Source organism: Magnolia sinica, chromosome 5 (genome assembly GCF_029962835.1).
Source record: "Magnolia sinica isolate HGM2019 chromosome 5, MsV1, whole genome shotgun sequence".
NCBI lineage: Eukaryota > Viridiplantae > Streptophyta > Magnoliopsida > Magnoliales > Magnoliaceae > Magnolia > Magnolia sinica.
The window spans coordinates 29,890,394-29,962,482 of record NC_080577.1 but is presented as its reverse complement, the minus strand read 5'-3'; the positions used below and the strand labels follow the sequence as shown (position 1 = coordinate 29,962,482).

General features: G+C 40.8%; 1 protein-coding gene across 1 annotated transcript; it reads left to right on the top strand.

The window, feature by feature from the left end:
* Positions 1-21,601: 21,601 nt before the first annotated feature.
* LOC131245882 (receptor-like protein 56) lies at positions 21,602-55,970 on the top strand. Its single transcript, XM_058245630.1, has 4 exons — positions 21,602-21,980; positions 34,931-35,080; positions 43,080-43,229; positions 53,219-55,970. Exons 1-4 carry the CDS (start codon positions 21,614-21,616, stop codon positions 55,015-55,017), a joined length of 2,466 nt encoding a protein of 821 aa, XP_058101613.1. The 5' UTR covers positions 21,602-21,613; the 3' UTR covers positions 55,018-55,970.
* Positions 55,971-72,089: the final 16,119 nt, after the last annotated feature.

Sequence of the window (72,089 nt, the reverse complement as noted above, 5' to 3'; positions counted from 1 at the left end):
CAAGTCTAGTCAATTCGATTGATAATTAGATCGACGGTGCACAAGTTTGCATAAGCACTTATTTTATTTTTAATTTTTTACGTAGTATATAAATATAACTCTTAATTAGGGTTAAGAAGAAAGATTTTAGCACGCAAAGAAATTTTTGAAGGAGTAAACTAGTGTTTTCATTTTAAAGCATTTACAAAAAAAAAAAGTTAATTTGGACACCACAGAGTAAGAAAGTGGTTAAAAATTATACAGGATATGTATTATATAAAATTAGACTAACTAAAGTGAAGCTCACTGTTGTTAAGGCAGAGTCATAAAATCATATTATTGTATGATCCTAAGCTCTGATTTGTGAGCACCTGTTTGTTGAAATTAGATGTTTTTCAATTTTATCTGCCTAACAAAATATTCACCAAAGTTTGTTCATGATGCATCTAAATAGGGACCATAATTTATAAAGTTTAACTTAAATTACTTGTAAGCTACACGTGCAATTTTTAAGTAATTTCTAATTACATGTGTATCATCCATGACATTATGCTAGAGCATCAATGCTTTTTTTAAAATGGTATCTATATTTTCAAAACCTTGTAATTGTGGACCAACCCATGAAGATGCATCAGTGTCACCAGTGGACCTAACAATTGCAAAGACTTTTCTTATGGCCTATTTCCAAACCAATTTATGATTTGAATGTATGTGTGTGTAGAGAGAGAGAGAGAGAGAAAGAGAGAGAGGGAGAGAATTAAAGGCATAAATATGACATTTAGCTCTCTAATATATTTATATTTTTTTAAGGCATGAAGTTAGCTAATTTGAGGAGAGTGGGTATTATGGGGATTGTTATGTTAGCTATGAGTGTTATATATTATTACTAGTTTATGGGGCATATGGATGAAGAGCCATAAGCTCTCTCTCTCTCTCTCTCTCTCTCTCTCTCTCTCTCTCTAGGGAGGAAAAAATTGTTTCATGTAACTGGGCGCGAGTCGCGGCAATTCTACATCATGGAACTCCAATAAATCTTTCCAGAGTAAGGAACATCTCATTGGTCAAATATAATCCTACTTTGTACCATGAGTCATCCCTTTCATATTCCAACTCGGCTCAACTCATACAAGTCACCCTCAATTTTCTCAAGCCTTGACTTAACTTAGGCCCTTACAAGTTGTTTTGAGTCATATCACCATATTAGAAAATCATGATGCGGACTGATGTAAAAGAGTCCAAGATAATTGATGCTAATAATGTGCTAGATGCAAGCGCTAATCTAAACATCCCTCAACAACTAAGTAGCAACAATGAAACATATAGACAACGGAGAAAAAAACTCTCTTTTACTAATTCAAAAGAATGAAAATTATATATCAATGTCCTCATTTAGTTATATTTCTAATAGAAGGTTTAGCACTGAAGACTTCTAAATTTTAGTAACTACTATGCTAATTGCAAAAATAGCAAGCTATCTTGTAATTTACCAATAAGCATAAATGGACTTTGAAATTCCTATTTGATTAGAAACTTCTAACATCCTCTCTTAAGTTGAACTTTTCAAAACTAGTCATTCCCAATATCATTTTTAAATTGTCATGTGTCCAAATTCAAAGGTTCTCTGAAAATATCGGCAGTTAATCACCTAACTTGTAATATTTGAGCTTAACATCTTCATCATGTATGAGTTCCCAAAAGAAGTAATAGTAAATACCGATGTGCTTACTACATTAATGGAAAATAAGTTTCGTAGATAGGGTATTCTTGAACTATATATTGTCATAGTAAATAATCACGGGACCATCTTGAGGATGGTGCATCACATCAAGCATTTTCTTAACTAGATAATTTGGTTTATATGTGATTCCGCTATAATGCACTTTGCTTCGATTGTTAAGAGAGTACCTACATCTCACTTTTGAGGACCATGTGAATGCACTGCTTCCAACATCATGTAGCTGAAAATGATCTTTCCATCTATATTATTGGCTTAATCATTGTCTGTGAACCTAAAAAGTTTAAATTCTTTATCATATGAATAAAAATATCATGATCATTGCACCTTTAAAGTAGTACAATTTTCTTCCTACTTACAGATGAATCTTTCTTGAAGATTCTATGTAGTTATTAAGTAACCCTACAACATACACAATGTCTAGTATTGAGATAGTCTTGTATCAAAGATTATGGATAAACCACTTGAAGTTATATGATTTAATAGATTGCCTTTCTTATTCTTGCTCAATTTCATATATATATATATATATATATATATATATATATTGTAGGAGTGCACGCTGGTTTGAAGTTCCCCATTTTGAACTTTTCTATAATTCACAAACATATGCTTTTACATTAAAAAATTCCATAATTTTTTTTATAGTATGAGACCTATATCTACAATTTCAATTGACAAACCATACTTCTTCTAAACTCATCAATGATAATATTGTCTTTGCATATGAAGATTAGATCATCAATATGCAAGGACAACAACAATATATAACCATGAGCATTACACTTGAAATTAGTAACATGCTAATTGGAAAACTTTTGAAATACACCATTATTAAAATATAAGTCGAAGCAAGTGTATAGTGATGTTGGGTTGCTTTAGGTCTTAAAGTGCCCTTTTAAGTTGGTACACTTAGAGACATTGTGTCTCGCCCCAAACTCGGAAACCGGGCTCACAAAATTCCCGATCGCCGAATCCGGCGCCGACAGCCTCCGTAGAACCCCATTCTCGGCTCCCAGCGCTCATTCGCCAGGTTCCGATCCTGTGATGCTACAGGAGGATTTTCAACATCAGTTTGATTCGTAATAAGCATAACCAAAGGCATAACCCACAACAACAACCAAAAACTCCATCACATTTTCACTATAATCAAAAACTTTATAAGTACAATGAGCATAAGGAAAATACAATGAAGATGAACAAAACTCCAAAAATGATCTGCCACGTGCCTAAGCCTCAGCGCTGCTGCGATCCAACGTCACCTGCACGCAACAGTCGTGCATAAGCTTATAGAAAGCTTAGAGGGTGGTGAAAGTGTATGCTCAATGTGGTGATGTAGCTATGCAGTATCAGAGTAATGCGGAACATGCTGATGAATGCCAAGAATACCATTAGCCGTACCAAGGCCATGCGGTGCAAAGAATGATGTCGGCCATACCAAGGCCATGCAATGCGAAATGCAACTCAAGCATGCAAATCCTCATCTAAGTCCACATATCAATACAGCTCAAAATCTGGAATATCACCGAGGTTTAGTACACTCCAAGCCAGATTGCCGCCCCATCGCGCGCAATAAGGTGAGTGAAAAAGACCTCACTATCCGCCTGCTAATATCGGGCTCGACTCGTCAATAACGGACCCATTCCTCGAGCTGGTTAGACTCAGCCTAGCATTGTCCCCTACTCTCGGGCGGGTAAGGCCGCACTCCCTTCCAACCGACCATGACACAGTGGAAAGCGCAACCGTCTGGTAATCGGCACTCAGCACTCACGTACCCACTCGGTCTAGACGTTGGAGCAACCTCCTGGTACCATAAGGGTTTAGGGACTTTCACCCAGGGATATCTATCGCACCCCATGTAGAACAGTATTTCCGGTATTCAATCCTGCCAACCACGATGCGTCTGTGGAGGCTATGGCCCTGATGTCGCTAGGGCGTACAGTAACCATATCACACAATGCAAATGCATGAATCACACTATCCAGTCATACAGCAATCCTGCGCGTATCGTGCGCTCATGTAGGGCAACACCCCCTGTACGGGAGCCCCTAAACAATCTGCCCAAAGGCATATGCTATGATCAGTCATTTCTCATATCAGGCATACGTATGATGCATATGATCATGAATCATGGAACTAAACATGTTATATGGAATAGATGATGTTCATAACGAAGATGGGCCTAGACGGCCTACACATTACACGCATGGGCCCAACAATGGGCCCTAGGGAAAGGCATAATGCGGACATTTAACCAACACTATACTTGCAATGTGGACGTCAAACCAACATTGCTCCCAAGGCACGACTGTCATAAATCATGTTGGGATTGCACATTGCAATGGACCTTTGGTATATCCCATTGGGCCTTCAATACATCAAATGGACCGTATCATATGGGCCTATATTCATTAAGTGGGCCACATCAATGGGCCTCACCAATGGGCCTTATGTACATTGCAATGGGCTATAACCCGTGGGCCTAAGAGTGCATCAAATGGGCCTACTCACATGGGCCTTATGTGTATCAAATGGGCCTCGCCAATTGGGCCCCATATGCACATCAAATGGGCCTCAACCCATAGGTCCTAATACATCTTAACAGGCCTTAACCCATGGGCCCCTAACACATCAAATGGGCCTCGACCCATGGGCCCATAACACATCAAATAGGCCTTGACCCATGGGCCTTACATGTAAATCAAAGTGGGCCTCAATCACGGGCCAAAAATAATTGAGATGGGCCTTCCACCATCATTATATTAAATATGATATAATATATAATATATATATATATATATAATACATATAATATTATATAATATAATATTATATATATATAAATATACACACACGCACACAGCACACACGCACGCACACAACAGACCCACACACGCACGCACACAACCATCACAGTGGGCTCCACCGTCCACGCGGACGGTGGACATGAAACACATACATCTATGGGGGCTCCATGTGGGGCCCACCATAACGTTTATTTTCCATCCAGACCGTTGATAAGGTCGCTTGGACCTAGGTGAAGAGCAAAAACAAATTTCATGCTGATCCTAAACTTCTGTGGGCCCAAAAATGGGATTTCAATGATAGAGGTTCAATCCCGCTGTTCCCTACGGTGTGGGCCACCTGAGTCTTGGATCAAGCTGATTTTTGGGGTGGGCCCACGTCAGGTAGTGGCCCACCCTATGGACGGGTTAGTGGTAAATAGACATCAAGGTGGGGCCCACGGCTTCAGCCGTGGGTGGCTATTACTACGTTCGTCCGCCCGGACGCCGTGCGCAGGCGCTGCCTGCTGCGTCTGTGTGTTAACGTATATTTTTATTTTTTTTATTTTTTTTTTCAGAAAATCCGAGGATTTTACAGGTGGGGTCCACATCCAGTGAATCCACGCAGTCCAATGGCTCTCCATGCCTCACGACAGTCAAAACAAGCCCAATATTGGGCCTGTTTCAGTGTATAGAAGTAATAGGGGATGTTTCAATGGTATGCCCACTGTTTGCCATGATATGGCCCGCCTGGAAGTCTGATTGGTCCCATCTTCTGGCTCAACGCCTAAAACAATCTTGGAAAAGGAATGGATGGCATGGATTTAATACATACATCAAGGTGGGGCCTACATGAGTGGGCCACCCAAAGCCTCAAACCAAGCTAGTATTTGTGTTTTCCCAAATAAACGTCCAGCGTCCAGGGACGCTGGACGGTCTGCCATACAAGGTGGACCTGCTCAGGTGGGCCACCACTGATGAATGGTGAGGGTACTACACATATAAGGTGGGCCCCACTTATAAATAGTTTGGATAAAATACCTACCTCATGGTGGGGTCCATTCAAGTGGGCCACATAACCTTATTAACAAAAATAAATAAAATAAAAGGGAGAGAGATAGAGAGTGAGACCCGCGTGATGGAGGGACCCCGGCACTATGGGCCCTCCCTTGCACTAAATCATACATCAAGTGGGTCCCATTACATATGGGCCCATTAAAATTAAATCCAACGGTGGAGATCCCTTCTCCACTAAATTAGACGGTCTAGATGACCCTAAGCATGCAAAGAAATAAACATCATGATGGGGTCCATGGAGAATGGCCCCATCATGGAATGATCATGATGATCCAAGTGGGCCATCGGCCACATCTTAGGGTCCAAAGTCAGATCCAAACCATTGATCGGTTGGCCTCACTTGGTTCATCTTAAAAAATATCAAAATCTACCCTATCAAGGCACCCACCACTTGATCTTCTTGCTCCTTTGGCTTCCTTAGCTCCTTGTGCTACTCTATGATGGAGGAAGATGAGAAATGGATGGTTGAGATGAGAGATCTAAGGATGGAAAGGTGGGCCACACATGTAGCTTGGGAGGAAATGGGAGAGACTCATACGTATGAATTTTTGTTGCTTGGGAAAGTTGGAAATGAGAGAGACTTGTAAGGGAGAGAGAGAGAGAGAGAGAGAGAGAGAGAGAGAGATGGGTGATGGAGTGATGGATGGGAGAGAGGGATGGGAGTGTAAGAACTTTTTGACTTTTTTGGCAAAAGTTGTAAGAGGAGTTATGGGTTGTAAGAAACTTTTTGACTTTTGGGGCTTGCTTGGGAAAGGGTGAAAGTTGATGTGTACTTGACATGATGGGATTGATGGGATTGATTGATTGATGTGACACCTTGTAGAGATTCTCTAGGGATTCACACGCGCGGCGTTTCCTCGCACCGAACGCTGGCCCACATCTCCCAACCAGAGCATCGCATCAGCGCGCGAGTCGCGGCATCGGAACCGCGGCGACGACGCGGTCGCTAAGGTACAAGCCCTGGGTTGAGTCGACTCGGGTTGACGGCACGAGAATCCAAGTCGCGCGTAAATACCGGTTAAGGGTCGAAGGTTGCCGGAATTCGACCGGGAAGACCGCGGAAGCCTATGGAACGGTACGGTCTAAGATACGGGGCTTACACATTATCCCTTATTTATATAACAAATAAGTTTTTTAATATAAACCTCTTCCTTAAGATTTTATTTTAAAAAGTTAATTTTATATTCATTATATGGATTTTATGCTGATTTTGTACCGCTAAACTAATCAACAACCTAATGGATTCAATTTGAGCAATCGAAGCATATACCTTGTGATGGTCAATAGTGAATTTTATAAGCTTTCTAATAAAAGATTTGTTATTTCTGTCAATCAAGGGATCCATATATCTTATGCTTGATCTTATAGACCCACTTTACACTAATTACTTTTTGCTCATTTAAAAGTCGAGTTAATTCTCGTTGTTCATTTTTGTTGAATTCTTGTGATTGGTTTTTTCATGTCTTTTACCACATTTCTTCTTTAACTGCTTTTTCAAACATAAGAGGTGAGAATTTGAGAATAATAGTTATTTAGTTAAATCATTATTATCATCACTATCATATTATGACTTATTTCAAAATCTTTGATATTTACAAGTAATTTAGAAATACATGAAATATTTCTATAAAAAACACCAGATGATGGAGGCATTAAAGGTGGACATGATCTAAATGATGATGTCATCATTGGAGGTGAATTATGTTGAGATGTACTTAAAAGGATTGGCTAAGTATTTACTCTGGCCAACCACATCACCTTCGATGTCATTACTTTTCACACATAGTTTTTCTTTTCTTTTTTTGGATCCAAATTTAAGCACTAGTTTTATTAAATTTGATATCTCTATTAGTGCCTACTTTATCTTTAAGTAATGTGTAGAGTTTATATGTCTTCTACTTCTTATAGTAGTCAATGAATATGCTTGATTCGTTTATCACATTGCCATTTTATCACACATGTACATAGGCAATGGAACTAAATACATGAAGAAAAAAAATATTTTGCTTTCTCTAACTTCATGCTTCTTCAAGTTTCTCATGATTCAGGCTTTTCATAAGACACTGGTTTAATATGAGGCATCTCAACTTGCCATTCATCGCATTTATTTCACGCTATAACATATTTTTTTCTCATATACCCACTTGCTTGCATTTTTTATTTTTTATTTTTTTATTTTTTATTTTATATTGTTTTTATTTTTTGCTTGGTCATTATCGATTATGGTTTATGCCTTGCCGTATTAATGGATACTAGACTATCAGAAACTAATGATCGACCTTGTTTCTTTACTTTTACTCAACAATAATTGATTCTTTAGTCATGATTGACGTAAAGCACATCGGCTTTACAGTCATGGTTGCAGTCAAGTTGACAGTCTTTAAAGCTTAATAATCCTTTAAAAAATTTCATAAAATAGAGACTGTATATTTGTGCAATGAAAAATGGTCCCTAACCCTTTCCTTCTTTGTCAACGGAGGCCCTTACTCAATATCTCCAAAGGCAAGCTAGCCACATAAGTCATTGAAGCAAGCAAGCAAGTGCGTGTGCGAGGGGGGGAGGGGGGGGCAGTGTGATATTCAATTTTGTTTCCTACAGTGTTTAGCCAGACTTATATTCCAAGTTCATTCAACTAGTAGCGATTCAAAGTCTAATAAGTAACTCACATTTAATTTTCACTCATCATCGACGCAAAAGATCTGGTGGCGGCCAACCCTACACACACTTTGCATAAATATTCTTTTAAAAAAAAAAAAAAAAGTGAATGGTTACAACTAATCTTAAGCAGTTTTGTTCATATATATATATATATATATATATATATATATATATATATATATATATATATATATATATATATATATATGTGCTCAACCTCACGAGTCCGTCCTTACGTATGTGGTGTGGCCCATATATATATATATATATATATATATATATATATATATATATATATATATATATATATATATATATATATATATATATATGGGAAAAGGTACTATGTGCTCAACCTCACGAGTCCGCCCCATGAGGTCGAGCTATGTGGGCCCCACTGTGATGCATTTCGAACATCTAACCCATCAGTCAGATGCACCATTCCATCGTGGGCCTAGGTCTCAAAAATCAAGTCAATCCATGACTTTTGTGGGCCACACCACATACAGAAGTGGGGAGGAGCCGTGCACCATTAAAACATTCATATTCAGTTTTTTGGGCCCACCGAGATGTGGTTTGCAAATCCAGGCCATCCATTATGTGTGTCACACTTGCATGAGGGTTCAGACCAAGTTTCAGCAGCATTCAAAACTCAGGTGGGCCCCACCAAGTGCTTTTATATGTTTTAACGGTGTTTCACATGATTTTAGATGGTATGGCCCACCTGAGTTCCGTATACGGCTGATTTTTGGGATATCCCATAATTTAGAGGGTACCCATCAAATGCATGGTGTTGATGGTCGACACACATCATGGTGGGGCACACAGCTCGACCTCACGGGAGCTAATCGTGAGGTCGAGCGCATAGTACCTTTTCCCTATATATATATATATATATATATAAGAAGGGTGCACAAAAAGAGATGGAACATAGTAAAAAAAAAAGTGAAACAAAAGAGGTCAGTGACATTTAGTAAAAATATCACTTACTTTTCATCATAAAAATACCATTTTTATTTATTAAAGTTTTGTATGTGAACCATCCCCGCTAATAATATAAAAAGTAATAAAATGATTATATTGGTGTAGTATAATTAATTCCTTGCCTCATTATGATGAGTGTTTTCAACATAAGGTGACTATATTTACAGTACGTAGATGGTCTAATGTCTCCAATACTAATTGTAATGGTGCCACGAGGAAAAATCTTTAATCTAATACCAACTGGTGTAACATCTGAAAGAAGAAACATTACTCTGATACCAATTGGTGTGGTGACCGGAGGATAAAACCCTGCTCCGATAATGACCCGGGATACATATTGTTATGGGGGAGGGAGAGATCACTATCTCCTTCCTTTATGATAGACTTTGAATCCAAGAGGAACATTACACCCACAATGTTAAAAATTTTATGGAATAAAACAAATTGTTGTGAAAAATATGAATAAATTTGGTTTATAAAATTCATTCATATGATTTGTACAAGTTCAAAGCTTAAATTCCTAATATTGTTAAAAATAATAACTTACTAAATATAGTACATGACTCTATATTATCACAAACTCTCTTACATTACTCAGGTAAGGACTTTAATATATTTTAAGTAGGGTTGTACATCGATCGGAGCCGAGCCGAGTCAAGGTGGGCCAAGCTCGGCTTGACTCATCTGTGCTCTACTTAAGTTTGAGCTCGCCCACGAACTCAACAATGGAGCTTGGCTTGTTTGCCAAAGCTTTTGAGTCGAGCATATTCTCAAGCGCCTAACCCGACCCAGTACCCAACCCAAATCAAATAAAAAATCAAATATTCATTGATATATAAAAAATTAACTAAATCATTCATGATAAAGGAAGGTAACCTACCTTTGTTGTCATGCCCCAAACTCGGAAACCATGCTCACAAAATTTTCGATTGTTAAATCCGGCGCCGACAACCTCTGTAGTACTCCATTCTCGGCTCCTAGCATCCATACGCCAGATTTCGATCCTGGGATTCTACAAGGAGAATTTTTTAATATATATTTAACTCATAATAAGCATAACCATAAGTATACCCAAATCACAAAGGCAACATTATCATCACATATCCACTAGTATAAACATTTGAATATAATGCTGAAAAGGAAATATATATATATATATATATATATATATATATATATATATATATATATATATATATATATATATATATCGAAATTAAAGCTCCAGAAGTCAACTACAAGCTCCAAGCTCCATGCTGCTGCAACCTAATGCCACCTACACGCATCTATCGTGTATAAGCTCATAGAAAGTATAAGGGTGGTGAAAGTGTGTGCACAAGGTAAGTGCCAAGTATTCAATACAATACATAATCACACAATATCGAAATTATTGGCAAGATCATGAATCATACGATATCAAGATAAGAGGAAACATACTGGTAAGTCCACGGTTCATACAATATCAGAGTATGCAATGCAGATCATAATGAGCCAAATATCAGATGCCGAGGGTACAATGCAATATGTAAATCCTGCTGAGTCCGTCTAGGCCATATAAGTGCAGAAACATAACAACCCAAAATGTCATATGCTTGCGGATGTAATGCAATATGCGATGCGAATGAAATGACCAAGCTGGAGTGTGAAGTCGGGATGATAGTACGTAGTATCGCAAGCTATGAGGTCCATCACAAGGGACTTCTATTCAAACCAATCCCATACCTAAATTTGGATAGTCAGACTCAATGTGGTAAATTCCTGATCTCAGGTTAGTTGCGTGCCCTAACCGAAATCCTGGCCATTGCGAAGGTACATGTAACAAATAGTTGCACACCACCAGCCCGAGTAGATAGTGAATGAATGAATGAATGAGTATGCAACTCCTGCTCAATAAGTCCACATGTCAGTACTATACATCTCTGGGATCATCACCAGGGTCTAGTACACTCCTAGCTGGCTACCACCCCGGCCGGCAGCGCAGCCGAGTGAGTGAAAAAGACCTCACTACCCACCTACCAGTAGTATATCAATGCCTACCCGGCTCGTCAATAGCGGACCCATTTAGGAGCTGGTCAAACTCAGCCTAGCTCACAGCCCCTCACTCGGGTGGATAAGGCCACACCCCCTCCCAACCGACCACGACACAGTGGGAGACGGGCCTACTGATATTCGGCACTCGAGCACTCATGTATCCACTCGGTCTAGATGTTGGGGCATCTCCTGGCCACGGAGGTTTAGGGACTTTCACCCACGGATATCCAAAGTGTCCAGATACTCGAACTAAACATTTTCGGTGTCCCATCTAGCCATCCACGACATGCCTGTGGAGGCTACGGCCCTGATGTCGCTAGGGCGTACAGTAATCCTAACACACAATGCAAGATGCATGAGTCATATAATCTATTCATGCATCAATCCTGCGCATACCGTGCGCTCATATAAGACAATCTCCGCCTATCAGGGAGTCTCATAATAACCTACCCAATTACATATGCAATGGTTAACCACATCTCATAATAAACATACAGATGATGCGTATGAGCATGTGTCATGATGCTATGCAGTCACATACTCATAATCAGTATCGGCAATCGCACCGATAATCGATAATCGGCCTCGATAATCAACATCGGCCTCGATAATCGAAATTGGCCTAACAAAGGGTCTAAGGAAAGGTCACAATGTGGACATTCAGCCAACATCGCTCCTAAGCAGTGGCCCACATAGAGCCAAACATAAGGTGGGCCCATGGCCTCACACAAAGGCCTATATACATCGCAATGGGCCTCATATAAGGGCTACAAACACAACAGGTGGGCCTTGTAGATGGGCCTCAGATACATCGCACGGCCCACAACCCATGGGCCTAATGCACATCATAATGGGCCTCATTAAATGGGTTACAAAAATATCACAATGGCCACGCCATATGGGCCGAAAATACATCTCATTGGGCCTTACCAAATGGGCCGGAAATACATCACAATGGGCGACGACATATGGGCCATAAATATATAACAGGTGGGCCTCAAATATCCAACAAGTGGGGCTTAAATATACATCATAGGTGGGCCTTACACATGCAGCAAGTGGGCCTACTCATCACAACTGGGCCTACCAGCGGTCCAGCCAAAGAGCAGCCTGGATAACATACACATCACGGTAGGTCGCATCATTGGGCCGCACCAATGGGCCTTATATACAACAAGTGGGCCGCATCAATTGGCTGCACTAATGGGCCTCATATACATCAAGTGGGCTGCATCAATGGGCCGCACTAATGGGCCTCATATACAATAAGTGGACCTCATCAATGGGCAGCACTAATGGGCCTCATACACATCAAGTGGGCTGCATCAATGGGCCTCATACACATCAAGTGGGCTGCATCAATGGGCCGCACTAATGGGCCTCATAGATGGGCTCTAAATATATCAAGGTGGGCCTCACAGATGGGCTACAAATATATTAAGGTGGGCATCTCGAATGGGCCACAAAATACATCAAAGTGGGCCTGACGGATGGGCCATAAAATACATCAAAGTGGGCCTGACAAATGGGCCACAAAATACATCAAAGTGGGCTGGACGAATGGGCCACAAAATACATCAAAGTGGGCCTAACAAATGGGCCACAAAATACATTAAAGTGGGCCTGACGGATGGGCCACAAAATATATCAAAGAGTGCCTCACATATGGGAGCTTGGATTACATCTAAAATCATTTAATTAGTTGCAGGTGCAACATGTGTATCACTGTACATATCATTCTATGGGGCACATGGTACCCTAATGATGATCAGCACCGCCCAAACATTGTCCAGGTAAATCAGCACATCCAAACATTGTCTATGTAAATCAGCATTGTCCAAACATTGTCCAGCACCATCCGGACAGTCTGGACAGTGTGGATGAAACAAATACATCGTTGGGAGGTGTCCACCGTCCAGACTCACATATATAATGGTGGTGTCCACGGGACTTGCTGAAATCCCACATCACCTGTATAGCTAGTGTGAAATACACTAGCCAATTTGCTTCCTAAGGTGGGTCCCACGTACATCAAGGCCCACCGTAATATTATATTAAAATAAAATATTTTATAAATACCCGTCCAGGTGCATGGGACGAACGGCGAGGATAAAGGTCATGCATCATGTGGAGCCCCTGGACAGCGTATATCATGGTGGGCGACAGACGATGTGGGTAGAAAACACTTGCATCAAGGTGGGTCCCACCTGCACGTGCAGGGGTGGGCCACATCCTCCAGATGGATGGACAGTTAGGATAAAACAATGCATCATGGTGGAGTCCACCGTCTGGCCAATGGATAGCTGGATGAAACCGTACATCATGTTAGGGTTACACATGCTGGACGCAGCACCGTGCTATGCACGGATAGTGTGGATGAGATCCATACCTCGGATTAGACCCACATAACTGTGACGTCAATACGACAGCTATATCACTGGAGTGAGGTACACCAGTCATCCGATCCCCACCGTCCAAGACTATCTGGACGGTGTGGACGAAATACATACATCATGCGGTGGTCCCTACACAGCAGATGAACGGTGTGGATGCTGCACACGTGCACCGAGTGGGGCCACAAATGGACGGACGGTGTGGACCCTTTCACCTACAGCAGCAACATAGCTGGTGTACGGTAGCCAGCCAATCTGCTTACATTCAAAGCAGGCCAGGTGTGGAATGGGCTCCCACCGTGGATGGACGGTGTGGATGATACACATACACCAATATGGGTCTCACCATGGATTATACATGTACACCATTGTGGGTCTCACCGTCCAAGTTGCTGGACGATGTGGATACACCACATACATCAAAGTGGGCCCAACGGGATGGATGGCGTGGATATATCACACGCATCAGGTGGGCCACACGGCATCAAAGGGAGAGAGAGAGAGAGAGAGAGAGAGAGGGTGAGGAGGGGAGGGACCCCGCCACTATGGGCCCTCCCTATATAATACATACATCAAGATGGGTCCCACATATGTGGGCCCTCAAATCACAAAATCAAATAATAAAATCACCCACCTTAAGATCTCTTCTTCCTTCTTCCATCAACGCGTTCTATAGCTCCAAAGAATGTGATCCAACAGTTGAGATGAGGCTTGGAGGGTGGAGATGGGAGGTAAGAAGGTGGGCCACACTTGCATCTCTATGGAAGCCATGGACGTTAGGTGCTTGGGTTGCTTGGGAGAATGAGAGAGATGAGAGAGATGAGAGATGTGAGTGATGGGAGTACGTGTGTAAGAGATATAGTTGACTTTGGGGATGGGTAGTTATACTTGGGGATGGGTGTGAGTGATGGGAGTGATGTGTACTTGATTGATATGATTGATGAGATTGATGTGATAGATTCTCTTGGAATTATCAACGCGCGGTGTTTTCCTCGAACTGAACGCGAGCCCACATCTCCTTGCCTGGGTATCGCCTCAGCGCGAGACGCGGCATTGGAACCGCGGCGACGGCGTAGTCGCAAGGATATAAGTCTCGGGTCGAGCCGACTCTGATATACGGGACACGACTCAGGATCATGTGTAAACGCCGATAACAGATCGAGGATCGCCGAAATTTGACCGGGAGAACTGCGGAAGCCTAAGGAATAGTACGGGCTAGGATACGGTTCTCACATTTGTGGTGGGTGCTGAGACAGTGAGTGATAAAACTAGGGCGAGTGGCCGAGCGCAGATGCTGAACCGGGTTGAGACGAGTCGGGCAGATGCTGGGCGAGTGGCCGAGTGAGGATCAAGATAGAAGAAGAGAGAGAGAGAGAGAGAGAGATTACTCGGGCAAGTGCAGGCCACGGCCGATTGGGTAAGGGAAAGGGAGGAAAATAGATAGAAAGGGTTAGGTAGGGTTTTGTTTTAAAATTTTAAGTTTTATATATATATATATATATATATATATATATATATATATATATATATATAATATTTGAGTCAAGCTCGAGCTTGGACTTCAAGTCAAGTCAAGTTAAGTCGAGCTACACTATGTTCGAACTTGGCTCGTTTTCAAATCGAGTTGGGTTGTATGGAGCTTGACTCGCCCCCGAGTAGTCCTTCAAGCCGAGTCAATCCGAGCTAACTTAAGCTTAGCCAAGAGAGCTTTTCGAGCCAGCTCGACTCGTGTACAGCCCTAATTTTAAGCCTCTCAAAACATTAAAAATAACAAAGACTAGATTTATTAGAAGTAGTCAATTTTTACTTTAAACTCAAATTAATCCCTAAAATAAACTTGTTTTATTAAACTCTTCAGCTGCCAATTACCTTTGACATTGGACAAGATGTAGAGCTTGTCAGTAGCTTTCATACAACACATTATATGCTTGAAAAGGACAACCAGTCATGAAGTTATTGTTGTCGGGAGTTGTAGTGTGTGTTAAACCCTACATCGAACTTTCTGACATGATTTCTTTCGATTATGTTCATCCATGAAATTGTACTTGACTTTGTCCTACATCAATATGTCATTTTCACCTTTGTTATCATCTTTAGCCCTTAATCCGAAAAGAACGTAATGGCACAACTAGTGTGGTAATTTACAGCATCAATATTAAGTTAATTGTCTTACAATACGATGATGTACATCATCGTACGTATGAAATTCGCAACATGCAACAGATAAACAAGCTTGACCAAAGTATGATCTTTAAAGAAAAAACAACAGTCACCCCTTTTAGATTCAAATGAAAGCAATCTAGCTCATCACCACCTATGCACGTTTATGTAACATTCGGGCCAAATATATGTCCTAACCATTGAGTCCTTATAATTGATTATGCATTAAGTTGTTGTTACCATTGTTGTACTCTATTTTTTATTGATCCTAAAATAGCCAATCAGGGAATGGCACGTGTCATTGCACGAGAAGAAATAACATGCAGAGATCCATGAAAATATTTGGAGCGTCTTTTACGGAAGTACAGTTGGCATTGAGATGGATGATACACGTCATATGATCATGAGGTATGGCAGAGAAGTCCAATAAGTGAAAATCGATCGAGTGGAAAAGAGCAATTAGAGAGACACATGTTAAGAAGAGAAAAGGATATGGGAGACCAAAAGTGACAACTATCCAGCTGTCGTAACCGTTGAAATAAAGAAAGAAGTATCTGGAAGGTGTGAAAGAGATCTATAAATAGTAAGAAATTTAGCAAAGCAAATTGTCTCATACTAACTAAACAAACCAATCACTTTCTCTTTCCTTATCATAGCTTTAGATCTATTTCAGGTGTATCGATAATTTATAACAATAATTTTTAACTGTAATCCGAGTCTACGCTCTTACGCTAAACTATTTTCGTTTCAATACAAACAGTTCTTCATTAAGAAAGACACATTGCAATCTCGCCATGTGGTTGATTCTAAGTATTCCCTTTCTATGTGATTGTTTCTGATTGCCTGGTATACCAAAAGTTCTTTCATACGGAAGGTAAAGTGGAACCCATCTTCAGATGAAGAACCTCACCCTCTTATAGTTCCTTGATCATTTTGCAACAATCTTATGCAAGTGCCTAACTAGGCGACCGATCTTCTAAGGTCTCAATCATATATGATCGCATTTGCTGTAGCAACCTATCTTGGCGCTTAGGGTTAAACTTGTTCGGTTTGAATCGAGCTACACAATCGGTTCCAACACGCCCACACGAGACTAAAAATAAACTAAGAGACAATAATTTCTTTATACCCTACTTCTGAACGATCCTAAAATAGTCAATCAGGGAATGACAAGTGTCATTGCAGGGAAAGAAATAGCATGCAAAAGATTTATGAAAATATTTGGAGTGCTTTTACGGAAGCACAACTAGTGTTGAGCTAGATAGTACATGTCATTTGATGACAAGGCACAGCTGAGAAGTTCAAGAAATGAAAAGCAGTCGAGAGAAGAGGAATAAATAAAAAATACAAAGAGGCAGAAGGATTTGGAAGACTGACATGACAACGATTTAGTGACCATAACGGCTAGAGTAAAGAACATAAACAGATGCAAAGCATCTGCGTAACAATAAAGCTTATAAATAGAAGGAAAAATCAATAAAACAAATCATCTCATACTAAAAAAAAAAGAAAAAAACCAATCACTTTATCTTTCCTTATCATAGCTTTAGCTCTATCTTAAGAGTAATGGTAATCTTTAACTATAATATTAGTCTACGCTCTTACGTTGGACTATTTTTGTTTCAATGCAAACAGTTCTTTATTCAGAAAAGCTCCTTGCAATCTCGTCCTATGGTCAATTGTAAGTATTCCCTTTCTATATAATTGTTTTTTATTACCCGATATATCAAAAGTCATTTCCTATGAAAGGCAAAGTGCAACTCATCTTCGGAGGAAGAACCCCACCCTCCAACAATCACATGATCATATTATAACAATCGTGTGTCAGTAGATGAATAGACGACTGATCTTCTAAGGTCTCTGTCATATATGATCACATTCAACGTATCTACGTATCTTGGTCTTGGGGTCAAAGTTGTTCAATTTGAATCAAGTCGCACAACCAATTCTAGCACGCCGGCACATACTACACGTGATTTAAAAAAAATAAAAAACCGAGTGCCAACAATTTTTAGCACGCCTGGTGAGACTTCAAATTACTAGGTTATCATAAATATTTATTGTACACTGGCCATGTAGAAAAGCCAACAATTTTTTGTGCGCCTAATGGGACTTCAAACTATTAGGTCGTCATAAATATTTATTGTGCACCGACTGTGTAAAAAATCCAACAAATTTTGGCACGTCCCATCGGACTTCAAATTATTAGGTTGTCATAAATATTTATTGTGCATTGACCATGTAAAAAGCCAACAATTTTTTACACACCCGGTAGGACCAAACTTTATCTGGTTACCATAAATATATCTAGTGATCGACTGTTATATTATCCACATCGGTGCAATATGAGCCAAATAGGTTGTAACGCTTTTAGCACTAACGAACCTCTTACACCAGAGGAGCAAACGCAGGTGCAGCCAACACCTGAGCTGTTAAATCCACAGTCAAACCCATGGCCTAATCCGCCAAATACGGATAGGGCATTTTAATCTCGGACAGATCCTCTTGAGATAATGGCGGATGGGTTACGCAATATATAAATAGGAATTCGGCATATTACATAGCAGTCACTACCTCAAGCCGAGCAGTCACGAATCCAAGCTAAAACCTCCAACAAGTGGATGGCCAATCAGACTGAGAACTTGAATCGATGATAGTTATTTTTCCTGAAAGAGCACTTGTTGTGCCTCAACCAACTGCTGATATTGGTTTTGTCATAAATCTAGCACTAGCACTACCAACACCAACAGTACCACCAGTACCTATAGTACAACGAAACACGCATTTTGCTCTGGACCTCTGGTACAGGAAGTTCATAATATTCGTCAACCCGTTGAGTTTAGGCGACCTGAACGGGAGAATAAGAATTTTATTCCTGAGGTCAAGAATCAAAGAATACCTAAGGGGAATTATTTCCTAAGAATATCTCTAACAATGGAGAACAATACCCTATAGGTCCTGTGTCACCTTTGATGGTCGAACCTCGCTATTTGGACCGTAGTGGCAGGTCAAAGTTCTTGGTCGAACTACCACCTTAGTCTACCATAAGCCTTATCCAGAATAGATTGACTGACTAACGCAATTGTCGCAGGCGACTTTGATGTTTTTCAACAAAGATGGCCGAGTTCGACCAAGACGGCCAAATTTAATATTTTCGACCAAAATGGCAACCAAAACGGCCAAATTTAATGTTTTTCAACTAAGATGGTTGAATTTAATGTTTTTCGATTGATGAGGTCAAGTTCGGCCATCTTACCATAATTTGATGTTTTCGACCAAAATAATTAAGTTTAATCAGGATGGTTGACTTTAACATTTTTCAATTGAAATGTTCGGCTAAAAATAGTCGAATTTAATATTTCTCTCTGATCAAGTAGTCATATTCATTGTACCAAACAACCAACTGCATTTGCTTTCACATTTTTACCCCAAAATAAAACGACATGTTAAGCAAATTAAGCATTAGAGTTTGATGCGACTCCCCTGGATGTGGCAAACACGTGTGCTTATCTCTACCATTTCTGAACGGGCCACTGCCTGATCATATGCATCCATTGTATTGTATATGTACCAGGTCTTAAGATTGTTTAACTGGAGACGTTGGGCAGTACAATTTCCAATAGCCGACGTATCAAGCGTCGAATCATGCTGTTAGGAAAGCAAGGGCCGGATCGGCTACTCCCCCTGCCACCAGCCAATGGCTGCTGGTCGGTGCTATGTGCGCCCCACCATGATGTATGTGTTTCATCCATGCCGTCCATCTATTTTTCTAGATCATTTTATGGTATGAGACTAAAAATGAGGTATATTCCAATCTCAAGTGGACCACATTACAGGAAACAGTGTTGAATGAACATTGACCATTAAAAAAATTTTGGGGGCCATAAAAGTTTTCGATCAAGCTGATCTATGTTTTCACCCTTCATCTAGGTTTTTATGACATAATCAACAGATTGGATGTCAAATAAACAGTACAGTGGGCCTTAGGAGGCTTTTAATGGTGGATATCCAATCACTATTGTTTTCCTGTGGTGTGGTCCACCTGAGATTTATATCCCTTTCAATTTTGGCATTAGTCCTAAAATGATCTGTAAAAATGGATGAACGGAATGGATAAAACACATACATCATGGTGGGGCCCACAGAGCACCGACCACCAACCACCGGGCTGGTGGTAGGGGGAATAGCCAATCCGTTTGGCGATGGGGACTGGTGTATAATAATTCAAAACAATTAATGCTGAAGCACAAGTGACCACAAACGAACGGACGCGGATTAGATACTGACAATGTCAGTAGCCAAATCGCTACTGAAGTGAGGTCATCAATATCCATGGACATATGTGTTGTATCCATACCGTCCATCCATTTGGAGAGATAGTTTTATGGCATGAACAAAATAATGAGGTAGATATAAAGCTCAAGTGGACCCCACCACAGAAAACAGTGGGGCAGTGATACTCACCGTTGAAAAGTTTCAAGGGCCCACCATGATCTATTTTTTAGATGCAACCAATTCATAAGTTAACATAGAGGTAGATGAAGTGAAAAAACAAATATGGGCTTGATCGGAAACTTCTTTGGCCCCTAAGAATTTTTGAACGGTGGATGTCACTGTCCCCACTATTTTCCATGGTGGGATCCACTTGAGATTTGGATCTGCCTCATTCTTTGGTTCGTTCCCTAAAATGATCTCTTCAATTAGATGGACGGTGACGATATCACGCATACATCATGGTAGGGCCCATATAGCTTGGTGACGTCACTTCAGTAGCGATTTGGCTACTGACATTGTTAGTATCTAATCCGCGTCCCGAACGAACCGACAATGCACACGTGTCCATAGACGAACCGTCAATAGCAGTTGTCCCACCCAGCTAAATTGGAGAAGACTTTGTTATGTGGGTGCGATCCCTAACCATGGGGCCCACTTTAATGTGTGTGCCTTATATCTACGCCGTCCATCTGTTTTGAAAACTCATTTTAGAGCATGTTCCCAAAATTGAAACAGATCTAAATCTTAGGTGAACCATAATACTGAAAACAGTGGTAATCTACCATTGAAAACTTATTATAACCTTACCAACTGGTTGGATGGAAAATAAACATTTGGATTGCCCCATGATGTTTTTAACGGTAGGGATTCAATCATTACTGTTTCTTGTGATATAGTCCATCTAAGACTTTCAAATGCTCTAAATTAAGCTTTCAAATGTATGGACAGTGTGAACAAACGTCAAAGTGGGCCCCACAGTTAGGGATTCACCGACCACGGTGGATCCAGGGATCCACCCAAACGGTGCCCGTTGATCGATATCATATACCTGTGCCCTGGGCTGTGTGGGGTCCACAGAGATGTAAGTGACAAATCCCCTCCATCCATCTGTTTTGAAAGATCATGATAGGACAGCCAGCTAAAAATCACGCAGATCCAAAAATCAAATGGGCCACACCAACGAAACAGTGGGAACGAAAATGTCCACCGTTGAATCCTTCCTGGAGCTGACCATGATGTTTATATACCATCCAAACCGTTCATAGGGTTATTTCTATCACTATTTCGTGTGGTATGGTCCACCTGAGTTTTGGGTCTTTCTGATTTTTATAAACATACCCTATTGTTGTCTTGTGAAACAGATGGACGGAGAGGATTTGTTACGGACATCTATGTGGCCCCCACACAGCCCCGGACACAGGAAAATATCTGTCCGGGGTCAAAGGCAATGCGCTCCTTTTTTGGTAGGTAACGGATCCCGCTTTAAATGTTGTATATAACTCTGCCATTTGTATTATTTTCTTTTTCCATATGAAGGTATGGATTTAATCAATTTGAAGAGAACGTGGGTGTTATGCATTCTTGGGTTAGTTGGTAGCTTGGGATTTTGTTGCTGGTGCGAGGGGTGTTTGGATGAAGAGAGAGAAGCTCTCTTGCAAATCAAACACGATATCAACTATCCAAACGGGTCTTCTCTCTCCAACTGGAAAGGTGATGATTGCTGCCAATGGAGTGGTCTGTGGTGTAACAGACAGACATCTCGTGTAAATGAAATCACCCTTTATCAAAAGAGAGTAGAGGATTTGGGAAAATGGTATCCAAATGCTACTTTATTTGCTCAGTTTAAGGATCTGTCTTTTCTAGATTTAAGCTTGAATCAGATAGGCGGATGGAGAATGCCTCAAGGTAAGTCACCCATCTTTTTTTTTCATTCTTTTTCTCTTTTTGTAGACGTTTTAGTATTCTATGTAGAACATCTACTGATTGCACACAATGTCTAAGATAATCCCTCTATCTCTACTGTTGGCTTATGAATGACTGAAAACTGCTTTGATTGGACTATCTCTGCTACATGGATGAAAAGCTGCTTTAATTGGAGCCCATCAATTAAAGGGATGGGATCGTCCAACGGTTGTGAACTCTGACAGCAGTATAGATTGGATGCTTTAAAAGTTACTGAGCATATGGAGAGGGCAAAGAATTATTTATTTATGACCTTTTGGTTCCTCTCTCCTATTAGAAAAATCAACTCTTGCTAGCACTCATTTTTCCTTTTTTAGTTGTTCTTATAATTGAATTTCTTAAATTGATTGCATTATAATTGCTTAGAGCTCAAGTTTTCTTAAAATAACAAAAGAGATCATGTATAAGTATATGCATATGTGTGTGCATGTGGGGCATTTAAAATAGTGAATATTTCTAACGTTCTCTTACTTGACCTACATGCTTACAATCTTGACATAAAAACTTGATTAGTTCAAAACTTTTAACTTTTGAAAATAACACATATTTGGCTTGACGTTTAAGAAACCTTTCATACATGATTATGATTTTCAAAAGCATCCTAATCAAACTCCAACATGGCTAATCATCCAAAACACCTTGCTATGTAAAACTATTAGGGCCTGTTTGTTTTCCTATTTACCATTGTAAACGGTGGTAAATAGGTAATTATAACCTATTTCTATTGTTTGGAAGAGAGGAAATATAGAGGGTAATTACGCCTCAATTTTTGGAATTTACTTTTTGAAAAATAAAAAAAGGGTGGGAATGACTTAGTGAAATTTTTGGATCTCACCATGATGTATGCAATCGATCCACGCCGTCTATCTATTTTATCAAATCATTTTAGTGCTTGTGTCAAAAAGGTAAATTATAAGCTCTATTGGACCATACCGCAACAAATAAGGGGATATTGACATCCATGGTTGAAATGTGAAGCCATCCGTGGGTCCCACACTAATTTGCATTTGTGATCCAACCTGTTCATATGATCACACAGATACAGTGAAGGACAAACACAAATATCAGCTTGATACAAAACTCCTATGGCCCACAAGAAGTTTTCAATGGTGTGTTTAATCCCCTTGTTTTTTTTTTTTTTCTTTTTTTTTTTAAGGAAACCTTCATTCAATCCCTGTGTTTCTTGTATTGTGGTACACTTGCACTTTGGATTTGCCTCGATTTTCAGTTTATGCCTGAAAATGAGCTGTTACAATGAATAAACGGCTTGGACGAGACACATATCATGGTGGGCCCTACAAAATTTTGAAATTTTTTCTTAATATTAGTGTCAAGTCAAATCAAAGCTCACTGTGGGTATGGGTGGCTACAATGTATTTCTTATGAAAAATAATGATTTTTTATTTACTTTTATTTCCATCTGTAAATAAGAAAACAAACACCCCTTTAATGCGAATCAAGATAGTAATACATCGATATCAAAATACTCCGTTCCATGCATTACAACAACACTAATACTACCTCCACTTGTTCTTCATTAAGAAAATTATAGGGCTTTTACGTAAATACACCCAAGGTTTCGTGGAAGCACAAAAATAACACTACTTTTTAAATCATTATTTTTTTACACTTAAAACACATTTTTTTTAAAAAATGCGACAAAAACACCCTTAAATATCTCTTTCAAATTTCTATAAATATACCTTCTTTTATCACTACTCTCTAGATAACTCTTCTTCTACCACTTTAGTCCCACTATCTTTCGTGCTTTTCGACTATTCTCTTCGGTAGATACTCCCACCTCAGAAAATTGAGTTCTTCTTCTTTTTACCTTTTATGTTGAAATAGGCTTGTTTAACAAAAAAAAAAAAAATGAGATGAAAAAATTTTATAAATATTTCACTTTTAAAATATGAGTTCTTCTTTCTTTAATAACTTTTACTTAAATGATTTTTTGCTAAGAAACATATAGAATGGAAGAAAATGGATAGAAAAATCTCTACTTCTGTTCCATCTAGCCGTCCATTTGGACGTTTTGTTGGATGGGGCTCCCTTTGATTTATGTACTGCATTGAGATGAATATATATATATATATATATATATATATATATATATATATATATATATGTATGTATATATATATATATATATATATATATATATATAAACTTTACACTATGGGGCTATTCTCATGTCTTGTTTTTTTATACTACTCACATAGATCGGTCATTTGCCAAGATTTGGACTTTGAACTCACTTTTGAAAGGATAAATGGTTTCTACATGAGATGGTTTAAATCATATTTGAAAAGTTGTCAAAGTACATTTCTAACAAGCGAAAGATTGCCCTGATCTAACTTGTAACGAATGAGTAATTATCATTTTCGTTAGATCACGCGACATTGGATATGAACATGAGTGTTATCATAGGCTTTGGGCCCAATTTTAAAAGGTCAACTGGTATCCAAATGAGATGATTCTAATCCAATTTGAAAGATCATTGAATTATCTTTCTGAAGATCCCAAGATCACCCAATTCAACTTGTAACGAGGGAGTTGTAACTGTTTTCGTGGAATCGCACAATAATGGAAATGAACACGAATGCCATCATAGATTTTGGGCCCACCTTTAAAAGGTTAAACAGTGTCAAAATGAGATTATTCATGTTCTATTTGAAAGATCATTGGATTATCATTTCAACGAGCCTAAGATCGGCCTAATCTAACTTGTAACGAGGGAGTTATGACTGTTTTTATGGGATCATGCAATACTAGTACAACAACTATCAATGCAGTGTTAGGATTGTAATTAATGCAGTTTTACAACCACGTTTAACACAATGTTAGAGCCACAAACAATGTAATGTTACAATCACGATCAATACGGTGTTATAACCACGATCAATGTAGTGTTAGAACCACGATCAATGCAATGTTACAACCACGATCCATGCATGATGGACGACCAACATCAATGGTGCGGTCCACATGATGAACAATGCACATTAAAGGTGGATCATTCATCATTAAGGGCCAACCATCGATGTGAATTGTCCATATGTGGGGCCCACCTTGATATAGGTCATCTGTCTTGTGTAGCTCACCATCAATGTTATTGTTCATAACATGGGGCCCATCTTCAATATACATCAGCTATCATATTGAGCCCACCTTTAATGTGGATCGCATGTCATGTGGGCCCCACATTCAATGTGGATCGTTCATTACCTTGGATGTGGGCCATTAATCATTAAGGGCTAACTTTGATGTGGACCATCCATCATGTGAGGCCCACCTTGATGTGGACCATCCATCATGTGGGGCCCACGATCGATGTTATTGTCCATCAGGTAGGGCCCACATTCAATATTCACCACCCATTGTGTGGAGCCCACAATTGACATGGACTGTCCATCATGTGGACCCCACCTTCGATGTTGGTCATCGATCATGCATGGATCGTGGTTGTAACACTAAATTGACCATGGTTCTAATAATGCATTGATCGCAGCTCGAACACTACATCGATCGTGGTTGTAAGATTGCATTGATCATTATCATAATTTTAACACTACATTAATCACAGTTCTAACACTACATTGATAGTGATCACAATTCTAACACTACATTGATAGCGGTTGTTCCAATATCGCATGATCCTATGAAGATGGTCATTACTCCCTCGTTACAAGTCTAATTAGGGCGATCTTTGGATCGTTGGAAAGATAATTTGATGATCTTTCAAATGAAATTGGAATCATCTTATTTGGACACCATTTGATCTTTCATAAGTAGGCCCAAAGTCCATGATGATGTTCGTGTTCATTTCCGGCATTATGCGATCTCACAAAAATGGTTATAACTCCCTTATTATAGGTTGGATCGAGGCATTCTTGGGCTCATTAGAACGATAATTTGACAAGCTTTCAGACACTATTTGACCTTTCAAAGGTAAGCCCAAAGACCAACTCTTAGCAAAAGACTCATCTAAGCATAATCTATCGAAAAAAGAACTCATTTTCTAATAGTGAAATTTTTTGTACTTATTGTCTCCTTATATTAGTTTCATCCCAAGCAGACCCATCTAACATTTACAGAAAGAAGAAGAACATATCTTCTAAATGTGGAGTGTTTGCCATTTTTTCTTTTATTCTATTCATTTCTTGGCAAAAAATCAATCTAAGCAGAATCTTTTGAAAAAAGAAGAACCTATCTTTTAAAAATAAAATATTTGTTCTTTTTTCATCTCGTTTCCTCTCATTTTCTTCCCAAACAAGCCCATTTTGACATAAAATGTAAAAATAAGAAGAATAACCCATAATCTTGAAATTGCACTTCATGTAAGATACTATAGCTATACGCAGAAGCTTAATGGAGCTATGGAATAATAGTTATATCCTAGGGGTGATTAGGATCAAATAAAATTTTAGCCAATTGAACAAAATTGTCTACTTAAACTAATATGCAAATTAAAATAAGTAAGGAAGTTAACTCTAAGGCTTCCAAACCATTAGAGGGTCCAATCACATAGACTATAAAGGATGTGACGATTAAGCAACTAGTCTATAAACATGTGTGTGTGGGATGTGCTACCTATCAACTCCTAGTATTCATCTAATCATGCATACATGTAGTTAAACATTCATCATATAAGCATAATTAAAGAGGTACTCAAAAGATAATCCCAAACACATACATGTTCAGTGGTTCGGTTTCCCTACTTTAGTCCCGGCGGACGTACTCAACCCACGAGTGTACCGTATTTCATTATTGGAGGTTTTAAATCAAGTTCACCTCTAACCTTTATAATCCAACACAAGAATCAACTCCTACAAAAGACTCTACATAGTTTTCTATAGGCTTGCCATGAACATCGGCCCTACACAAGAACTTACTGATATACACCCCGTCGAAGGCTCCCGTAAGAGACTTTAGTTGGTTTTCAATTGGCTAACCAACAACCTTGGTCCTAGTCGAAGGACCTATGTTTACTCCCACCGGAGACTAACATATATACACCCATGTCCGGTGAATTCGACCATGCACAAGAGCCTAGTTCCTACACAAGAACCTATCAGGTTCGGGTCAAACTCTTGTCCCCGATCCTACACAAAGAAAGAGAGTATGGACTTACTCAATGACGCTTACTTATCGAATTAAGCCTTGTTGATGCACCATTCTTGAGTCACTTCTTTAAAGCTCTCCCGTGCTTGAATCATCTCCTCAATTGCTCTCCCAATCATGATGTTGATGCGTTGTCAATGCTTTAGATCCAAGATCAACACCTTATATGCAATGCTCCAATGCAATGATCAAGGTGATGGGAGGTTGGATAAAATCTCGTACAACTAATGGGAAGTTGTAATACCTAGAATACTCACCAAGATGGGTGTTTTAAAGGGTTTAGACAAATATTTAATTATTCGTTCAAATCTAATCTCTAGAACAATGTAGACAACAAGTTCATATTCATCATTAAGGATAGAATCTTCTTTCAAGCAATAAATCACAAAGAAGATAACTTAGATCTCATGGACTAATAAGCTTGGGATGAAGGATAGAATTATGGAATCACCTAAACTTCTATTGCACTAAAAATTCATCATTATGCTCAAGAACCGAATGTCATTTTAAAATAAATCGATTTGCAATGGCTAGTTAACGGCTCTTTCGATATAATCAAAGAACCTTCAATGGATCGAACCTTGTGTCGATCTCATTGAGAAAATCTAGATGTACCTATGTATGGTTGTTAGACTATTTATTTGATCTAATCGAGTGGTCTTCGATAAGATCAATGAGACTCTTCAACGTCATCGAAGGTTCCTCGAATCCACCAAGAAACTCAAATAAAAAATCATATCTTGTTGGACAGATCTGAATTACCAACTCAATTCCATCGAGTGGTCTTCAATGGGATTGAAACTCATTAACATACTGTTAATGGAATCGAAGTCCACTCGAAAATTATTATTTTGGACATACGATTTCACAGCAGCTTTACATCTCTTATAGTATTACTTATCATGTTCCAACTGGGCTCATAATTCTAAGGGATGATCGACAAGGTTTACCTATTACGTCAGGATCATTTGGGTGTTCAATGGGTTATATTAGGTCAAGGGTTAAGGTCACCAAGGCACCGCATTTACCTATTTTTTGCTCATTAATACTCATGTCGTCTTGTGTTTTGGGTCTTTAGCTTCTAAAGGATCAACCGACTATATGACACATGATCTCACATGATCGATAAACAAGATGCACAAATCAGTGCACTAACAAATCTGAAGTGGAAATTTTTTCAGTAGAGAGTAGTCGGAAAGCACGAAAGATTGTTGTATAGTTGTCGAAAAGCATAAAAGATAGCTAGAGCATGGTGGTAAAAAAAGAGTTAGCTAGAGAATAGTGATAAAAGAAGGTACATGTATAGAAAATTGAAAAATGTCTTTATAGGCATTTTCATCCAAAAAAATTTTGAAAAATGTGTTCCAGGTATATAAAAATAATAATGATTTTATAAGTGGTGTTATTTTTGTGCTTCCACTAAACCTTACGTGTATTTACTTAAAAAGCCAAAAAAAAATTATATGCCTATTTACACATAATGGCTATGATAATGCCTTCGCTAAAAGGCTTTTCTTGTTAAGATAATCCATACTCATACGTGTGCACATATATAAAAATAGGAGAGAAATATAATCATCCATTAAAGATACACCAATATCAACAAAGCACATTAAAAGCAACTCATCATCCTCGTTCACTCTACATGTTGCCATAATATTCAAAAAATAAAAATAAAAATTAAGGAATTGCCATCAGGCGAGTCTAGCTCGTTGGGTCTGTTTACCCACGCTGTCCGTTCATTTTTTCAGATTATTTTTTAGTGTGGTCCACTGATCAGTGGGGCCCACACCTGCGTGCACAACACCCAGCCGTCCATCCTCTTGCCAGCCCTAAACAATGAGGAAGATCCAAAGCTCAGATGGACTACACTTTGGGAAACAGTGGGGAGTGGCACCCACTATTGAAACCTTTGTGGGCCCACTGTGATTTCAGTTGCCACCCAATCTGGGAGTTGTGGGACCCACTGTGGAGTGCCGCCATGATGTACATGTTATACCCAGGCGGCCCACCCGAGCCGGCCACGAAAATCGGCCACGGTCGCTTGTGGGCCAACTAAAAACTAGACAGACCCATAGTTCCGGCGATCTGCACTATGGGCAGCAAGGTTTTGGGCCTGCCATGATTTTTATTTATCATCCAAATTGGACGCTGTGGGACCTACTGTGGACTCCACCATGTGAAAGTAGACCCTCCCAAAACCGTCCACCCAGTTGATAAAGGGAGCAGGCCATGAGCCCTTGTGGGCCGATTGAGAATGCAACAGATCCAAATCTCAAGTGCGATGCACTGCTGGACAGTTTACTGTCTATCTGACAAATCATTTTTGGGCGTGGGCCCGTCTCTAGTGGACCCTGCCAAAGGAAACAGTGATGATTGGACGATTACTGTTAAAAACTTCCTCAGATTACTGTGATGTTTATAAGTTTATTTTACTACCCAATCAGTATGTGTTGCGGACCCCACCATGTTGTATTTGTTTTACTTATGCCGTCCCTGGTGCGGCCCACCTGACGTATGTGTTTTATTCACGCTATCCAGCAGTGGGCCAGCCCACTGGACAGTGAATAGCGTGAATGCTGTCCACGCTGTCCAGCGGGTGGGGCCCGTCATGGAACCCATCTTGATGCATGTGTTGTATATTCATGCTGTCCATCCACTTTCATAGCTTATTTAGGGCATGATTCCAAAATTTGAGGCAGATCTATAGCCCAGGTGGTCCCCTCTTTGATGTATGTGTTATGTCCTCGGCGTGTATCCGTATTGCTATATCATTTTAGTGAGGAGCACGAATATAGGGTAGATGCAATTCTCAAGCGGACTGCAGTATAAAGACATTGACGCCTATTGTTAGAGACTTCCTTAAGCACACCAGTGGGGGCCACTGTTCAGGTCCTACATTCTTTAAATTGAACCCATTAAGGGCTGATTGGCATATGTATTATGAACCCTACCTAGTATACATTTTATGACCTGGTAAGGGTCCATTTCCACGTAGCGCACACACCTCAGGATGCAGCGGTGACAGATAAAACCCACAACTGGGACATGATTTATATGTACATGGGCCGCCGCATTTGGCTTAGCCTTTGGAACCTTTGTAGGGCCCACATTGAAGCCTCTTATAAGGTTAATTGTGATTGATTGTGAACCCTACCTAGACCCGTGTTTTCTTGTATGATTAAGGACATACATGCTGTGATGATGTGTTTATAACATGCAAGTATGATTAGGCTATTTGTGATGTGGCTGCACACCTTAGTAACATGCTCAGTACATTGATGAAATGGCCATCCACGTGACATACACATCATTGCATGCTTAGCTTTGGATTGTGATTGATCATGATAGCATACACCCCGTCGTGGGGCCATGTTATTGTATTTGTTGCCTAATGCATGGCAAACTAGCAGTCATACACCCTATGGCTTTGAGGCACTTGGGGGACCCGACATGATCATGCAGTGCGCGCAGATTTGGTGCATGCGTTGGATAAAATGATTCATGCATTGCGCATTACACATGTCATGATTGCATTTACACCCTAGCGGCATTAGGGTTGTAGCCAACGTGGCGTTGCCGTGGCTAGCGTATATGAGTATGGACATAGGAAATCTATTTTAAGTATTTAGGCACATAGGATGTCCTCTGGTGAAAGTCCATAAACCTTGTGATACAATAGAATGCTCTAACTCCTAAACTGAGTTAATATATGAGGGCACGAGTGTCAAATCCAGTAGGCCACGTCTCTCCCCTATTGCGTGATCAATTGGAAAGGGGTTTGGCCTCACCCGCCTAAAGTATATAATAGCAATTGAGGTCCGGTCTAACCGGCCCGGAAATGGATCCATTATTGGCAAGATGGGTGGGCATTGGCATACCACTGATGAGGCGAGTAGTGGAGTCTCTTACCCTTGCATAGTTGCACTATACAAACCAATATTTGTGCACTAGATCGTAGTGATGTTCCAATTGAGAATTATTTTGATGTGTGGATTAGATAAAGATTGGCATTCTTGTGTTGCATCTATCGTATATGACACTTGGCCCTATAAGCATTTGCATTGTATAGCCTTGGTATGGATAATAGCATTTATAGACTTTGACAATATGGCCCTCCATCATTTTCGCTTACTCCAATTCTTGTATACATGTCATTTGCATTGCGCACGCACACATGCATTCTACTAAACTTCGTAGGAAGCTTATGCACGTTTGTTTACACTATAGGTTATGTTGTGGTGTATTATTACAAAGGCTAGAGCACACGCCCGATGTTTTGATTTTTTTTTGTTATACCATATATTTTACTTTCCAACATTGTACAAAGTTTATATAGTGAATATGTGATGATGTTGTAGTTTGGTACACTTGTGGTTATGCTCCTTTATAAATTAAAAAAAAAATTACCCTAAAATCCTCCTTATGGGATCCCGCTTCCAAGACTTGGCATATGATGCTGAAACCAGTGTTCTACGGATGTTGTCGGCACCAGTGTTCGAAATATCGATATTGCATTACGTATCGCATTCTTGAGATATGGATACGTATCGGTTACCGCATGGGGATATATCGGTTGTATCGTGTAATGTATCGTTGTTGTTGGAAACATAGGGAAACGTTCGGAAATTGGTTGAATTTTTTAATGAAACTTCGATGATTATTAAAAAAGATATCAATACACACTTATAAATCAAAACATTACAAAAAACAAGTACACATAATAGGTTTTCTTTGTATGGGGTCCTAATCTATGTGTTGTATAACTGAATTGATGCAAGTATATTTAATGTCTATTCATATAATTTATAAATGTAAGAAGACGTGTGGAAACACAAGCAATATATTCAAAAGCAAAAGAGTAATCACTAGATTAGGTTACATACATGTTTGATTTGATGTTTGCACACAAAGATTGCAAACGATTTGCAAGAAATTGAAATTTTTTTATTTTTTTTATTTTTCGCAACTTGGCCCATCTCCTCCAAATCTTGAAATCGAAGCTCCCAATCCATGACATGAAAAATCATGGATTTGTAACAATTTGACACTAATTTAACATGATTTATAGAAAATAAAATGATCGAAATTCGAAAATGCTAACTAGATCCAACATGTGGGATATATTGCACTACTTGTGCGTTTCGTGTCGCACTGGTAGATACAAGATATATCATGGGATATATCGGCCGATATCGTCGATATTTAAAACACTGGTCAACACCGGATTCGGAGTTCAAAAATTCTATAAGCCCGTTCACCGAGTTTGCGGTGTGACACTATACACTTCCCCGTGGTCAAGGGAACACAATTCTTTTATTAGAAATTAATACTCCCTCTTTTAAGATGAGAGATCATCCCTTCACACTAGTCTTGTCCGCCATACCAACTTTGCATGTTGCACACACTTATGTACCCACGCGGGCACCATATCTAACCAGTCATGAGTCAACAAATCACTAGTAAAAAATCATCTAGTACCAAACCTTCCTACTGCACTGTCCAAGCACACCACTTCCTGCAAACTCAGTTTTTTTATTAAAGGAACTACAGATCCATGTCTCCCAGTGATATCAGTGTGCTTGGCTTACTAATCAACAGGAGACTCGTAATTACAAGATTTATGTTAAGAACGTAACTCTTAAGATGCACATAAATAGGAAGGAGAGGAATTATCAAATGATGTGTTCATAAGCTCAGTGAAATCTGATTAGACAATAGGGAATGGTTTAATTGGCTTTCAAGAGAACCAAAAAAAATCAAAAGAATTTGACATACCTTTGACCTCTAAAAGATAGCCAATTGAATCAGTGGTAGCACAGCTCAGATTGTGGCGCAAGATGGGCTGTTGTATAGTGCTACCATGCATTTTCTCCTCCATTTGCACCCCCACATGCGGATGCTGCAGAGGCTAAGCCAGAGAAGAGTAGCTGGTCTTAAAAAGTCCACCCATTCGTAATTATCTGTTTCAACTAGATACTTGTGGAACTCCTCCAAAACCCCTCCAACAATGCTTAGCCGTTTTTTCCCTTGTGGTTCAAGATTTCTTTGCCAATCATGTGTGCCAACATTTGATTCTCCATTCTTTTGAAGAGTCATTTTTTTATTTTTCGATCTTAATCATTTCAGTGGAACCTGGGAAAGTAGAATGTCCAAATTGGCTATACTGGTTGTATCAGTGATATGGATTGTCGATCATTTGTGGCCCACTTGTGCTTTTGCATACCTTCCAATTACTAGATAGTAGGATAGAAAATTCCAATCTATGGCTTGAAAATGGATAATTCATATTGTAAAGGAATCTTGTGATTATTAATTGGACATCCATCATGTTGGTCTCGACTTTGATCACCCGTGTCTCTTAAAAATTACTTTGATCAGAAAATCGAAACAATTTGAACAGACGGCTCGAATCATGAAATCAACAGCCAAGAAAAATGTGGTTAGTCCACATTAATTATATTTGAAAAGGTCCGTTCATCATTTTGGGCAGTCCATCATGGTTTTCCCTTCATTTTCTTTGACTTGCAAGAATCACTTCAAGAAATGGCCCAAAAAATGGTGAACTAACTTTGTCATACTTGAAAAGTTTATATCATTGATCTGACAATCCAACATGTGAGCTACACCATTTATTACAGGCTTATCTCAAAAGCAATCTAATCAGGCAATTGGAACCATCTAATGAATGGCCAAGAAATTTGATGGTTCCAATTTACTGTATCAGAGAAGGAAGGCCTAATCACTGATATGAGGATGCATCAAGTACTTCAAAGTCACTTTGATTGGAAAACTCTAACCATCTAAGCAAATGCCTAAAATAAACATATGATATAAACTGATTATATTATAATTATTGTTACCATCAATCTAGAATATCCATGATATAGTTGAACCTTTGATTCCTATAACTCTCAAGAATCACTTTAATCTACACTTCGAGCCATCAATCAATAGGTTATGAAAGTGGATAATAAATTTGATTATATTGGAAATGAAAGCATCAATCTAGACCATCTTATAGATGTCCCACTTCAATTACCCATTCACCTCGAGAATTCAATTTCATATGAATATTTGATCCATACAATCAATGATTTGGACCCTCCATTTTTTGTACTACATTTGATTGCTTATGACTCTCAAGAACTTTTAATCAGTAAATGTGTGCTTTCAGTTTGTACAAGTGGGCCAATCATTCAATGACCCAAGCCATTAGTATGATGGGCCTCGGTTTGAATTGCATATGCGTCCAAAATCCCCTAGATTTAAATATCATTGCTGTTGATGCTTTTAATTAGTTGAATAGGATGAGTTGTTGTATTTTCCTTAACAAATAGATCATTGAAAGGGCCACCTAAATTTGAGTTTATCTGACTTCAGTTAACAACAATTATGGATTAGAGATCTTAATTTTTAATGCATAATGAGTTCATGTTAACAGTAATTGTGTATATTAGAGATCAAGGTCCCTAATAAATAAATACTTTTAACTAGAATGAGATAAATACATTTTCATGCATCTACCAAAACAGGGCCTTAACAGTTTTTCCATTTAGGAGTTCATGGCACATACATAGTGGCATCCATAATAGTGATAATGTGAATTACTAATAACCAGTGCTTGTCATGCTGCTGCCGGGTCCACCACTTCACACCACAACAACATTCCTCTATTTCAAGATATGGGTTTCTAATTTCTAAACAAAATATTTATTTTAGTACGCAAGAGGTATTCTCAAGGATTGAACAGATTACACATTTTGCAGGATTTAACAAGTTACGGAATCTCCACATATTGTATCTGGGTGGTAATCAGCTCAGTGATGAAGGCAGTTCTCCTTGGATTGGCAACTTAATATCCTTAACTACGCTTGACTTGCGTTCCAACGATCTCAGTAACTCAGTTCCACTCACAGGTACAGATACATTTCCTTCAAGGAATCACTCAGGTAGCCCTATGATGGAGAACTAGGAATTTTACTAAGAAACTAGTACTTTTCTTTTAATGAAGTGAAAATATATCATTTAACCAAGAAAATGCTGAAGGACAAAAGAATCCAAATCATTCAAATGATGCAAAACATTTTTCATATATACCTTTAGAATATCAAGTAAAAAGCAGTTGATTATTAAGAAATTTATGCAAGAAGACAGCCCTTCCACACCAACCCTATTAAGAGATTGGTTACCTACATGGCCCACAGGCATGGCCAAACAACAACAACAAATTAATAGAGTACCTATAATAAAACTATGTTTCTTATTGTGTTAGTAATCAATGGAATATCTCCTTCAGCCAGCATACTCATATATCTAATGGGCATGGATATTTTCAATCCTTGTTTTAATTCAAATATACATTGTAGAGAGGTCATAAAAATTGAGGTCGGCAAAGATAAAATGAGTCCTATCATCCATCATGACTCCAGTGAAGAGTATGCTTTGAGAAGACTTAGAATTATCTACTGTTTTGTGGCCCACACTTTCACATGGCTAGATGTAAACATGTACATGTGTGTGGGCCTTGTGCTTTGAGAAGACTTAGGCTTTAAGTTGTGAAAACCGATCACTCTAGGAAATCTGAGGGCTAATAAAAAAAAGGAGAGAGAGTGATTTGGTTTCTATGAAGAGAAAGGGAAACCAAAAGCTTATAAATATGAGTGGACTTTTAGCCCTCTCCATATGCTCTGAAAACATGTTAGGCTTTTCATTGCTGGCACACACCTAAGCAGAGAAATTAGGAGAAGGTACGCCAAGAGCATTAATCTACATCATATGATGTGTAGAGTAGACTACTGAGAAAGACTATTGATCATCAAGCCAACTATCTCCAAGCTACATTGTGCATTCTTAGATCATTATGGCACAAGGTATGTTCTTGACCCATATAATCATTAGTGGTTTTTAAATTAATAAACTTGTGTATGTGTGTGTTTCATAATTCTAGATCAGATTATAACCATTGTTAATGTTCTAAATATGGTTTACATATGCTATCAGTGTATAAGCTTAAAATCATATCATAGAGAACCTATCTATGGCTTAAAGTCACTAGGCCTATGATATGTATCCAAAAATACCATTCATTCATTAGCCGTTGTAACCATCACTGTGCGTACTAAAATGGAATCCATGTCTAGAATTGACAGATCTGGATCGTTTGTTCTTGAACTGTTATTGGTAAAGTACACCATCCATCTTTGGGCACTGAAGGTAAGATCTGGGCATGAGCTTATGGATACCAATGCCAGATTCAAACCATTGATTTATGGAAGCTAAACGATAGATCATGAATGTCCATTCACAGTATGCTCACTACCAGATCTTGACTGTCCATCCGCTGGACACTCACCACTAGATCTACACCGCTATCTGTTGGATGTCTGACCAAGGGATTTGGACTGTCTATATCATGGCTGTTCTATCAGATCTGTCTCATCCATTTAGAATTTTTTTATCATCAGATTTCGAAAGCCCATTCTATGGGCACAATGCATGCCACATCTAAATAGTTAATCCATTCCACGTTGCACTTAGTACATATAAACCGTTGACATCATGGAATTATGATAGAGTTGATGAGTGAACCTTGAACATCCAAATCTTGCTGACGCAATGATCAAATTTAAGTGTTTTATGATAAAGATTGCACAAATCGATGTGTGACCAGTGTGAATTGATAGAAAACTGATGCGCCACAATTAACCACTTGCTCTAAAAGCTCGAAATGTTAAAGTATAGCGAATTAATCCCTTTATCTCATAGCCCAAGCCCCACATCTCATGGGTTTTTAGGACCTCGGCCGAACCCCCTTCGTGGGCCCCAAATCACATGGGCCGCCCACCCCGAGTGTGTCCCCGCATCCCACGGGCTACCCCACTCGAGCCCGGTGTGAAATGCACATTAATCACCCCTAGTGAGGAGTCTCAAACACGAGACCTCCTCCGTGGGCCACACCCACCCCGAGTGTGCCCCTGCATCCCACAAGCGACCCCACTCGAGCCCAGTGTGAAAATGCCCCTGCATTAATCACCCCCGGTGAGGAGTCTCGAACCCGAGACCTCCCGCTTTGATACCAATTTGATGCAGGACAATTAACCACTTGCTCTAAAAGCTCGAACTGTTAGAGTATAGCAAATTAATCCCTTTATCTCATAGCCCAGGCCCCACATCTCATGGGTTTTTAGGACCTCGGCTGAACCCCCTTCGTGGGCCCCAAATCACATGGGCCGCCCACCCCAAGTGTGTCCTCGCATCCCATAGGCTACCCCACTCGAGCCCGATGTGAAATGCGCATTAATCACCCCTAGTGAGGAGTCTCGAACACGAGACCTCCTCCGTGGGCCGCACCCACCCCGAGTGTGCCCCTGCATCCCACAAGCGACCTCACTCGAGCCCAGTGTGAAAATGCCCTTGCATTAAAAACATTATGGGATTGGTGGATATGAATCTTGTTCAAAATTATTGAGTAGAAAAGCCCTCGAGGTTTACCATGATTGTATTTTTGGACTCTTGGAACATCAATCCACTCATGTAATTGAGAAAGGTAGTCTCCTAACTGTACAATCATTGTAAGGAAATAAAGACTATTACATGTGGATGATAGGATTAGATGATTATTAACGTAAGTGAGAGTCTTAATGAAGATGGTAATGGATCATTGAAGCTGAGGCGATAAATGGTTTTGATGCCATCCATAGTGATCCAAATTATGAGGTTTTGCACTAGTGTGGCAGTCACCCCAATGGTTCAATCAATGTTAAACTAAGGGTTTCGTGAGTCATGTTAGTGTACCCTAATGCCATGATCGTTTGTTAGGATCAGTGTTCGAAATATCGGTATCGCGTTATGTATCGCATGCTTGGGATACAGATACATATCAGTTATCGCACGGGATATATCGTTTGTATCGGATAATTTATCGCACTTTTTGTGAAACATGGGGAAACATTGGGGAAATGGTTGAATTTTTTGATGAAACTTCAAGGATTTTAAAAAAAAAAAAAAAAAAACTAAACCTTAATACACACTTTTAAATCATAACATCTCAAAAAAGAAGTGCACAAAATAGGTTTCCTCTGTATAGGAACATTAGCTATGTGTTGTCTGACTAAACTAATGCAACTATATTCAAATTGAATGCATAACATTTAGAGTGTATGTGATGATCATTTCATCAAACACTCCTACATACTTTGAAATTAGTCTTAATTGACAGCTAGTTGAAGGGAAATTTCGGAAAGAAAAAACTTTTTATTAATTTTTAATTAAAAATGATTTTATTTTTCAAAAACTAACAAGGACTTAAATCAGTAGATCAGCCCTCATACATGCTTGATTTCATGTTTGGAGTGCAACATTACAAGCAATTTGGGAGAAATTAGAAGTTCAAAATTTTCCCAATTTTCGCCAAATTAGACTACCTACACTCAAATTTTGAAATTAGTGTATGTGATGATCATGTCATCAAATACTCTAAAATACTATGAAATTAATCTCAATTGATAGCTGGTTAAAAGAAAATTTCAAAAAAAAAATATGGAGAACATGAAGAACTAATGGATTACAAAATCAAAGCTCCAACTCCATGATTTTTCATTCAAAACATGAAGAACATATGGATTTATAACCATTTGAAACTGATTTAACATAATTTCAACCAAAAAAAAAAAAAAAATGATCGAAAATTGAAAATGCTCATCAGCTCGAACATGTGGGATATATCGACACTACTTGTGCGTTTCGTATCGCACAGGTGGGATACAAGATATATCGTGGGACATATCGGCCAATATCAACGATATTTAAAACATTGGTTAGGATTAAAGCTGTACACGAGTCAAGTTAGCTTGGTCATCTTGATCGACTCGACTCGGAAATGCTCGACCCGCCTCGGCTCGAAACTGGATTCAGATAGAGTCGGGATAGTTTTTGGAGCTCAAAAAAATTTTAAGCCAAGTTCAAGCTTGCCCAAGCTCAACTCGACTCAATTCGAACCCTGACTCGAATTGACTAGGATCAAATTGGCTCAGTGACTCGGTCATTTTGATCTTGATGTTACTCACCAAGTGTTTAATGAAATGACTCAAAGAAGTGTTGTTTCTTGGACTACCCTTATATCAAGGTATTCTTGAAATGGGTATTCGAGGGAAAATTGAAGAAACAAATCCTCACCAAAAAAAAAAAAAACTTTACATTATAGGACTGCCCTCATATCTTGATCTTTATGTTGCTCACCGAGTGTTTGATGAAATGCCTGCAATGTGCTCTTACTGATTTGCATTCGAAGTGTGGGAGATTAAAGATGCAATCTATATGCTTGAGAAAATGTCACATAAGCTTGAACTCAACTCGAGCTAGCCTGAGCTGCTGACCGAGCCGAGCTAGTCAGTCAAGCTCAAGCCAAGTTGAGTTCGTGCTAAGGTTAGCTGTTGGCCGAGACCAAGCTCGACTCGTGTACAGCTCTAGTTAAAATGATGACATTAAAACATTTCCAATTACCTGCCATGAAAAGCAAGGATCGGCCCAAAGGTGTGATCAGTGTGTTTCGAATGGGTGAATGGTATAGTTAGATTTAATAAAAATCTCAATCTTGACCAACCTGTGGGCCTAGAGGATTATGCTACTTTATCTTAAGGTGTACTATGTAATCAACGCCATGGGGTGATATGATTTTCCATTGAGTGGACCACTTATATGTCACAATTTCAGCCAACAAGAAAGTATTATAGTAATATGAGTTATTCTCTAAAGATTTTGATATTGGTACCATGGAATTTAGTGAAATTCTCATAGTTTTAAATGTGTGAATATTACTTATTTCAATTATCGTACCTACTTCACTATATTTACATGCTTCAAGTCCTTTTCTTTGAGCGGTATGAGGAAGTTGAAGTTTCAAGTACTTGGGAGTATTGGACTTGGATCTTGCTCTCCAAATTGATCTGCCAGCTATGCCATCGAATGGAATCTCTATGGAAGATAGGCATTTTATAAGAAGTGTTAGTGGTCAAACTAGTTAAGTTTAATGTTTATAAAGATAATGTTTGTAAAGAATATTGGGACATGTGTAGAGGAATCCTCTAAAGTAAGACATTTCTCAAAACTATTAAGGAGCGTTTACACAACGTGGACAAGTCATTCGTGGACACACTAATGGACCATTTTACAACTCTCAATTATGTTGGAGTTTGTAGTATTCATGACTAAATGGTTTAGAAATAGAAAGAAGAAGCATAAAAAGGAAAGGGATACCCACTAAATAACAGATCTTCGTCGAAGAAGGGAAAAGAAGTTCAGAAGTTTTACGTGTATCTAAAGAGGGGGCACATAAACTACTTAAAAAGGAAAAAGTGGTTTAAAAAAAAAGGTAAATCATCCTAACTTCATATGTTTTGAAACTAATCTTCCTAATGCCCCATCATGTGTGCCAACATTTGATACCCCATTATTTTGAAGAGTCATTTTTATTTTTTTCAATTGTAACCATGTCAATGGAGCATAGGAAAGTGGAACATCCGAATTAACTATACTAGAAATGGTTGTATCAGTGACATGGATTGTCGATCATTTGCGGCCCACTTGTGCTTTTACATACCTTCCAATTACTTGATAGTAGGATAGGAAATTCCAATCTATGGCTTGAAAATGGATAGTCCATATTGTAAAGGAAACTTGTGATTATTAATTCAGGACATCCATCATGTTGGTCACGACTTCGATCACCCATGTCTCTTAAAAATTACTTTACTCAGATGATCTAAACAATTTGAACAGACTATTCAAACCATGATATCAACAGCCAAGAAAAATAGTTAGTCCGCATTAATTACATTTGAGAAGGTTTGTTCATCATTCAGAGCAATGCATCATGTTTCCCCCTCATTTTCCATGACTTGAAAAATTCACTTTCATTGCATGCTTCCACTCGTTCAAGAAATGGCCAAGAAAATAGTGGACTAACTATATCATATTTGAAAATTTTATATCATTGATTTGACAATCCATCATTTGGGCTACACCATTTATTTCAGGCTCATCTCAAAAGTAATCTAATCAGGTGATTTGAACCATCTATTGAATGGCCAAGAAATATGATGGTTCCAATTTACCATATTAGAGAAGACCCAATCACTAATTTGGGGATGCATCAAGTGCATCAGAGACACTTTGATTGTACAATTCTAACCATCTAAGTAAATGCATGACATAAACATATGATATAATCACTTTAATCAACACTTCGAGCCATCAATTAATAGGTTTTGAAAGTGGATAATAAATTTGATTATATTGGAAACGAAAACATCAATCCAGGACATCTTATAGATGTCCCACTTCGATTGCCCATTCATCTTGAGAATTCAATTTCATATGAATATTTGATCCATACAATCAACGATTTGGACCTTCCATTTTTTGTACTACATTTGATTGCTTATGGCTCTCAAGAACTTTTAATCAGTAAATGTGTACTTTCAGTTTGTACAAGTGGGCCAATCATTCAATGACCCAAGCCATTAGTATGATGGGCCTCGGTGTGAATTGCATATGCGTCCAAAATTCCCTAGATTTAAATATCAGTGTTGTTGATGCCTTTTGATTAGTTGAGTCAGATCAGTTGCTGTATTTTCATTAACTAATCATTTCTTTATTGGGAACCTATTGAAAGGACCGTACTTGGTAGACACCTAAAATTGAGTGCATTAATAAATTCTTTAAAATTGTATAAGATACTTTGAAGAAGAATGCTATTTATTTGTAGTAATGAAATATCACACACCAAGCATGAACCCACATGTGATGATGAGGCACATGCAAGATCATGGAAGCTCATCCAATTGGGCCCAAGATGAATATGTTGCATAAAAATTAAAAGAAAAACTCTAGATTAATCTTTTTAGTAAAAACAATATAAAACAAAAATAAACGTATTCAAAATCGGTTAAGTAACGGCAGTTACGTAACAGTAACAGTCATAACCGTTATGCGTTACAGGGTCGAAACAGCCGTAACAGCCATTACAGAAAAATGGGCCATAACGGCCCCGTAATGGTACAGTAACAACAATTTTCAAAAAATAAAAACTGACTGTGACAGCCGATACGGGGCTGTTACGGCCCGTATCATAACGGTAACAGTGGTGGCCATTACGGCCACCGTTACTGTTTTAGAACACCTTGCTCTAGATTAATCATTAAGCAAACCAAAATTGGTTATCTTTTCTCTAACTATTAATGTTTTGCATGAAGGACCAAGGAGACTTATGTGTCATGTAAAATGTTGGACATAGGCTTGTGGGGCCCGCTTGTGGGCAATCACTAGTGGGGTGGGTCCCACGAGGTTTAGCCTCTGATTTTTTTAATATGTTTTTCTCTCGGTTGTTTGAAGTTGAATTACAAATTCAACTTTAAACGAAGATTTAGATAAGGAGATATGGATAAGATCGAATAATCTCTGGTTTCATCCAAACTCCCAGTCTTTCCCTACAAATGGAAAGAGGTCTTCTCGTAAAGTAGGGGTGGGGTGAAAGCACACCAAGCTATCATGGGTCCAACTTTGGCAGCAAGCTTTGGGCTGATTTTTAGTTGAGCCCGGAAGCTTGCAAGCTGGCCCAGACATGGCTTTTCAGGCCTGATAACTCATTGGGACTGGCCGGGATGCAGTCCAATCGAGCCCAGTGCTTGTCATGCCACGACCCAGTCCCACCCTTTTCACACCACAATAGAATTCCTCTATTTCAAGATATGAATTTTAATTTCTTAAAAAAATATATATATTTTTAGCATTCTTATATATATATATATATATATATATATATATATATATATATATATATATATATATATTTTTAGCATTCTTGCTTTTAGTACATGAGATATTATCAAGGAATTGAACAAATTACAAATCTTGCAGGACTGAACAAGTTACAAAATCTCGAGTTACTGTATCTTGATGGAAATAGGCTCACTGATGAAGGCATTTCTCCTTGGATTGGCAACTTAACATCCTTAACTACACTTCGCTTAAAGTCCAACAATCTCAGTAACTCAATAACTCTCACAGGTACAGGTAACTTTCCTTCAAGGAATCATTCAGGTAGCCTTATGATGGAGAACTAGAAATATTACTCTGAGACTTAAACTATTCTCTTTGTGAAGACAATATATATCATTTAACCAAGAAAATCCTGAAGGACCAAAGAATCCAAATCATTCAAATTATGCAAAATATTTTTCACGTGTACCTTCAAAATATCAAGTAAATAGTGGTTGGTTATTAAGAAAATTGTGCAAGAAGTCAACCTGTTCATTGCCCACGTGCACAGCCATCCAACAACAACCAACTCATAGAGTACCTATAACCAAAAAAGTAATTTCCCAAGTATTCATTGAGCTTCTTATGCATTAATAACCAATAGAATATCTCCTTGGACCATCATATACTTGTATCTGGACAGTGATATTTTCAATGCAAAATGAGTCCTCTCATTCCTCATCACTTGAGTGAAGAAGTTCAGCTTAATGAATCCAGGGGGAAGGGTCCACCAAGAGAAGTCACCATGGTTGTAGTTGTAAGAATTATCTTACCATTTTGGTGGCCCACACTGACACACGCTTAGATGCATGCACAGGTGCATGTGCGTGAGCCTTATGCTTTGAGAAACTTAGGCTCTAAGTTGTTAAAAGCGATCATTTCAGGAAATCTGGGCTAATCTAAAAGAGGGAAGAGAGTGATTTGGTTTCTCTTAATGGAAAGGAGAATAAAAAGCTTATAACTACAAGTGAATTCTTAACCCTCCCCATATGCTTAGAAAACATGTCGGGCTTTTCATTGCTAGCACACACCAAAGGAGGTAAGCAAAGAGCAATCTACATTGTATGATGTGGTGTAGACCACTGACAAAGAACATTGTTCGTCAAGCCAATGGTCTCCAAGTAATGATGTGCATTCTTGGATCAATACGGCACAAGGTATGTGCTTGATCCCTATGATAGTTGTTTTTTGCATTGATAAAACTATGTATGTGTGTTTCATGATTCCAGATCAGATTATAACCATTTATCATATTCTAATCATGGTTTATATCTATTATTAGAGGGTAGGCTTTGAGACCATACATATGCAACTTCATTATCAATAGAAACTGCATCATTGTTCTTGTTCGTTTAATGGTGTTGAAATCATATCATAGAGAACCTACTTATGAGTTTTGGATCAATAAAAAAATGGCCTTGCACTGTTTCAAGAATTAACACTCGGGACATGACATCCGAGCCTAGGGGTGTACATGAACCGAGTTAGCTCGGTTAGCTCGCTCGACTCAACTCGAAAAAGCTCGATTTGACTCAGTTCGAAGCCAAGTCGAGCTGATTTTTTTAGCTCAAAAAAATTTCAAACCAAGTTCGAGCTTGCCTGAGCTCAACTCGACTCGGATCGAACTAGCACGGTGACTCAGTTACTTTAATATTGATGTTCCTCACCAAGTGTTTGATGAAATGACTAAACGAAGTGTCGGCTAGTGGCAAGGAAGGTATGTATATGAAACAAATATCATTTTTTTTTCTTGATTTTGATGTTGCCTACAAGGCGTTTGATGAAATTGAAAGTGCACAGCATGTGTTTGTGAAAAGGCCGCAGAGGCTCGATTTTGGCTAGAACTGGTCCGAGTTGCTAACCGAACCGAGCCGAGCTGGCCAATCAGGCTCGAAGACCAAGCTAAGCCGAGTTCGAGCTGGGGTCAGCTAGTGGTGGAGTTGAGACCAGCTCTACTCGGTAAGACTCGGTGTACACCCCTATCCGAGCCTATATATGTTGGGGTCTAGCACATGGCGCAAGGTCCTCCCAATGAAGGGGGTGGAAGGTTCAGGCAAGTGAGGCTCACCTTATGAGCATCCGAGCATGAAGTTCCAAAGTCTAAGTTCCTCTTGTACTTGTCAAAAGTTCTCTCTCTCTCTCTCTCTCTCTCTCTCTCTCTCTCTCTCTCTCTCTCTCTCTCTCTCTCTCTCTCTCTCGTATGTCTTATGTCTCCTATCTCATGACTCAAAATGAGTACCTAAGTGGTATTTATAAGCTAGTGGGCCCAATTTTCCTAGTGCCTAGAGGCATGGGAATCTACACTTGTCTTGGTAGTTTTGTGGCACAAAGCTTGTAGTTGGTTTCTTGCTTCCTCATCATGACTACCACCAGGACTGTCTCATAACGAGCAAGACTCTGATGCGACCACCTCTCTCAATAGGAGAGTTTGTTGAGGTGATCTCCATGTCGCCAATGGTAAAGACTAAAGCTCGTCATAGCGGATGAACATGCAGGCCAGGACAACAAATGCAACTCATCCAAAAGAACACCAAGAGGTAGCAATACATGCGCCCCTACCTCCTAAACCAGCACCACCATCTTGCTACCGCGACTTGGCCACCCAAGGAGTAGTCACAAGATCGCGTAGTGCGGCGAGGTGTAGAGAACCCCCCCCCCTACACTCGTTGCAAGCATAAGGTGAATGAATTCCCTATACTTCACAAGAAAATGCTCCCGGTCTTTGAACCGAAGAATTGCTTTCACCCACCTACTTTAAAAGTTCAACGAGTGGTCACCCTAAATTAAGTCAAGAACCGCTCACTGTGACCCTCGAATCTTCATCATATGCACAAGAGGTCATAGTATTAATGGCAAGCGCTCAGCAAACTAACTCGTCAGCCAGAGTAGATGCCCTCACTCGGGTTATCTACGTCCAAGTTGAAATGCTCAAAGAGTTTAAAGCATTGTGAGGAGTTCTGGTTGCTTTTATGCAAACAACAGCCCCTCCAGCCACCCCTCTCGCGCATGATAGTGCAAAAATGGGCCATCAACTGGCTGAGGCCCTCAATGACTTGCCTACGGCTCCCCACAGTGCCCCGGTGTTCCAACACCGAGGGACTAGATCTCATGCCTTTGTGCTAGCAACCATCCCCTTAGCCACCCAAGAAGATCTACAAGAAGCAATGGCTAAACAATCCAACTGGAAAGGGACCATGAAAGAAAAGGAAAGTTGGTCTACCAGACGTCGTATCCCCATGAGGTCAAGGACATCTCATTCCCCCTCAACTACAAATGCCTGGACTTCCAAAATTTTGATGGCAATGGCTCACCTAAGGAGCATTTGATCTATTTCCTCATAGCAATGAGAAACTTCACCACCGTACCCCAATTTTGCCTCCGGCTATTTAGATCATCAATGACAGAAAAGGCATTCAAATGGTATGCCTCCCTGGCTCCTGGATCCATTAGATTGTGGAAACAAATACAAAATGTGTTCCTTGCCAACTTTTTCTCCTCTAAGCGGGATGTCACATTAGCAGATCTCGCCCTAACAAAACTGCTCAAGAGTGAGATAGCATAAGAGTATATTGCTCACTGGAGGTCATCAGGCCTTATGTCTCGCCAACTCCTGACCGAGGACGAATAGGTTCGGCTATGCGTAAACGGCGTGGTCAGTGTGTTAAATAGCGGTAGCATGATGCGTAGCGCTCAGCCCTTTATAGCGTGTAGCGTAAATACATAGTGTGTAGCGTAAGCTATACAATACTACTATTTTTTAATTTAAAAATAGGACAAATATAATAAATATTGGAAAAAAGGAAAAGAAAAATATAAAAATGCCTAAAAGATTATAAGCATGTTCAAATGATTTATTAGTTATCATTTATCGAAAGCCAATCCACATATATAAGCCAAATCAAATAATTATCACATTAACAAGTTTCTAAGCAAACCACTTTAATTAATAACGTCTAATTGAAACCATAAGTCACAATTATGAAATAAAAATAAAAATCACATAGGTTAAAAGTATCAAGTACAATACAAGTGTCACATTCCTCAACATTAGATACAAAGAAAACATTAAAAAAAGTAATAAAAAAATAAAATAGTAAAAAAATACATTGTAGTTTATGCTGCGTACGCTACAGGGGATATACGCTATTTAGGACGCTACGTAGCGCTACAGCCACACTACGGGTGCTTTTTGAAACACTGGGCATGGTTTACAAGATAGTTGTTGCTTTGCCCAAGTCCAACATCGCCACGTTCTGGGACCTAGCCACGAAGGCCCATGTGATTGAACAAGTGGTGTTCAGAGGCACTCCACCCTACCAAGACAAACCATGACACAATGTCGGCAAACCTCTTGCAGCAAACACGGTTGACAAAGAGAAAGGCCAGTTAAAGATGTAGCCAAGCCCGATCCACGCACCAATGGCTCACTCGAAGACCTCGAGTGCAGACAAAAGACTAGCACAAATGGTTGGAACGAGAATACACCTTCCTAATAGAGGGTTTGTTATCCATGATAAAGCAGCTCGTGGAGGAAGGCACCATCAAATTGCCCAAGTTGGGACGCCCGAACGAGGTCGATAAAGTCCACAACCCTAAGTATTGCCACTACCACTGTATGCTGGGGCATAAGACTCAAGATTGCTTTCTCATTAAATTCATAATCCAAAGGATGATAGATAAGAAAGACATTACCTTTGACAAGAAAAGCAAAAATGAGAAGAAGGCGTTTATGAACACGATATCTTCGGAGCCCGAGTGTTACGTTTTAATGGGCTTCCCCGATATCATGGTTCAAATCCCGTCTACTCCTTCCACATCATCGAGTGTTATAACAGAAGACGAGACATTGGAAGATGAATTATGGCAAGACACGACTAGCAAGTGCCGTAGGCATAATCAGCGACGCCATGACAATTGAATGGCCCAACAGGAATAAGGAAACTAGTATCACATGACTAAGGCCCAGTATATCCTGGTTAGGGCCATCAGGAGACATCAAAACTCCAAAACAAGGAAAACACAAAAGGAAAAATCCAATGATAGGTAGGGAAACCTTCTAATACAGGATCTACCATCCTAATCACACTGGTAGAATTCATGCCTCGCCTTGAGGAAATGCCAGAGATACTTGAAACATGTTGCCATGGTTTAAAGTAGAGTGCGAACCATTTTGGGGATGTGCCAGAAAAAGCAAGACCAACACGACAAACCCCATATACGATCCCTACTAGGGGCAACTTGCCGTAATATCATGCTAGCCCAACCATTGGCAACAAACGACTTTTAAGGCAAAATTGACACAACCATAATCTTTAATGCAAAAATGAGTTGCACTCTTAAAGGCGATGTTCAATTCCGCCTATATTAGCAGCAGTTGATTAAGACAACACTGGGTCCCATTCACGTTCGATGAACACGAGTGATGGTAAATTCCACTCGAGGACTACCCCACATTGATTTCACATCCAATGGTCACAACTTGATGACCATCACAAGTGAAAGATCATCCGCAAGCCAGGTTCACTCACCATGGCTTCCCACACTTTTACTCGGGCAACGAAGCAAATTCCTAGTGTGCAGTCAAGTTTTGGTAGCACACTTGAACCAACCAGTCTTCCAAGCATAACGGTGGTCCCAACCGTGAACTTTGTATCATCACAACCTCAAGCGGGCTGCACATTGATCGCCTACTAGGCCCAAGTGGGAGGCATTTATTGACACCCAAAAAATCCTTTTTCGAATCAAGACCAACTCTGGATCAATGAACGAAGGGTTGAACAAACTCAAAATGAAGCAAACCCAGATCCGTTGGATAGGTCACCAAAATTACCTTCCAACAAATGCAGAATCATCTCATTCTGAGATTAATGAATCAAACACTAGCAAAGTCTCTAGAACTATGTAGTTCAGAAGGCTATTCAAAGACTCTGCCATCCACTTAAGAAAGACAAGCACGAAACTTCTAATTACAGTCCTAGGATCAAGAATATTATTTTTAAGGGTTTTAAGGTTATTCAAATACCTTTACAAGAGGCCCAAGATGATCTCAATCAGAGCTATAACGAGGAAGTTATAACTTTCATTTGCAAGCCTGCAAACTCAATCCAAGAGTCAAGAGGGCCTGCAACCTATGATCACATTGTGGCCACTTCTAGTGGGCCATCTAGGCCTCAATGGCTCTTATTTTCATATGGCTTAATAGACCTTCAAATTATCTTTCCAACGGTCCTGAAATCAACCTGATTGGACTTCTACCAAGAAAGATATGGCAGTTTTACAAAAGTCGCGTGTTCTTGCCCTCGTACTCTGAGTCGACTCATCGTTTAACTCACCTAACACCACGAGCGCAGTCTAACTATCATGTGGCGCCATGTGGACCATTCCCAGGCTGCCACATGTCCCCATTTCCTATCGAATTTGCCTATAAATAAGCAATTAGAATTCTCATCTTAGACCTTTTGCTCAAAAAACTGCTCGAAGAAGTTTTGGGGCGACTCGAGGCAACTCGAGGAGTTGCCTGTGACTCCACGGCCCATGCCTATGCACAGTGGCAGTGCGCCAACACACAAGGCCATGATGCCCGCGCACATACTTTATGTGCCAGTGCACGCCCCTGCGTGCCTCTACACGCTGCTAGCACACTCCTTCGCCACCTATGCATGCTACCAGTGCACACCCTAGCCACTTGTGCACACCCGTGGTTGCCTTGTTCAGTGTGGTGTTCATCCATCTAACGCTCGTGTGCTCCATGCCGCTATCCTGGACAATACATCCTATTGTCAAAGCCTGTCAAGGCCCATGCATGCCCTCAAGACAAGGGGAGATGTTGCCCAATTTCTCACCTTTGGAAGACCTCAAAGCAACTAAGTACATGAGTTGCCCGCGAACGCTATGGGCACATCTTACGCATGGGCCTGTCCCTACCTATGCACATTACGCAGTCCCTGCCTGTGCACGGCCTAGTCTGTGCCAACGTATTGCCCTCAAAGCCAACATATTGGCAACCTGAGCTCGGGCACTGACATACTCCGATGGCACCTTAGGTACTTCACGTATTAGACCTTGATCTACTAGAGTCCTGAGGGCATTCACAAGGCGTTCAACTCACTTCTCCGTGTTTTGACACTCGTTAAGTTTTTTGATTCATTCCAAGATACATGACTCCCGAGCCAGATAACTATCTTCCTCTCAAATCATTCTATTAGTCGTGCGCCATGCTACCCGAGACCATGACAACAAGAGCCATTGCTTCTAAGCAGTCCTCAAACATCGTCTCAAACCACTCAGACGTCCTCCATCACATCATGGCCATACAAACAATCTTCATGCATCGTTATGCACATCATGCTATGCACTCATGCTCATGTGCATCCCATCTCATTTCATTACCCATTGCCTTGAGTTGCTTAAAGTTGGGATCACTAAGGCCCTGTCCTAGAGACAGAAAGGCCTCTCTTATAGCCCCAGCTGGCTAAACTTATGCCCTCTGCTTGGATTAATAGCACACGGAGTTCCTAAAAGTCTGTGATCATTTGACACACTCATATCAACCATATTGTCATCTGCCATCCGTGTGTCTACCCATATGACATATTGAGAACAGCTAACTCTAAAAATAACAATAAAAAACTATAAGTTACATCCTATGATCCTAGACTCCTTGTCTCATGGCCCCAAGCCTAGTCATATGATACAATCATGAGCTCCCTGTCCACTGTGCTAACACAATCAACTTTGACGCTATCATTTGACACGCCTACGAGGCCAACATCACTCTAGTTGTACTCAAGAACAAGCCAACTCTTAGAAATTGAAAATGAGACAAGACATATTGCTCACTGAGTGATCACTCATCTTTCGGGCACCACCCAATGCTATTTGCTCCATGTAGCAACCATATTACAGCTCATGTTGTGGATCCTATGGCTTCGAAAACAGCTAGAGTATCCCTTTATCAGCTAAGGCCAGCATTGTATAGCATTTACACTGCATCATGCACCCCATTATAGCTCACTGAGCTTTGCTTTAAAATCAAGTGTTATTCCCCTAAAATGTGATAAGGGTTGTGCCATGCCATACCCTAAATATATATGAATTCAAAGAAATAAAATAGGCCTTGGGTTTACTTGTCTCTCATCTCTTGTGCATTCGTGAATGCTTTATGAATGTCTGTGAAAGATCTCAAACAAACATTATGCATTCTGCATATCGATCCAAAATGCAATCAACAACTATCAAGTCTTTTATATCAAAATTTATATATAACCATACTTTTAGCTATCACCATAAACCCACGTCATTGCACACTAGAGGATCACACAACCCCCAATTCAAAGCAAAGCTGCGGTAAATGTTGGGGCAATTTTTTTAGCCATTCCACTGTCCACTTAACCTCGAAAGATCCCATTTGCTATATCATTTCTGAATTCTTCAAACTTCTCTTGATTAAGTCATTCAATTGGTGCTTTTCAAATAGACTATTGAGAAAAATAGTGAATGCCACAAAAAGAGAAAATCAAATGGTTAAGGATGTCCAATCAATTTAGGGTTTATTTAATCTACAATGAGCCCAAGGTTTGGGTTATTTAGATTTTAGACACATCAATTATGCATACAATGGACCAGATAATAGAACGTGTTGGAGTTAACCTGCTCGTCTCTCACAACACTTTGATATAATTCTAAGCTCACAACAAACCCAGATCAACCCTAGGTATTAGAAATTCGGATCTAATACCACCGTTAACCCGTGTGCTTTGCGGAAGCACGTTCAACGATGATAAAATAATCAAAATAACCAGAAGAACTAAACAATCAAGCAAGCAATCATAGAAAACATCGATTTTACATGGAAAACCCTAGAGGAAAAAAAACCACAACACAAAGCGATAGAGATCTCCACTATAATCAAAAGCCTTAGAGTTTACACCACTCACCTTCTCCAATTACAAAATCACTCGATCTCCCCTTGCGATGTGCACCTAGAAAAACCCTAGCCCCTTGAGAAAATCCCTTCCCAAGCCCTTACAAGTGTAAAGAAGTCTCTCACCTTGCAAAACCCATTCCCTTAAAGAGAAAACACTTGTAATTACCAAGCCCTAATGCAATTAGGCTTAAATACCATGATTTGCACAAAAACGCACAACAAAACCGGAGTCCATCAGTCGGACCGACACCACGCCGTCGGTCAAACCAACAGGTCCCCTACTCTGCTACAGTCTCCTAGCCGAAAGTCTCCATGCCGTCGGTCAGACAGACAGTGTCCTGTTTCCTTCTCTAGACTGCGCAGAATCCAAGGCATCTGCACAACGGAACCTAATGGTGGTCGATTAGCACCTTACACTAGGGACTTGCTTGGATACGGGGAATCTATGGTGTAGACAAGGATGACCATAATGAGAGCACTGTTTACCATCTGAGTTGACTAACTATGCGGGCTTATGACCAGACTTGGGGCTATTAGCTTGCTTATGGATGGGCTTTGGCCTTCATATACCATCCAATTAATTTTTGAGCTTGGCTAGGGCTTTGGTCATTTTAGCCCTACTTCATGTGTAGATGTGTTCTACCTATGAACATATTGTTCCAACTTCCAACCATCGTTTAGGCAGGAAATGAATCTTAGTTTTCAGTTTTCTAAATGTATATGCCATTGTGCATGTGCTCCCACTTAATCAACAGATGTATTAGGAACATTTGTCATGGAAAATAAGGATTTGATTAATTTGGTTGCGATGGGTCAGTCCCAAGTCAGGCCTGGACCCAAACAATATTTTTGGGCTCATTTTGGGGCCTGTTGGGCTCAGGATAGGCTCAGGCCTTGTTCATTATATTGTTGAGACAGGCTGGGCTTAGCATGCACATGCCAAAACCTGGCACATTGCCAACCCTACCTCCGACTACCCACTTAGCAGAATTTGTTCATTGTGAGTTCTCGGATATGACCCATCTAAATTGAGGCCCATGGTTTGGATGGTTTAATTTTGGTGCACAACTGGGCACATGTGTGAGAGATCTAGGACGCACACTAATGGTAATAATTTTCAAAGTAAAAGCCTTGAACCCAGAATAAGAAATAGACTACTGAGTTTCTAAGATGCTGGTGATAATTCTCACTTAAAACTGAAAAAGCATACTTTTCAAAACTCAATTTTAAGCTTCATGTCTCACCAGGGTGTGTGTTGTAATAAAACTGTATGTGGGCTTATATCTCCCTTTTCTTTTTTCTTTTCACGCAGATATTTGTGAATTGAGGAAGCTAAAGTACCTGAACCTCAATAATAACAGTATCAAGGGAAGAATTCATCCATGTATTGGTAACATGCACTCCCTTCAAGATTTGGATCTCAGCTATAATCGATTTGAAGGAAGCATTCCTCCTCTGGACAACCTTACTTCATTGATTGAGGTTCACTTTCAACATAATGACTTGGATGGTGTTTTTCCATTTTCCACTATCGCCAACCTCTCTGAGCTCTTGGTTCTTGACCTTTCAGACAATCCCCAATTAAGAGTAGAAACAGAATCGCCAGCATGGTTTCCATCCTTTCAGCTTCAGGAACTTTATCTATCTCATTGTCAGTTGAACCAACACAGTGGTGGAGGCATTCCAAGTTTCCTGTCTACTCAATACTTAGATACGATTGATCTTTCAAACAGCAACCTAGTTGGCAGAATTCCTTCTTGGTTACTCTACAACATTACGAGTCTGGATAGTCTGGTGTTGAGAGGCAACTCGCTGGACGGCTCATTCCCTCTACCTTACCAACACAATAACTCAAGCATCACTTGGCTCGATGTCTCTGAAAATCATGTCCTGCGCCCATTTCCCTTTGACATAAGCATGTTTCCTCTATTAGCGTACCTTAACATTTCTAGAAATGCTTTGCGAGGAAGCATTCCATTGGATGCTAGTACTGCTCAAACTCTGCAAATATTAGACCTTTCTGATAATGAATTATCAGGAAAAATACCTGATGATTTGCTAGCAAATAGCAGTTCATTGGTACACCTGAGCTTGTCAAACAACAAATTGCATGGAGATATGCTGCCTAGACATTGCAGCATGTCTAGCTTGGAGACTCTGCGCCTTGATGGAAATGGTTTCACAGGGACAATCTCACATGGACTATCTAACAGCACTCAGTTATTAAGGCTGGATGTTAGGAGGAACTCCTTGTCTGGCACTATTCCAAGTTGGTTGCCTGCACTTTCAAATCTAACATCCCTTCTCTTAGGAGATAACAATTTTGTAGGTGACATTCCTACAGAGTTGTGTCAAATGCAAAATCTGCGTCTGCTAGATTTCTCCAAAAACAGACTTTCAGGAAACTTACCTTCTTGTTTCAGCAATATCTCCTCTTGGATGAATGAAATTCTTGTCTCCACCGATATTCTTGCAAGAAGCTTGGAGAATTCTATAAGGACTGAATTCATGACAAAGGGAAACTCGTACTCTTATGTGGGAATTCCACTTTTCTTGATGACTGGAGTCGACTTTTCTTTGAACCAGCTGACGGGTAATATTCCATCAGATATGGGATATTTGAAAGTGCTCCGCTCAATGAACTTATCCCACAACCTTCTAACAGGTCCATTTCCAGAATCTTTCAAGTATTTGAAGAAGATAGAAAGCTTGGATCTCTCTTATAACAAGCTGAAAGGGAGAATCCCACCGCAAATAACTCAACTCACAACCTTGACTACTTTCAGTGTCGCCTTCAACATACTCTCTGGTGCATTACCAGATTTCAAGAACCAATTCTCCACATTCAGTGAGAGTAGCTATGCCGGTAATCCAGGTCTCTGCGGGGAACCTCTAAAAAGAAGATGCTCATCTGACATGCCATCACAGCCCACGGGAGGAAGGATTGAAGAAGAAGAATCACGAATCATCGATAATCCAGTGTTTTTCTACTCATGTGTGGCGATGACACATGCATTAGGATTCTGGATCTTTACTGGACTTCTTTTCTTCAACAAGGGATGGAGGCTGAAGTTCTTCAGAACTGTGGACCGTTATACATGGGTAAGTTGATCATAATCAATTTAGAAATTGTACTCAACAATGCAAAACACTGTATTATGTTTACATGTTATTTATATATGTATCCAAATAAATTCCTTCCACATTCATGATTTCATTGTTCGAATATTCATCTAATGAGCTATGTATTGACAAAAAGCATATGAATTCGATACTGGGAGAGATCAATTTTATGCAGTTATTTTTCTACAGATCCTCGATCGGTCGAGGTGAGCTCCAGGAATGGGATTGGAGTTCTTGTAAGTACTCGATACTGTTTAATCAATGGTTGTTGATCTTCTTCTTCCTCGGCACTAACGTGCAAACAGAAAAATGCCAATAGAATAAATCAGAAAAGGGATAGTACAACAATGAAATACCTCTGGCAGAAGTGGGTGTAGCATAAAAACCATGGTTGTTGTAACGACTGAGGTCGGCCAAACCGCATTCCGAGAGCTACCGATGATTAGCGAAGAACTGGAAGGAATACCTGAATGGTTGTCAGGGGCTGGTGCTTGCAACTGCGTGGTTTTGATGCAGATGCAGCCCTTTTAACACGAACGGGCTCAGCCAGTGCCTGCGGTTACCTCCTACTACCAACTGCTCCTCCCACAGCAGCCTAAGTGGATCTAGCAGTGTCTGGGCCATGGGCAGTTTGAGTCACTCCAACAAACGCCTGGGCAGGAACCTGAGGAGCCCATGAAATTGCAGGCCGCACTTGATGGAAAAGACGTTGTAGTTTGGAAAGATGCCTGAAGTACCGATGCCCAGATAATAAGAAGCCCACCAAATATGGAATCCTAGAGTCGCCGACGGGCGATAGAGCAGGGAAGCAAGAAGAGGAGTGATTTGTTGCATTGTCGAAGTCTCGGTGAAAGAGCAAGTATTCCTTAGGCAAATGGAAAATTTTCCATGAAAGAGGGTTTATGTCGTTGTGGGAGAAAAGGCGAGGGAGAAGAATGCTCTGCATCCATTCAAATTGATGAGCACAGAAACAGGAAGGGTAGAATTTGACTCTGCGTTGAGGTTTAAATTTTATTATCAAAGGACCCACCATAGGGAATGCCATGGGCCACAGATAATTTTGATTCCTAACGTGTTTAGAGATACGGGGGGTTGAATCCGGCACTAGTGATTAGTGAACCAAGAGTGGCCAAAAGACATCCCGGAATGGAAATAGGTCGTCATCGGGACGGTCGAGGTTGCGGGAGAGAGAAAAATAAAACATAATAAAAAGCTTAAGCAGTACCGGAAAGACTGATTAATTTAAAGGCGATGGGATAAATAGAGATGGTCATAAGTTAGAGAGCGAAGGGGCAGAGGCCCCGATGGCTCACAGATGAAAGACGGAAATATTCATACAACTAAAGTTGGAAAATCCAGATTGGACCTTCAACCAGATTAAGATTTTTGTTAGAAAACTCTTAAAGAACTTTATAAGGATAAGAGAATAAAAGGAGTGAGAGCTAACTTTTGGCTGGAAGCGAGGATTTTGGCCAAAGAAAACGGCATATCCACGTCAAGAGAAAAGCTTATGCTCTTTATCGTAGACCCTACATCTACCGATCTACTTTTTAATGAGATGTGGGCGTTATGGTTATTGAAGTAAAAAGAGAGTTGTGAGATGTAGCTTGAACAAATTCACCAATGGCTGGAAGACCAATGATGGCATAGATATTTAAGATTGTGGGGCTCATGGACCCATAGCAAAAATAAAAAATGTTTGAGGAGAAACTCCAAAAACACATGGCCAAAGCCAAAAGAACAGAGTTCATAATGGAATCAGGACGGGTAAGCTGGATACTGTCGTAGATCCCAATATCCCTGTCAGTGATCCCCAAACTCAGCCTCCACTCGATTCAACCAATTAATCCAATCGGTATGAGGGTCTGCTAGAGTTTATATTACAAGGTCGAGGGATTCCACACTGGCCAATCGAGTTGGTCGGCCTCGAGAAGAAGCTTCTCCTCCAAATAGGAATGAGAGTGCGGGGAAAGGGAGGCGGGCCATCTGCAAATGACAAACCGAATGCTCGACCAAAGACATACCCTTGATCAAAAGAACTAGACGATGAAGAAGGAGATCCAGGAAGAGAGAGAGTACGTAGGAAAAGAATGGAATCTCTAAAAAGTTTGATGACAAGGCCGGCCATGGAAGGAGCGAGTACCCTCATTGCAGTGGACTGTGAATCAAAAGCGTTGGAAGAAAAAGAGGTCATGAGGAGAGACAATGTGTAACATATAGAATTTTTTCGTACTTGACCCTAACGTATATGCGAGCGTTACCGTCAAAAAACTATACAAGTTCGATTAATTACCCATAGTAAACTAACAAATGTATACATTCACCTAAATCTTTTACCTAACCATGTGATCTATTAGTTGAAGGCCAAGATCTATGCAACCCACAGTCAATTAATCAAAATGATTGTTGTTGGGGAAAAAACACCAAGTCCAGAGACCCGGTTATGGAATGAACCAACTCTATTGGCACTGCCTGAGAGTCCGAAGTAACGTACGAGACAAAGCTTAGAGGAGAGACTTAGCTCGGATTCCTGGGAAACGAATCTCGACCAAGACCTTAAGAGTCAAGAGCGATAGGCAAAGTAAGGCACATAAAGTTAGATCGGTTAACAAGGCAGCAATGTCTAAAGAGGCCTATTGAGGCCCTGAAGCTAAAAGCAACCTGACCGACCATAAAACCGACCCATACGAGGCCGGATGCAGTGTCGGGTATCGGACTAAGGAAGAACGTCGACCATAAGCCGATCATATTCCATCCGACAGGGGGCAGAAAGCTTTATCCTTGCAGCCAGCCGAGACTCGTTTGTTACTTGAGTCGGTTTAGGCCGAGCCGAGCGAGGAAGAAACGGTGTAAGCTTAAATACCGTTCCAGAAATCACGGAAAAGGATTCTCGATCCCGGGATCCTCGGGATCGGGAAGCATCCATAAGACGGTTACGGCTAAATCAAATCTCTAAGAAATCAAGGAGAGATTCCCCGTACGGCGGGATCATCCCTCTCCTATAAATGATAGACACTTGAAGGGTGAAAGGTATGCAAAAACTCTCTCTAAGGACTCCTCAATACTGTAAGACCCAGATTCCTAGCCTGACTTTGGCATCAGAGGGTCCCATACTCTAGCCAGGGTCTCCTTTATCTTCTTCCTGTGCAGGTACACGAAGGTCTAAAGAGGGCGGACCAGATTTTTGTATCAATAGTTTGGCGCCGTCTGTGGGAACCGATACAAAAAGTCGTGTTCCAGGCTCTATTCAAAAGTGTCAAGTGAGCGTTAATGGTGAGAACTAGAAAAACCGGTCCTACCGAACCAAATGAAGCTAATGACGCTATACCGTCAAGTCCAGACAGGAGCTCAGGACCAACGTGACAATCAACAAGGTTCTGCGACTCGTCCTGCAACATCTGCCGCAACTAGAAATACCCAGCGGAATCAAGGAAATGGACAGTTGGATCGAGAGGTCTAGGAACTCAGAGCCGATATAAACGTTATGAAACAATGTTGGAGCAGATGCACTGTCAACATACTCAGCAGCCTCAACAAGAACAGGCGATGAATGTTCCGCAACAAGTTGCCAACCTTCATCCCACTGCCCCGAGGTCGCTGGCACAGCCGAGTCAGCCCCATGGGCTGCCCGAGCCAGTGCCCGGTCATTTCACGACTGCCGTGCTACCTTCCACTAATCTTCAACATGAGATAGATCGGAGGAGGCGCAGCCGGCCTCAGGTTGAAGGGATGGCAGAAAGTAACGAGCCTTGGAAAGCTGACCTTTAGGACTTTAAAAAAGAAGTGCTAGAGGAGATGGCGGATATGAAGCATAATCGGGATGCATATTCAACCAAGACAGAAACAAAAGCGTCCCCGTTCGTCAATGAAGTGATGCAAGCTCGGCTGCCGGAAAGATTTCACTTCCCACAAATTACACCTTTCACAGGCAAAACCGACTCAATTGAACACATCAAATGTTTCCGAACGTACATGGAACTGCATGATGCCTCGGATGTCGTGATGTGTCAGGCTTTCTCTCTCACCTTAGCTGACGTAGCCCGACTTTGGTTCAAGCAGCTGAAATCAAAGTCCATCAGCACGTTCGCGGAACTCAATGAAGCCTTCCTCACCAATTTCATTGGCGGGAAGAAGAAGTTGAAGCTCTCTGCGCATCTGAACAACATAGTTCAGAAAGAGGGAGAGCTACTGAAAGACAACATCAAACGTTTCAACCTTAAATCACTCCAAGTTTGGAAATATTCAGAGAAGACGGCATTCAATTCCATCATGCAAGGAGTTAGGGATAAGCCGTTTCTGGCATCCCTGGACAAGAGTCCGCCTGAGACTTTGGCTGAATTCATGACTCGGTCAGATAAATACGCGGACACCGAGGAAACAAGAAACTTACATGAGGCCGCCCAGAACACAAAAACCTCAGCCAAAGAGTCAGCCAAAAAGGAAGTTGATTCAGCTGGAGGAAAGAAGCATAAGGACGACCGAACACGCGATGAACGAAAGTCGAGCAAGCGACCCGACCGAAGGTTTTCTACATATACCCTCCTTAATAAACCTCAAGAGCAGGTGCTGATGGAAATTAAGAGTGAAGGATTTGTCAGCTGGCAGAATAAGCTTCGGAGTAATCTGAACCGGCGGAATAAGGTAAATATTGCTACTACCATCGCGATCATGGCCACAGTACGAGTGATTGTTATCACTTGAAGAAAAAGATGGAAAGGCTTCTCCGAGAAGGACGGCTCAGAACACGTCAAAAGAACCAGGACAACGGAAGAACGCTCGGGGGACAACCAACCCATAGAAAAAATTCGGACTATTGTCGATGGTCCCCGTGGCGGAGGCGACTCAAATAATACTCGAAAAAGTCACGCCGAGAGCATTAACCGACCCGAGTCCGAGATCCTGATCATAGCTCGCCCTTCGAAGGAAAAGAAGAGGGAGAAATATTGCATCTCGTTCACCGATAAAGACGCTCGAGGCATTCATCTTCCTCATGATGACGCATTAGTTATCACTCTGACCATTGCAAACCGAAGGGTGTTCCGCATACTCGTCGACACAGGATCATCTGCTGACGTACTGTTTACTCAGGCATTTGACAAAATAGGTATTGAACGATCGACCTTACGGCCGATGCATACCCCATTGATCGGATTCTCAAGAGGACAGATACTCCCAGAAGGTATCATTTCGCTGTCACTTACTGCTGGACGCCCTCCGCATTAGGCGACAGTAATGATCGACTTTCTGATAGTCGACTAGTCATCCATTTATAATGCGATACTTGGTCGACCCTCTCTGAGTCTCCTCCAAGCCGTGGTATCTACGTACCATCTCTCTATGAAATTTTCGACTGAGTCGGGAGTAGGAATCGTTAAAGGAGATCTGTAAGACGCAAGACGCTGCTACGCAACAGCCATAAAAGTCCCGACCGAGGTATCAGTGATCGAGTCATTAGATCCCCGAGCCGAAAATCATGAGCGAGGGCAACCGGTGGAAGACCTTGTTTCGGTACCTTTGGTCAAGATCGACGAATCTAAAATGGTACAAATTGGCTCGTCTCTGTGATCGCCACTGAAAAATAATCTGATAGCCCTACTCCGGCGATACGCCGACATATTTGCGTGGAACCATGAAGACATGTCAGGAATCGACCCATCCGTTATCACATATCGACTTAACATTGATCCGACCTATCGGCCAATCCGACAGAAGCAACGTCTGCTCGGTCCTGAAAGGTACGCAATCATTGAAGAAGAGGTTAGCAAGCTCCTCAAGGCCAAATTCATAAAAGAGATATACTACTCGGAATGGGTAGCCAACGTCGTACTTCTGGAAAAAGCCAATGGAAAGTGGCGCGTCTGTATTGACTATACCGACCTGACTAAAGCCTGCCCAAAGGATAGTTTCCCTCTTTCGAGGATCGATCAGTTGGTGGATAGTACTGCGGGGCACGAACTTCTTAGTTTTATGGATGCTTTTCAAGGTACAACCAAATTGTAATGCATCAGTCTGATAAATCTAAGACCACATTTATCACCGACAAAGGACTTTATTGTTACCGAGTGATGCCGTTTGGTTTGAAAAACGCTGGAGCGACTTATCAAAGATTAATGAACAAAATCTTTGCTCGGTTGATCGGCCGAACCATGGAAGTGTACATTGACGACATGCTCGTCAAAAGTGTACACGCTGTCAACCATATAGCCAACCTAGAAGAAATGTTCTTGATCTTACGCAAGTTCCAAATGAAGTTGAACCTAAGCAAGTGTGCCTTTGGTGTGAGCTCTGAAAAGTTTCTCGGATTCCTAGTCAGTCAGCAAGGAATCGAGGCAAATCCGGAGAAAATTAAGATATTGCTTGACATGGAGTCTCCGAAAACTATAAAAGGCATACAAAGATGACTAGACGGGTAATGGCACTCAACCGTTTCCTCTCCCGAGCCACCGATAAATGTCTCCCATTTTTCAAACAATTGAAGGGACGACAAATGGTGGATTGGACGAAAGAGTGAGAAGCAGCGTTCCAGCAATTAAAGTCTTACATCGGATCTCTGCCCCTCTTATCGAAACCTGAGCCAGGAGAAGCCCTGTTATTGTATCTTGTGTGTCCTAGGCAACGGTTAGCTCGGCACTGATACGGCAGCATGAAGGGAAACAACTGTCGGTTTATTACGTCAGCAAAGCACTACTACCGGCAGAGACGAGATACCCACTCTTGGAAAAAGTGGCCCTAGTATTGATCATCTCCTCGCGACGACTTCAGCCATATTTTCAGGCTCATACAATTATCGTCATGACTGACCTCCTACTACGTCAGGTCCTGTATAAACCAGAAGTTTCGAGCCGACTCACGAAGTGGGCGATTGAACTCAGTGAATTCGATATCCAATTTAAACCGAGAGTAGCAGTTAAGGGGTAAGCCGTGGCCAATTTCATTGCTAAAGTGACACCACAAGCAGATTCAATGGCTTGAAATACCGAGCTTACTAAAGAATTGACTACTGCCTCTCCCAAGTCAATGCTCGATTCAATCCTTTGGAAGCTGTATGTCGATGACTCCTCTAACTCTAAGGCAAGTGGGGCAGGAGTAGTGCTAGAAACTCCTGATTAAACCTACATGCAGTATGCGTTAAGACTTAGATTTCAAGCCTCAAACAACACAGTAGAATATGAAGCTTTACTGCTCAGCCTCCGACTCGCAGCCAGTTTGGGCGTTACACATCTCAATGTTTTTAGCGATTCACAATTGGTCGACAATCAAGTCGTTGGTGTGTATTAAACACGTAAAGAACAATTGAAAGCATACGTGGAGAAAGCCAAAGAGTTAATCGATGGATTCCAACAGTGTGTGGTTACTCAGATCCCTCGGACAGAGAACGCAAAAGCCGATCTGTTAGCGAGACTCACCTCAGCCGACGAGGACGGCATACCGAGATCCATTCCAATCGAGTACATCACCGAACCGAGTATCGGCAAATCGGTTAGCTCGACCGTGTATACAATCGATTCGGAGCCCACTTGGCTTGACCCGATTATCAAATATCTCGACAACGAAGAGTTGCCCGAAGATCACGCCGAGGCTCGACGATTAAAAATTCAAGCTTCCTGCTACACCATACTCAACGGGGTGTTGTACAAGAAAGGTTATTACGCTCCGTTACTACAATGCTTAAACCCCAATGAAGTCGATTACGTACTGCGAAAAATACATGAAGAAATATATGGAAATCATTCAGGAGGACGATCACTCGCGTATAAGGTTTTACGTCAGGGGTACTATTGGCCGACCATCCAGCACGATGCTCGTAAACTCGTCCAAAGATGCGACAAATGTCAACGGTTCACAGTCATTCCGAGGCAACTCCCGGAGGAGCTGACCCCAATGATCGGTCCTTGGCCCTTCGCGCAGTGGGGAATCGATATTATCGGACCACTACCCATGGGAAAAGAACAGACTAAATTCGTCGTCGTAGCAGTGGACTACTTCACAAAATGGGCCGAGGCTGAGCCACTAGCAAAAATAACCAAGCAGAAGATCATAGATTTCATATGGAGGACATTGTCTACCATTTTGGGGTACCCCGGACCATTGTTACCGACAATGGGAAGCAGTTTGACAATAAGAGCTTTTGTGAAATGTGCGGTAATCTTGGAATCAGAAATGTATACGTATTACCCCATTATCCTCAGACGAACGAACAAGTTGAGGCGGTCAATAAGATTATCAAATGGTATCTCCGAACTAAGCTTGACCGAGCCAAAGGAGCGTGGGCCGAAGAACTCTCAAAGATACTGTGGGCATACCGAACCACGGTTCGAACCGCTACAGGAGAAACCCCTTTCTCCCTCACTTATGGCTCGGAAGCCGTTACCCTGGTCGAGATCGGCCTGCCCTCAGCCCGAATCAGTTCATTTAACGAAGAAGATAATGAAGAACTCTTGGCCCTCGGACTTAACCTTGTGGACGAACAAAGAGAAAAGCCTCGGTTACAAACTATGGCTCGATAGTAACAAGTAGCTCGGTTTTATAATGCCCGAGTTAAGGTCAGGCGATTTTGAGTCGGAGACATGGTTCTTCGAAAAATGTTCCTTAACACTAAGGAAGTTGATGCGGGCACACTGGGACCCAACTGGGAAGGACCATATATCATCTCAAGCACCATCCGACAAGGAACATATCGATTGGAAGACTTAACTGGACAATTGCTACACCATTCATGGAATGTCGAGCATTTAAAAATCTACTATCCCTAAGTCAACCCAACGAAGCGTTCAGAAAGATTCAAAACTAACAAGCATGTAAACTGAATCAAGATGAATAAAAGAAAACTGAGTATATTCATTTGTCAGTACGTTTGTTACATTGAGCTACATCTTGTTGCGACATTACATTGATAAAGCAAAAGGCTTAAAAGCAAAAGGAAAGGTCGGTTGTGACATGCAAGCATCTTCCTTGGCCGTAGATACTCTTGAGCTTGCCCTGAAGCTCGGTCTGTTTGAAGATCTGGTGTGAATGTCAAAAATGGAGCTGATGATGGTACCAAAAGAAGTGGTTCAGACTCAATTACCACCACTGGGAGCAACCTCAGTAACTTCAGGAGCTACCTCGGCCTCGACCTCGACAGCAGCCGCAGCATTAGCAGACTCAGCTGCCTCGGCCTCCACGCCTTTAGGACCAGAGACATGATCGTCGAATCCCGACAGATCAAGATTAGGAAAAGATTCCTTCATCACCTTGATACAAGCCGTGTATCCGCTCTGATACAAGCGATCCCTCTCCTCCTCAAATTCTTGGAATTCCAGAAAGGCCTGCACAGCCCGATCCTTAGCCTCCTTAGCCTCGTCGATGGCCTTTTGAATGGCTGCCTCAGCCTCACCCTTGGTTCGAGCCAACTTGTCCGCGCAAGAGGCATGAGCTTAACGGATTCGTCGACTCTTTTCTTGAGCCTCCGTCAGTAGCGAAGCCAACCGAGCGCACTCGGCTTTGGTGTCAGCAGTGGCCTTCCGAGTAAGTCCCAACTCGCCCGACAGAATTCCAACCCGAGCCAAGAAAACTTCGACTTTTGCTCCCGCCTCAGCTGCATGCTTTTGAGCAGTAGTCAGATCCGAGTAGGCCTTAACCAAATAAGGGGCCAACTGCAGAAGAAAAATGCGAGGCTGGACTGAGTCATTAATAGAAGAAATCAGAAATTAAAAAAAAAGAGAGAAAAAAGAGAGAGATTACCGACGTTACCTCAAGAAGTATCTTCGCCGCATGACCAAGAGTTTGCAATGAAGAGGCATTGCAGAGACTGACGAAGTCTCTCTCACTCCCATGAGCGATGGCCTAAGGGATCATCCCCGAAACCACCTGTTGGAAAGGCGAAGACTCATGTTGAGTCATCCCCCCTCCTGAAGTTTCCCCTCTTTGCTCCTCTCTTAGTTATGAGACTCGCTCCGCAACGGGTCCCGACTCTGAAGCCGCTTGAGACTCGGCAGGAGCCGCTCTTGCCTCTTCCGCCCTCTTTTCAGGGTCAAAAAGTACGACGACGGTCGGGACGACTGGAGCAGGGGCGAACAAGGCAGATGGCTCCTTAGCTTTCGGAGCCATCTTCGCCTTCTTTAAAGGCCAAGGCTCCGATAGAAGCACCGATCTCGGATGAGCCTTCATTTTTTATGCCAGTTTAAGAAAGGGTTGAGCTTCAACCATCTCTATATCGGATAAGGTAAAGAGTTAGATAAAATTTATGAGAAACGTGTCAAAATAAATCGAGGATACCTTTCACGGCAGTGTCTAGGCCCGAGAGAAGAAGATGCTCCGGTTGAAGAAGAGTCTTCCAAGACCGATCTTCCAAACTTAATCCTCTCGGATCCTTGATCCGAGCTAGAGCACCAGTTCCTAGCTTCGGCTTTCTCTTGGGGATATCTGCAAAACGCATTTAGTCAGACTCAGGAATGTCAAAATAAAAAAGATACGGAGAAAGGAAATACCGAGTCACCTGCTTCAGAAAGCGCTCGGGGAATACGAGATTCAAGAAGCCCAGGCTCGGCAGTCTCCTAGAGACAGCATGCCCAGAACCACTTCTCTCTCCAGTGTTTGTTGGAGGTAGGAGGGTCAGTTATTAAGGGACCGCCCTTGTTCCTCCAAGCGCACAAGAAGTACCAGCTAGGTTGTTGAGGGTTTGGCCGTATTTGGTACAGATAAAGGAACTCGTCCATAGTCAGTGAGGGTTGCTCTGTCTCGGCACACAACACTGAACATCTAAATAAGTTCCTCCACCCGTTCGACACTATCTGCCTAGAAGCGATTCGGAGTCGGGATAAAAAATCCCAAGCAACGAGTTGGAGGGGCAGACGTAAGCCACATTGCATTGCGACTTGGAAATTTGTGACCATCCAAGCAGGAGGATGGTCAGGCAATTCACTTGGAAGGAGAAGACGAATAATAACCAAGTCGGGGGCATGATACCTGACTCGGATCTTGTCTAAATCCGCCTCAGTTAAAACTGATGGGATTGGACCCTTCTGATCGTCCCCAACTTCTCCCTTGGTAGCATCTCCCTCTTCGTCTGCCAACTCAGCGGCCCTGGCCGACCTTCTGAGGGGAACTAATTCAGTGATTTCCTTTAACTACTCATCTTCTTCTTCCAAGTCATCCCCAGAAAAATGGGGGTTAGGTCTCCCAGGGGTAGTTACCAGAGACGCCCCTCCGCCGGAAGGACCCGTCGAAGCAGGACATTCCGCTGAAGTTTCAAACGTTCTTTCAGAGAACCGGAAAGCTTCATTGGCACTAATCACCATCTCTGCCAGCAATGAGGCTGATTCCAAGACATTCCAAAGATGTCTCATTTCGTCCTCATCACCGAAAATCCCCTCTCGGGAACTTGAAGAATGCGCTGCCATTAAAAAGTCGTAAAGGAAAGGGAGGGAAAGAAAACTCACCGGAGAGGCGAAAAGCGCATAGTCGGGGAAGTAAAAAGGAGAAGAAGAGCGAAAGTAATAAAGGAAATGGCGAAACGTGAAGACAGGCAGAGAGGAGGAGAAAGGAAGAAGAAAAAATGGGAAAGGAAAGCTCGTGCGAAAATGGAAAACAAATCCTGCTCTCCCCTTGTATACCAGAGCCACGTGGCAATGACATTTAAGGAGGAGTCAAATCAACGCCTACTTCGACTCCCCCACCCGACCCGTGGCGCACATCGACTGACGCAAGTAACGCCCTCGCCACGGGTTCGATGCTCATAAGCGGACGAAACGTTCTAACGGTTGTCCGCTCCTGCGGCCTCGAGGACCGAACCAACGCCAGTTAAGAATGACACAATGAGCATTAAATGCCCCATCATAACCTCAATCTCCAGGGCACACCGACTCAAAAAACTCACTCCTTAGTGTCGACCTCGCTAACACAAGGAGTAGGGGGCTTACTGTTGGGGGAAAAATACCAAGTCCGGAGACCCGGTTATGGAATGGACCAACTCTATCGGCATTGCCCTAGAGTCTGAGGCAACATATGAGACAAAGCATAGAGGAGAGACTTAGCTCGGATTCCTGGGAAACGAATCTCGACCGAGACCTTAAGAGTCAAGAGTCATAGGCAAAGTAAGGCGCATAAAGTTGGCTTGGTTAACGAGGCAACAATGTCTAAAGAGGCCTATAGAGGCCCTGAAGCTAAAAGCAACCTGACCGACCATAAAACCGACCCATACGAGGCCGGATGCAGTGTTGGGTATCGGATTAAGGAAGAACGTTGGCCATAAGCCGATCCTGTTCCGTCCGACAGGGGGCAGAAAGCTTTATCCTTGCAGCCAGCCGAGACTCGTCTGTTACTTGAGTCGGTTTAGGCCGAGCCGAGCGAGGAAGAAACGGTGTAAGCTTAAATACCGTTCCAGAAATCACAGGAAAGGATTCTCGATCCCGGGATCCTCGGGATCGAGAAGCATCCATAAGAAGGTTACGGCTAAATCAAATCTCCAAGAAATCAGGGAGAGAATCCCCATACGGTGGGATTATCCCTCTCCTATAAATGATAGACAGTTGAAGGGTGAAAGGTACCAAAAACTCTCTCTTAGGACCCCTCAATACTGTAAGACCCAGATTCCTAGCCTGACTTTGGCATCGGAGGGTCTCCTGCTCTGGCCAGGGTCTCCTTTATCTTCTTCCTGTGCAGGTACACGAAGGTCTAAAGAGGGCGGACCAGATTTTTACATCAACAATTGTAGTTCATGAAAATCTACCTAAAATTTTCTTAACCAAGGGGTTAGATCATGATTACCCTATGTATCAAAATCGAATTGACAAAATTGCCTATTTGGCCTAAAAATCAATGGTTTAGGGTAATTTAAGCTGAACCATCATTTATGCTAGTTGCAAATAAGTTACACTATGAACTTAGTTAATTCAAATAATAATCACCATGCACGAGAAAATCTCGTTGCTTAACTTATTTTGAAAATGCTCATATTAACCAAACAAGCTCTAAACTGCTTTGTTAATGAGCCGATAAACCCGAGACTATAAAAAGATGTTCATCTTAATGGGTTTGACATCCATTGCAGACATTGAGCCTAGATCGCGCCTCGAATCATTGAACTTAGGCTCATAAGGTCAGTGAATACCTTTAAAAAATATCATGAACTTAAGTTAATTGTCCTCACCCAATCTTTGTCAAAGTTATGGCTTTCAGACCGTTAGATCACAACCAAATTTGACCTGAGTTAGTATCATACACATCTGTATATCCGCAGCCCTGATTGATGATTGGTAATCGTCGAACTGACTTATGATCATATTCATCAATCGTCGCGTCTAAATTGCAGGGCAATCATAGCCTTACATAGATCACCGCTTGGGACAATTACACTACAACTTAGATCGAACCGAACACCCCCAAGTGGTCTCCTAAAGCTAAAACCAACCCTCATAGGGTTATATTGCTAATACCCTAGCCAATAAAGCCAAACGTGCCCCATCTGGCACTATAAATATTGCATTATTGGGCTCTCCTCCACTCCATCCGAATTTACCCTAAGAAAGAGAGAAAGAGACAAGGAGAGAAAGAGAAGAAGAGAATGAGATTTAGGTGTTTCTTGTTATTTGCCCTTGCCTTTCCCCTTCGATCAGACCCTAACTTTCGTTTCCTCCAATGCATCCTTCCCTTACTTGCAATCGAAGGTAAGAAGTACTCCCTACCTTTTGATTGAGTCCTTTAATGTTGGATTCTTCAAGTTTTCACTCAAGTTCTTTGATTTATTTTAGGAACTGGTGTTTCCCCAAAACCATAACCCTAAGTGTGCAGAGATTGAGAAATCTTTCTCTAAGGTGCGGACCATTCCTTCTAAGTTTCTTTTTATTAAACCTTGAGGGTCTCAGTTAATAAATCTATGTTGTAATTAGGACTTTGTGTGCTATCATTGCTAGACTTGCTTCGTTATTGTAAATCTTGTTGTCATTTGCTTTTTTATTGTCAACATGCTTGATGAAATATTTAAATGAATGAAATTCCTAATTTTAGGATTTATAGATAACATTGACAAGTTGTCTAATGATCATCTAAATTGCTTTGGTTAATAAGTATTTACATTTGACTCTTATGATTATAATTGCTATTGTCATGAAGTCACCCTTATAAAATGTGTAAGTTAGGGGTGGCCCGCATTGGGTCGGCCACCTCGGGCTTACTTGATCGATCGAGGTTGAACACGGACAACCGATAGTAGCTGAATTACGCGAGATGCTTTACACTCAATGTCAATTACGCTAAGGTTCTCCCAAGTCAAATCGAATCAGTCCAATGCATGACTGATTATTTTTTATTCTTGTGGTTGGATAACGCTCGATATAATCTAGAACAGTGATGTTCCTACTGAAATGAGTGTATTCATAACCATTAGTGTGTTACGATCCTGCAAAGACTCATGAGCCGGACATGGTGGTACGGGACACCGTGGCTAAGCTGTCAGCCTACGCTAGAGTGAGGAGCCTCCTCATAGTGACCAGTGAGCACTGATGGAGGCGACAAACCTACCGTGTTATAGGATTGGGTAACAAACCCTTATACATTGATTTAGTGTTGGTTAATGAGTCCTTACCTTCTTTTTTTCGCTCTTATTATTAGTTTGATTGTATAATTTAGACATTTGGGTGAAGAACCTTAAAATAGATCAAGGGACACGAGTTAGGAGCCTCTATGGCCACAACGAGCCTAGTGATCCTCTTAGACTCGTGATAGCATGGTGGTACTCTAAATTCATTAATATGCTATTTGAATAGGTACTAATAAACAACTGGCTAATCATGCATATCATGGCACTTGTCGGTAATGTTGGTGATGAACCATGTTACAATAGACTAGGCATTTTTATGAAAGGTGTTAGAGTCGCGTGATGGGCAAGTGTTGGCATTAGTGCAAAAAGGTGTTGAACTCGCTTTGATAGGGAGTATTGGAATTGTGAGAAACACGCATCTGCATACTATAACGGCCATGCACATGACAACTACGTAGGAATTTTTTGTTATAATATGCAGATGATGTTTCTCATAATTCCAATACTCCCTATCAAAGTGAGTTTACTTATACTATCATTACATATGCTAATTGTATTGATAATATGTGCAACTTAGAATAAATGGCACCATTAAGTTGATCATTCACTCCCGCCTAGGCCGGTGTTTTTAAACACCAACCAGATGTTGTTGTAGATGTAGGTGCCATTGAGGCTGACGCCTTGGAGGATGCCTACATGGACCCGAAGGAGGAATGTTCATACTTTTAGATTTCCGATGGTTAGTTTTAGACTTGCTCATTTTGTAGGGTCAGATATTTTTTGGGGCATAGATTATGATACTTGATACTCTTTATTCTTTTTAGAATCATATATTGGAACCCCAGCTGTGTACTCCTACTTTGGATGGTTGTATGTTGTATATTTTTTTAACTTAATTTTGGGTTTCAATACACTTATTATCAGAGGATTATATACTATTTGGTTTAGTTCTATGATTAGTTGGATATCAAGTTAACAGTACAAGGAAATCATGCTTCCACAGAGCAAAAGTGACACCCAAAGTATTGAGGATCGAGTTCGTGCTCAACCCCTGAAATTCGGGACGTTATACAAAGCAATGCTAGGGACCTTAGAAAATTAGAGAAGGGACAAAGAAGAGTAACCAAGATGATTGAGACGTAATGACAGATGAAGCACGTCTAGAGCCATTTTTAATAAGACAGACGTTGGATTTCATGCTTGCATTTAAGGTTTACAATCATGATAGGCAATTTCTAATGCCGGAGATTGCACACAACAATAAAGCACAACCCCGTATTGTCACGTGTCGCCTGCTAAAGCCCATCAGAAGCCAAGGTGATGCAATATTTCTTCACATTCTCCAAATGTAAAGAAATATAAGAGGCATTGTCTACACTTAACCTAGTACAATCCATTGTTGTCCAGTGAGAAGTCGCCACATGTCGACACATTTGTACGAATGATAGGAGAGAAATATACTCATGCCAAGGACTACTAATGTTTATCTCCTAGTGACACATATCCTGCCAAAAGTAACCTCGTTCAGAGCCATGTGAATGTATACACCAAAAAAGGCGGACATCATTCACTGGACATGTAACCAACGCACGATTGACACACCCCTAGTGTGCTTAAAAAGCTTCAAAAGACTTGCCTATGCCAAATTTTTTGTGATCTAGCTTACTCATAATGGAAATTTCCTTAAGATGATGGATATTTTCTTGGAGGTAACAAGGAATTAGGAGTGAATAACGGAAACCCATTTTGAATTAAAAATAGATCACACACGATGACATCATACAGTTAGGATTTCAAATCCTATTGGGATGCAGCTGCTGCACAATCAAGGATTCACACCAAAACAACAACACAGCCACCACCTATCAAAAATCTATAAAAGCAGCACTTGAAAAAGAGCTCCAACTCTCGCCACAAATAATCAATCTCTCTACAGTACAAACTTCTTATTCTTCGTTTAGCTTCTTAGCACTAGTCACTCCACTTCTGCCTAGCCATGCCGCAACAAGTTTGGAGCCATTAACTTAGTTTAGATCTGCTACTGTTTAGGACATTATTGCAGTATGCATTAGGAGTAGGTTAAATATATATAACCAATGTCATCGGCTCCCTTGATTAATGAGTTTTTACTTGATAAATTACCAGTCACATCCTGTTGACTTCATGCCACAACCGTCCGGTACTTTCTATGACCATTTTGCCAGCACAAGCCACAATAACTATTTTATCCTTTTCTCTGCTTAGTTTTATTTATTTTGTTGATTGTATTAAATAATAAAATCAGTGATCCAGCCTTATTTTTAATCATGTCTAATCATTAATACTTTACTGAGAAACTTGACATGCTATTGCTGTTGAAAGAAGTCCTTAGTTCCATATTAAAAAGATCTAATTCTAAATTACTAACTCTATCCCTTCTAAAATCACATGACCGTTGTAACAATTGGTGGCTGAACAGTCAGGCTAACCTTCACGAGTCTAGTCTTAATTTAACTAGTTCAGCTCTTGGGTCACAAGTTTTCAATCAATTCAATTTGAGTAC

What these genes read in the sequence shown, in the direction of transcription:
- LOC131245882 (XM_058245630.1), top strand. Translation starts at nt 21,614, where the DNA reads ATGGATTTAATCAATTTGAAGAGAACGTGGGTGTTATGCATTCTTGGG. An exon ending in TAACTCAGTTCCACTCACAG is followed by an intron (nt 35,081 to 43,079) that starts GTACAGATACAT and finishes CAAATCTTGCAG; the next exon opens with GACTGAACAAGTTACAAAAT. An exon ending in TAACTCAATAACTCTCACAG is followed by an intron (nt 43,230 to 53,218) that starts GTACAGGTAACT and finishes CTTTTCACGCAG; the next exon opens with ATATTTGTGAATTGAGGAAG.